Consider the following 60,948-nt stretch of genomic DNA (forward strand, 5'->3'; position numbering starts at 1 on the left):
CATCCCCTGAATCATATTCGTCTTTTTCTTTCTCTGACAGGAGCTTCTTCATCAGCTCCTCCATTTGAGTTAAGCGCTCTAAGGTTTTGTCCTGAGATCCTGGGTTATTCCGGGGCTGTTCAACAGCTCCGGACCCGTTGTACATATTAGGCGGGTTATTGCCCCTCCTATCTGGAGATAGGTCATTTGGGGCATTCCCGCCATTACGTACTTCGGATCGGACCCCAACTGAGCGGGCCTGGCTACCATCCCTAACTCGATCCTCTCTGTGAGAGTTGAGGCGATCTCGAAGGTCGCCTCCCTGGGTATTATGGTGACTTTGTGCTGAACTTAGTCGCTGTCGCAGGTCTCCTCCCGAAAGATCACTCCGTGCACTACCGGTCCAGTGACTCCTGCTGGACAGGCTCGATGTGCGTCTTTGGCGGCTCTGACCTGCTCCTCCTCCCGGCGCCCTGCTGCGGCGGGAAGGCCCGGCCGATGGCGGGTCTCTCCTACTATTTCCGTAGGTCGGGATGTCTCGGACGGTCTGAGGAGACGGATATCTGATGGGAGAAGGAGGATGCCTGACCGGAGAGGCGATCCTAGTGCCGTCTGGACGGACTAAATTTGGTGGGGGCCTCTCGGCCCTGCCAGCTTGATGGTTTCGCGCTGGGCGATTCGGACGAGGAACTGGACGTTCTTCGGGGACGGGCTGGCGTCTCTGGATCTCCTCGGCCCTCCTTTGGGAATTTCCCCTATCTCTTCTGGGTGTCCTCGAGGAAGGCTGAGAGCTAGGGGTTGATGTCCTAACCGAACGGCTGTACTGCTGCGGTTCGGTCTGAGGCATTTCCCTGAAGTTCGCCTCTTGATGGCGTGATGAAGGGGTGGAGTTGGCTGCAGGGAGTCTACCCGAACAGCTATACCTGGATCGATTACTCCGGCGAGACTTAGGAGCCTCGCCTTGCCTCTCTCCAACGTTACCGTTGGTTGTGAGAGGGGGTAGTCGACTCAGAATATCCTGGATTTGCTGACCAGCTGCTGCTAGCTGGCTCCTCAGTTGAGCATTCTCCATCTCCACCGCAGTATAATAACCTGGATTCGGATTAGGCGGCCGGGGCATCGAACTACCAGTATCGTCTTGGCCGGCCGGCTGCTTTCCTGGCCTTTGCTGGACTTCAGGAACTTGCTCCTCGGGGAGGGCAACATGGCGAGCCTCCTGCCCATCATGCTGTTCTGTCTCGTTGCCATGTTTGGATCGAGTGGTCACCATAGTTGTATGTTTGTGGTAGTACTAATTGGATTCGCTCTCAATGAAAGCACCAAACTGTTGACGCGGTTCTTCGGCAACAGGTAATTAAGAGAAGAAGAGAAAGAGATTAGTACTTAAAAGTAGAACCGCCGCAGATATGAAATCTTTGTGAGAAGAACTAGGTGACCCTAAACACGTTTTTTAAGTGGTTCGAAGGTTAAAATCCTTCTACTCCACTAGTCAATATTATTGATCTTTTCTGGGTAATTGGTTTACAAAATATATAGTTCTTACAAGACTATTTTTTCCAACCCCTGTCAATTCCCAGGGTCTCCATATTTATAGGAGAAGGCACCTGGAAATTGGTAGGGAGGTCATCCCGTGACCTTACCATTTGTCATATCAAGTCTGTGATATTCATGATTACTTCCTAAACCTGACACACAAGTGTGGTCTAATCAGTATGGAAGGAGATAATGGGCCGCACGGCCCAACCCATCCGTGGGTGTCTGAATACGCACGTTCCTGCGGCGTGTCCGAGAAGTCAGGGGGATATCGGACACGTGATGGCAGGATTATGCACGTTTATCTTGCGTGTTGACCTCCCATAGGGTCAGAGCTTCCTGAGAAGCTCGCTACCGGAGCAATCCATAACCCGAGCTGATCCTTCAGTGGTCGTCGGATGTTGTTCCCAGCTCCTGGAACAACAAGAAGGAGCAGGAAACTCCATCCCCTCAAGCTAGAAAGGGCCCGTCCTGAAGATAAAGCCTCTGGCCTGTGGGAGCCTCGGGCTAAATCATGTTTAGTCCGAGGATCGTCCTGCTAAACAGCCCGTGGGAAATCCAGGGCGTACAGGTATATTTATTGTATTCTTTAAAATATTATAGTTTTATGATTGTATTTTCTTTCTTTTTTATTTTCGATTATCAAAACTATAAACATACATAGAAAACTAAAATGATATAAAATATAATTGTATTATAAAATAAAATAAATTAAAAAAAAGAGCTCTAACCTGATTTATTTTTTATTGAAAACTCAATTTTATATAGGGTCGAAGTGTGATATTTTTTATTTTTGTTTATTTAAAGATATGAAGTGATATAAAATTTGAAATTAATTTTAGAACGTCTATTTATATTATATATATATTTTTATTTTTTTTGTCTAACGCAGAAACCACCTGAGACTCTTTAAATTCAATAATTAAAAATATTTTTTTTGCATTAATTCAATTGAGGCAAAAAATATTAAATAAAATAAATAAGGATAATTAAGAACACTGTAAATTCAAGAAAATATGACCAATTCTCTTTTAAGTCGAATTAACAACGAAAACAAACATCTTTCTTTAAAAACACTTTTGTTTTAACTTTTAAGCAACCACAATCCAAGTTTACCTGTTGCTGTTAATAATCTCTAGGTTCGCATAATCACACGTGTAGTTTTTTTTTCTTCACAATTTAAAACAAAAATAAATAAAAAACAGTTTATGTAACTATTTTGTAATTTTTTTTATTAACAGGATCAGTTGCTTAATCTTCTATCTGTATAGCACGTTAATCTTTATTGACTTATTAAAAATGATTGAAAAAATTCCACCCTAAGTTAACATATCTTTTTTTTTTTTAAAATAGTTCAAGGAAAGAAAAAAAAATTCTATGGAATTGCCATTAAAAGGGCAACAATTGTCCTCCTAAACGGAAAGTAATTTTTCATTTTCTGAATATTAAACGAGACAGACAGAGATGGCATAATCTATTCTAATGGGTCATATTTAATTTTTTATTTATTTTATATATTTCCATAGAATATTTTTTATAGTATATTATTAATTTTTAAAAAATATAATTTTGTTTCGGATAATAATTCATATTTTAATGTATTTTTTTATAATGTTATTTTTTTGTTACGGACTTTGACTTATTTACCTCCCTATAATTAGCTCACTTGCGATATCATTATGAAAAAGATTTATGCAATGTGTCATGAATAAACTTGCAGGATGTAGCTACGAAGTACTACTGCAACTAATTCAACGTATCAAACAATGAAATTATAGCTCACTTATTTTATAAGTTATAGGGTAAGTATTTTCACCCAATTTGTAGATCTCCTATCCAATGTTATATATGTGGATAAGATATAATCTCAATTTTTATTATATGGTGATATTTATTGTAGTTATAACAAATATTTTTTAAATTTTTAAATTTTTTTTGATAATTTATTGTTTTGAAAATATAATTCAAATAAAAAATCTAGATAGTATGGTTTTGATACAAAAAATGTTATTTTTGACAAAATAAATCATCTAAAAAATTTTAAAAATCTGCGTCAATTCGTTATGATTATAGTATACACTATCATATAATAAAATTGAGGTCATAGTTTATCTACGTGTTGGGAACAGAATAATATCGTACCGATAAAGTAAAATTGTATATCCTACTAAAAATGCTCCCCTAAGTTTTATATCTATCTTGTATTTTTTTTTTCAAGCATCTCGTAAGCTTAGAGACTTCATTTATAAATTTTTTATCAGTATTGCTACAAAATTAAAAGTCAATATTGTCTTATTTATACTAATATGTAGTATTTTGAGCATCATCATTACCTTTTGGTAAAAATAATAACTTTTTTTTTATGGAATTAGCCCTTTTAAAGGAATGGCCAAATTCATTAAATTGAGGAAACAATACAAAAGCAGGTATTCTTGAGTAATATTGGAGTCTAACCTCAAGAGATAGCCTGCTTAATTAGAACAACACAAACCAGCAAACAACTACTAACACAGAATACAACCATCTACCAAAGAGGCAGAACAACAAGTTACTAACAAAGAACTAACAAATGCAAACCACTAATTAAACAAACTGGACTAAATTGAACCAACAACACAGCAAACTAACTACTGTCAACAGCAAAAACTCCATACAATTATGAAGACTCGAGGTGGGTGGCAAGCCTTGTAGTCATTGAAAATTTATGTATTCCAGGAGGATCAATCCAGCTCCCCTGCCAGCTGATATATGTGAGCAAATCTAGCCACATTATGTGCAACAAAATTTCCCTCTCTTGGTATTTTCATCACTTCACACTCATTAAAACAAGCAGTCCAGTTGAGAGCATCTCTAACCCATAATACTGTTGCACCAATACCAAAATAATAAAATTTTAGCACTATATTTTTTTCTATTCCAATCACAACACCAAAAAAAATATTCTTTAATAAAATATAATGTCTTCTTATTATTATATTTAATAAATATATTATATATTTAAAAAGTTGTATTAATAATATTATTATATTATAAATTAAGTTTGTCTATGTCTACAGTTGCACACTATATATAGTGTGGCACTGTAGACAACCTTATATTTGCTGTAATGTTTACCGTTCAGTTGGATTGAATATGGGAGGATACCAAAGCAAATTTGGTGTTTTGTAGCTGGGTTGGAGTTGTCCTGAGGAAGTCTTTTATGCAGTTTTGTAACGTCATTACTTGACAAGGGCCTTTAGCATTGATTGTGTTGATTGCCCAGCAATTATCGCTCTCTGGAATAAATTGTAATGGGTCATTGATTCCACAACCATTTTAGTAGCCAAGACCAATGCCTTCGCTTCCACCAAATTCGGGTCCGTTTGAGGAATTTGGGCAGCAACCACCTTTATAACTCTTCCCACATGATTTCTACCCACCACTGCAATGGTAGAGCTTTTAGACCCAGTTGCAGTATTCGTTGTATAGTATGTCCAACCTAGAGGCGGAGGGTTCCATTGTCTCTAGATTGCTACTTCTTTTTGACAAACAACTTCCCACTCGCATTGGTTCTTTTGAAACTAGTTGCAAAGCACCTTAAAGTTTTAGGGATTTCTCCATGCGTTCTTTATTACTCTCTTTCCATATAAAGTCAATCAAGATTGAAGCATTAAGTAGAAACTCATTGAATTTTAGGCCTTGGGGTCTGTATCTGTCATCCTTAAAGTACTTAAACCAATCTCCCCAATCATCTACCCTTACATTTTTTGTTTTCAATCCCCACACATTAATGAACCACAACCTAAAGACTATAGGACAAGTCCAGAACAAATGAGTAGAGGTTTCCAATGGACCCGCGCACATGAAGCACTCGGTGTCACTAAGATCCATCAATAAGGAGAGTCTTTGAATTATAGACAACACTTATGTAAATATACATATATTATATTTACATCAAGCATTGCTTACCTAGTATGTAATATACATATATTATTTATATAAATATATGCAGATGATGTACAACAGAATCTAATGCTTACTTTTTGATTTCATATTCGAAATGAAATGGTCATCCTAAGGATATTAATCATTTTTATATATATATATAAGAATCATACGTATATGCAAGCCAATTCAATTAAAGCACTTAATCCCAATCATTGTAACTAAAATATTAATTTATTCATATCCTTCCTTATCCAAATCCAAGCGGCCGGTTTGCTACTTATCTGTTCTGTTTAGGTTTCCTCTTCATGCTAACCAAGGGTTATATAAACCTTTACCTCTCATTTAAGGGTTTATATTTTTTTTTGACCTTATATTTTGTTACATTATTTATTTGGACATTGTATTTTAATAAATTAATTTTTAGACCCTATATTTTGTAAAATAGTTAAAATAGAATCAAAAACTCAATTTTGATGAAGAAAAAATTGAATATAACAACATAATTTTTAAGTAGAATGATTTTATTTTTGTTCTATATTGTTAGTTTGGTAAATTATTTGAGATTTTAGTTGAGAAAACATTGATAAAAATCGAGTTTAATGTTCTATTTTAACTATTTTATAAAATATAAAATCCAAAAAATAATTTATCAAAATACAAATTTCAAAAAAATAATAGGACAAAACACATAATCTGACAAAGTATAAGTCTTTCTTTTAATAACAAAAAATAATATTTGTATTGTATAAATAAATACCAATTAGAAAAGTGTCATTTTTTAAGTCGATAATAGAAAAGTGCCTTGCTTTTTACCCAATCATTCTCTGGACCACTAGTTTATGAGATTAAAAAAAAACAAAAAGTGTTGGTAAAGGGTCTTCAGAATTAATTTAATCCACGAGAGGTTTCAAACAAAGGAATAATAAATAAATAAACAAAGAACGTAACCAGGGAAAGAGAAACTGAGAAAGATATTAATGTTTTTTTCTTAGTTTTAAAATTTGCATTGTTTGTTCTTTTCAACTTGGACATATATAATGCAAAAAAAGTGCACATATAGAAATGAAAACTTAGCCAAGTGGTAAACAATGATGTCATTAGCAAAAGTCAAGTACTGCATCGGTGGAGCTGACTCAGCAAATTCTACGATCAACACGTGGCAATACAAATGGTAATACAAAATGAGGAGGAGAGAGAAATCACTATTATCCATTTAGGGTTTTTTTTTTTTTTTTTCATAAATATATGTAAAATACAAAATTAGTACAAAAATACTTTATCACGTTAGCAAAATATATCGCATTTCTAAAATATTATAACTGAAATGGAAAAAATCTCATAATCTGAATCTTTTTTTTTAGTTTTTAAGAGTAACATTTTAGTTACTTATTATGCCAATAAAATACTAATTGCTTACTTTTTTTATAATTATTTTTATTTATAGATTATATTATTTCAAATTAGCTTAGATATATTTTAGTTACTTTCAAGCCTATTTGTTGAAAAAAATAAGAGTTTATATATTTTTGGACCCTGTATTTTTTCTCATTACTTGTTTGGACCCTGTATTTTGACAAATTACTTTTTAGACCCTATGTTTTGTAAAATGGTTAAAATAGAACCCTAAACCCGATTTTGGTCAATGTTTTTTCAACTAAAATCACAAATAATTTACCAAACTAACAACTCAGAACAAAAATAAAATTATTCTACTTAAAAACTGTATTGTTATATTCAATTTTTTTTTCATCAAAATTGAGTTTAAGGTTCTATTTTAACTATTTTACAAAACATATGGTCCAAAAAGTAATTTGTCAAAACACAGGGTCTAAACAGGTAATGGGAAAAAATATTAGGTCCAAAATGGTATAAACCCAAAAAATAATTATCTTTAGAAAATGATTAGTTTTTTTTTTTCTGAATGAACCAATTAGTTACTTTAAAAATATATAGTTTTAATTTTAAATTATATTGTAGTTGTTGACTGTGTTTCTAGCCAACGACGTGAGAACGTCAAAAACGATAAACCTTCAAGAGAATTTAAACGACACAGACAATTTTATCAAGAAAAGTAAATAACACACAAGATTTTTATAGTGGTTCAGCCCTGATCAGTCGGTAATAGCCTAATCCACTTAGAGTTGTGATTATAGATATGTACTCAAGATCAGATGGACTGAGCCAACTGAGTTTCTTCAGTACAGATTGCAAAAAAACAAGAATTCTTTATGATACCAGCACTTTCTCTCTCTAGAAAACTCAAACCCAAATTTTCCCAAAAAGTTTAAAAAGAAGAAGCCGAACCCCTTCTTAATCCCATAAGCCACATATTTATATGCTTAGGATCATATATCTGATATCCCCTAGAATAGGGATATTTTATTATATTTATTACATTTAAATTACAAAAAACATTCAAAATGTAACAAAAACCCCAATTTGTGGGAAGAAGGAGAGATTCCCGCGTGTGCAAAGACCGGTTCTTGTTGAAGCCGTTTCTGGGAATCTTGACTTAGTCCTCCTCTATCTGGTCGACCCATATCTCCTACCGACCACTCATGCAAGTGCTGGTCGGACACATGCATGTTGGACATATGCAAGTGCTGGTAGGACAAGCATTTGCTGGTCGGACATGTGCATGCTGGTAGGACATGTGCATGCTGGTAGGACATGCACTCCTTTCCTCTAACATGGCATTCTCCTCTAGCATATCATGTCTCTCCTCTAACATGGCACTCTCGTCTAGCATGCCATGTCTCTCGTCTAACATGGTACTCTCCTCTAGCATGCCATTTCTTTTTTTGGACAACCATGCACTTGCTGGACATATGCATAAAGACCACATTCTTGGGGTCTCCTCAGACCAAGGTCCCTTGGGCTCTCCTCGGACCACTCTCTTAGGTTCTCCTCGGACCAAGGTCCCTTGGGGTCTCCTCGGACCACTCTCTTGGGTTCTCCTCGGACTAAGGTCCCTTGGGCTCTCCTCGGACCACTCTCTTGGGTTCTCCTCGGACCAAGGTCCCTTGGGCTCTCCTCGGACCAAGGTCCCTTTGGCTCTCCTCGGACCAAGGTCCGACCTTACCTTGGCCTTTCATCGGACCAAGGTCCGACCGGGCACTTGGACTGCTCCTCGAATGTACTTGTCTTGGACGTGACACTCTCAAGCAGTCAAAACTCTTCATCAGTCTACCGGGTCACTTTATCACAACTCTGAGGAGTTAATGTATTTATTGACTATTTAATGTGTCTTTTACGGACCATGTACTGCCATTTGTCACCTCTATTGCCACGTCATCAATCTCCATTTTTGGGGATAAGAGTAGTGTCTTATTATTTAAAATACTTTTATATTACCTTCAAACCTATTTTATAAATTAATTAGTTATGATAATCTTATAATTCATAAGTTACCATGAATAATTTATTAGCAATGATATTATTTAGTATACTATATAGTTACTTATAAATGAAAAAATATAATATACTTTTTAGTCACTCGTAATATTTAAATGTGAATTATTACAATTTTTTACTAACAGAGTAGAAAAAAAACTTAAAAGTTACTTTAGAATTATATAAAACAAAATACACATAAAGCATAACAAATTATGATATATCTTATTAGAAGTGTCATCATTTAGTATACTACATAGTAAATTTTACATGTAAAATTAAAATACGCTTTTTGGTCACTCTTGTAAAATATATGTAAATATTAGTAGTGACTCATTAGTTTGATCATTTTTTAATTTTGACTAAATTTTTGGATAACAAAAATTTTATTTTGTGTTTGCCAAAATAAAGAACAATCAAATATTAGAAAAAAAATTATTGTAATTTGTGTTCTCAAAAAATATATGATTATCATTAATAATTGATAAATAACATATATATTATATTAATATATAATTATTATTGTATAATTAATAAAAGATAAAAATGATAAAAAATTATTATATATAAACAACATATAAAATGTTATTGTTAGGTCATGAATTGACATGCATGTTTTTATTCTTGATTTGACTGAATTCTAAAATATATATATATACTAGATATAAATAACGTGAAATATGTAGATTGGTTAATTTTATTTATAGAATTTATTAATTGTTTTTATTAAATTTATATTAATGTCATATAAATTTTGAAATAAATAATTTATTTATTTTTGTTTAAGTTTATGTTTGTTTAAATTTTTTAATTTGAGATTGACAACAAGAGATTATATATTATATGTTTAATATAATATTATTCTAATAAGTGAGTTTAAGTTTAATTAAATTTTATTTAAGTTATAAAACATATAATTTTATTATTTTTAAATAATTATTATTGTAAAATATCTCAAAAATATCATATTTTAATTTGTTTAATTATTTATTATTTAAAAATAATTATCACTATAAAATATCTTTAAAATATTTTATTTTAATTTATTTAGTTATTTATTATTTTTAAATAATTATTCTTATAAAATATCCTATTTTAATTTTTTTAATTATTTATTTTTATTATCTATACACTTATTATATAAAAGAGATATAAAGTATTAGAAATTAGAGAGTCATCATAAATATATCTCGTAATCAATTAATGGTGAAACGAATGAAATTATTTATTTTTAAAATGGTATTTGATATCTGGTATATATATATATATACAAGCAATGTGCACTACGCACGTTTGTTTAGTTTTATTTATAGAATTTATTAAATATTTTTATTAAATTTATATTAATATCATATAAATTTTAAATAAATATCATATTTTAATTAAATAATTTATTTATTTTTGTTTTAGTTTTTTTTTTTAATTTGAGAGTGACAACAAGAGATTAAAATCCACGTTAAGTTTTCCCAGTTGCTTCACCACCCAGTATATGATGACATCGGTCACACCGGCTGATGTGGAAGTCCAGTCTTTCGATTCTCAAGGCAGTCCTATTTATACTTTTGAATCTTCAGATGGACATAAGTATTGGGATGTTTGCGACTGCAAAAGTTGCCTAAGATCAGAAGAAGACCTTCCAAAGCCAAAGCAACGTCTGAGCTCGGGAAAACGACTTAAGCAGCAGCTAATTCAAGGAGACAAGGAAATAGGATTGTTAGGCCAACCTTCTGGAAAGTTTGACTATATAGTCAAGTATTCTACTCCCAAAGGCTTACCTGACTCTCCCCCAGAACCAACCGGATGGAACATTGAGCTTCCGCCCACGGGCTCCCAAGAGCCTCCACTTTCGGCTCCCCAAAAGAACATTTTGCCATGCTATAAAAAGGCAGCAAAATGGATGCAACATCATGGCGAAGCTTTTCCTGCTCAAAATCAGTTCCAACAAATTCCAAAAGTATGTATGATGACTACCGCTGATTATGAGTCAAATTTTCCTCCACTTAAGAAGTTTGACAAGCAAGATGACCAAGGAACAGTCTCTCACCAACCAAAAGTTCAAAACCCTACAACCAGAAATGCAGACGGGACTCTTAAAAAGATATCTCCGGTCGAAGAAGTTCTCAATTGGCAATCAGAAAACATGATTGTCCAAAACAAGGTCTTGAAACAAGTTGAGTTACAAAACACCAGAATAGAGATGGCAGTGAAACAATCCCAGAATACTGTCATTGACAAACTCACTGCAAAGATCCAACAAACTCATGAAGAACTTCTAGCTATCATCAAAGCAAACTCAGTTCCGATGCCAGTATTTCTAGCAAAAGAAGCTGAGATGAAGAGCCTAAAAACCCAATATGAATCCCTCAAGAACAGGTTCTGCCAACAAGAACCAACAATGGCACCTTCAACCAGCTACTTGGGAACTTCGTCCCCGTTCGGGATGGCAACGACGCCAGTCCCTTGGAAGTTTGCTACAATACCAAAAACCTCTCAGCCTTTTCCTATTACCGGATCCGTACAAGAAGACTCGGTTGTAAGATTGAGGCGCATGCTTGATGAAAACCAACAACAGAAGTTAAAAAAGGGAAAGAAAAAAGAATCACCCAGCCAAATGACAGAGGAACCCAAACAACTTATGGTTCATCCAGCCGCAAACCCTTTGTCACGAATGATTCGCCATACAAGCACTCTCCACATCGCAGATAGTGAAACGGACTCAACGGACTCAGAGGGACAAAGTTCTTCGACTAGTTCAGACAATTCTTCGGGTGACTGGTCTGAAGAAATAAGCTCAACTTCTGGGGATTCCATACTGAGTGACTCCGGAAGCTTATCCAGTAAAACTTTGACTAGCGATGATGATGAAACATTTCCACATCTGATGGTGCAACCAGCTGAATCAAACTCACAGACCGAACCAATTATCACAAGCGAAGACGAAAGTGGAAATGAATCAACAACACCACATGTTCCCCCAAAACGGAAAAGTAAAGGTTCAAATTTTCAAACTTTTACTTTAGATGACCTCCCTCCATCAAGATGGCGCGAAAGGTTCCAGGAGTTTCAAGCATGGCTCAGCCTAGAATCACAAAGACCGGAAGCACAGACAGGAACGATTCTCCTCAGCTTTGTTTCCCGTTTTACAGGCACCCTACAAGATTGGTGGACAAGTCTGGGAGATTACAGGCAAATGACGTTCTTGCAACTTCCATCTGTCACAAATGCCCTGACCTACCTGTATGTTGAGTTCTGCGGACAAGATGCTCAAGTCACTGAAAGACTTCGCGCAGAATTCTTTAAACTAAAGTGTTGTTCAATGGATAAGAGAGATTTGGAAAAGCATTACAAAAAGATGACTCAACGATTCTACCAAATAGGTGGAATTGATGACCCAAATCTAAAACAGGCATTCCTCTCTTCCATACCAGAACCACTAGGAGAAGAAACCTTCAGACTTCTCTCGGGAACAGGAAGAACCTTAGCTGATGCCACGATTGGAGAAATTTATCAACTAGTTCTAAAGGCGTTGGAGAAGATGTGCTCTCAGCATAAATTTATCCAAGAATTTATGAAACAATCCAAGAAGCTTGGAAAGGTTTGCAGCCAAAAGGGACTACGAATCAAATGCCAGTCAGAATCAGCATGTTCCTGTCGTCCAGAGAAAAGGAAACACAGCAAAAGGTTTAAAACCTTTAGGACCTTTAAGTCCTCAAGGGGAAAAGAACGCCGCTCCTTCAAGTTTCTAAGGAGGAAACGCTCTTTCAGGAAAAAGTCGGATAGATGTTTTATTTGTGGTGAGAAGGGACATTATTACAAGCAATGCCCCAAAGGGAAAACCGCCAAACTGATCACCCACATTCAACAAACAACGGGCATATCGCTCGAAGAAAATGATCTGGAATCTATCTTCTCTACTGATGACGAGATCAATTCAGAATCCCTCTGTGCGTTCGAACAGCAGAAGACCTCAGATGAGTTCTACCACATGGCAGCAATCAATACAATACAACCATCGCCAATCATCTCTATGCAGATCCTCCCTACAAAGTATGCTCGGCCAGTCAAAGTAGCAGCCTTCTTCGACACAGGAGCATCATACACCATGATGAACCCTGATGTTCTACCTCCAGAATATTGGAGGAAAGAAAAGCAATACTTCCACGCTGCAAACGGAAGCATCTTCTGCACAGAGCTCATCAGTAAACCGATCAAATTACAATTCTTCCCAGGATGCTCTATTATTCATAGAGTAATTGGTTCAAAATTACCAGGAAAAGATTTAATCATTGGGTTTGATGTCTACACTAAGAAAAGGGGTTTGAGAATTCTTCCTGGTGGCCTTGGTTACAAACAACATTTTGCTCCATGGAAATCCATCCCAAACTATTTTCTCATGCCTCCTGACCCATTCTCTAAAGTCAAACAAAGACTCATAGAGAACTCGTGTGCCACAAATCATGCTGAATTCCTCCAGAAATATGACCACCCTCTTTGGAAAAATCATCAGTTCTTTATCAGTTTACCATTTAAGCTCAACGAAGACGTTAACCCTACCAAGGCAAGCCACCCGGGTATGAACCCAGAGCATCAGAAAATGGCAACTGAGGAATGCAAAGAACTACAACAACAAGGACTGGTCGAACCAACAACCTCTCCATGGGCATGCCATGCTTTCTACGTTAACAAGAGATCAGAACAGGCCCGAGGAAAACAGAGGCTGGTCATCAATTATAAGCCTTTGAATGAATTTTTGGCAGACAACAAATTCCCCCTACCAAATAAAAATTCTCTATTTGCGAGCTTGTCGAAGGCCCAAATATTTTCTAAATTTGACCTCAAGGCAGGGTTTTGGCAGTTGGGTATTAAAGAAGAAGATAGGCCCAAAACGGCCTTCTGCATTCCGAACCACCATTATCAATGGACTGTTCTTCCCTTCGGACTCAAAACAGCTTCATCACTGTTCCAAAAGGCCATGACTAAGATCTATGGCCCTATTCTAGATCAGGCCCTAATCTACATTGATGACATATTGCTCTTCTCACAAGATGAGCAAGCCCATCAAAATCTTCTGGCCCAGTTCATATCTCTCACAGAATCCCATGGGGTCATGCTATCTGAAAAGAAGATGATCATCGGACAAGCCCAAATTGACTTTCTGGGGATGAAGCTAGTCAAAGGCCAATATGAAGCCCAACCACATATAGCCCAAGAGTTGCTAAAATTTCCCGAAAAGGACTTCACAAAGGTGCAAATTCAACAGTTCCTAGGGATTGTAAACTATTTACGGGATTTTGTCCCGCGACTCTCGGAACTGACAAGACCACTCAGCGACATGCTTAAAAAGCAGACTCCACCATGGTCACAGGAGCAAACTGTAGCAGTCAAAAAGCTAAAAGAGATAATGCAGACACTGCCACCTCTGCAGATTCCTTCTGACGGGAAAAGAATCCTACAGACAGATGCTAGTGATCGGTATTGGGGAGCGGTCCTACTTGAACAAGACAAGACAGGGAAAAGAAAAATATGTGGATACAAGAGTGGCCACTTCAAAGATTCTCAGCTCCATTATCACTCTACCCTGAAAGAATTATTGGCGATAAAGATGGGCATCACAAAATTTGAATTCCATCTGATAGGGCACCATTTCTTGGTAGAAACAGACTTTGCCACGTCAAAAGGAATGCTTAGCCTAAAAAAGAGCAAAACGACAAATGGCCAACTGTTGAGATTAGCAGTTTGGTTTGACAACTACTCTTTTGACATTAAGCACATTCAAGGCACAAACAATATTGTAGCTGATTTCTTATCCAGGCCACCCCCTGCTATAAATCTAGCCTCAGGATACTCACCAAAAACTATCCCCATTGTCATCCAAAAATCATCACATATAATCCCAATCATATTCATGATGGCCTCTTCCTCTTCTATCACACACACCCAATCTTTTCCCCGAGATGCAAAGAAGATCCTTTAAAAAAAATCCAAAAAATCAGCCAGAGAAAGAGCAACCCACAGAACAATCTTCATCCAGAATCTCATGATCTCCAAGCTTGGACCTTCCATACAAAATGACTTTGGAATCCATCCAAAGTATCCATTTGCCCAAATCCTACCTCTCCGAGATGCTATCTTCACACCAAAACCGATAGCCCACCTTTTCTGGTACCTAGCTAGTGTCTTCACCATAGCTATCGAAGTACAAACTATGGCCTTACACACGTCCATAAAATCATTCTTGGACCAAGAAAGGTTCAAGCCAGCCTACCAAGTCCAAATGGATATTTTGTCCTGGTTTGCCCCACTGGAAGAATGGAAAAGGGTCTTATCAGCAGAATGGAAAAAGGTCCAAAATAACAGGCCCACTTTCATCTATCCACCAGGCCCAAATGTTGCCAGCCTAATGAACTGTTATACTGTTCTCTTCCTTAGCATCAATGCCAAGCTCGATGCAGAACATAATATAGTTACCAATCCAACATTCGAAGTCTACGGGTCAAAAGAAGAACCATTATGTGGTCTTGGAGGCCAAGAGTACATGGACATCCAAAAGAGTCTGTTTGAGAAAAACCAGATTATACCTCCGGAACTATGGCCCAAACCAGAAGACGATGCTCCTTGGGAGACATTCCCATCCGACTATACTCGCAAAATAACAAGGGCCCTTGAAGCCTTCCATCTGTCAAGAAATGAAGCAGATCAGGTCACCAAACTCGAAGAGACACTAGAACAAAAATATCCGTCTCTGTACAAATTGACCGATACTGAAGGGGTAGTTTTGCGAAAAAATGACTACTTTGAAGATTTACAAAACCCATATGCTGAATCTGCAGATATGCAAGACCCCTATCTCTTCCATTACACAGGGGACGAATGGAACGTGATGTACACAGAATACGACGCCTGTCCTCCAGCTGGCAGTGACGAGGATGAAGAACCGACAGGATGGAACCCACTTCATGAAGATCCAGCATATGACTCTGACTATGAAATTAGTCATGAGACAATATTCAAATAACTATTTCAGCCATAAGGCTTTGTTGTTTAGCCTTTTGTCTTTGTCGGGGAATCTTATCCCTTTGTTGTTTAGCCTTTTGTCTTTGTCGGGGAATCTTATCCCTTACCTATGCTTTTGTCTTTGTCGGGGAATCCTATCTTATCTCTTATCCTATCCCAACCATGGTTGGTTTTGACTAGGATGGGTTAAGTTTGTGGTTTGGTTAAGTTTGTTTGTTTGCTGAAGGATGTGGCTATATAAGGCCACCATCCCCCCCTTGTAAAAATCAGAGAATTTCGAAGCAATAAAATACTAGAGTGTTTATTATCAAAAATGTTCTTCTAAATCCTTCCTTCAGAGATTTCCGAAGTAGAGATAGCATGCAATATGGATCATATCTGAAGGCAACTACTGTTATAAGTTTTTAGATTAACTTTCGAGTTAATAAATCTAGCAATCTATCCTGTATGATCGTAAGTCACGCAATTCTGAGTATGTAAGTCGTGCAGATTGGTGTGAGAAATTGCTGGGTTTATTGATTCGTTAAGTTTGTCTAACTAACTTATAGCAGGAACACCTTAATGGTATCTAGCAATATATTAAATATTATACGTGGATTTTAAATTTAAGTTTCTTGCTAGTTTTAAAAAAAATAATAAAAATTGTTGCTAATTGACAGTACATTATATTATATGTTTAATATAATATTATTTTAATAAGTGAGTTTTAAGTTTAAATAAATTTTATTTAAGTTATAAAATGTATGATTTTATTATATTTAAATAATTATCATTGTAAAATATCTCAAAAATATCTTATTTTGATTTTTTTAATTATTTATTATTTTAAAATAATTTTCATTGTTTAATATCTGAAAAATATAATATTTTAATTTGTTTCATTATTTATTATTTTGAAATAATTATCATTGGAAAATATCTAAAAAATATCATATATTTATTTTTTTAATTATTTATTTATTTTATTTAAGTTTAAGTGTTTACAAGCTACTGTTAAATGTAAGAATATTCTGTTAAATATAAGAATATTCCGTTAAAATTAATATTAAAAAAATAAAAAACCGTTAAAACCAAAAAAATTTCATTATCTACACACTTATTATATAGAAGAGATATGTTGCATTAAAATTGTAAATAAGTTCTAAAAACTAGTGCTAGGTGTAAATATTCTTTTTTTTTTCCTCGTTCAGTTTTGAAGTCATTGTCGATCTAATAAGAACTCACTCAACACAGTAATTATCATTTTTATATTATTATTTATCCAGTTTTTCTTAGATCTCACAAAGAGTAATGAGGAGATGATACAGAATTCTTGTCACCAAACCGGTACATATTATTTAGATTTTCATTTTCTAAATGATGCATAAAATAAAATTGTCTCTTTTCTTAATTTCTTTGGTATATTTTTTTTTAAAAAAAATTGAGTTTGAACAAGAACATAATTTGATAACCTGATTGCACAAATATAAATTCACCTAAATATTTCTATATGTATAAATCAAGGATTTTTTGTATCACGAGTTTCAGATTGAATGATTTGATGAGTATTAGAATCATATGTAGATAAAGAGAAGACATATATTCTCTCAATTGGTTAATTTTTTTTGTTTCCAAAAGAAAAGGTTTCATTTCACTTTCTATTGTTTGGGCATTAAGCCCCAAAGCTGAGCATATATTGGTAGGCATACATGCTAAAGAATAATTTTGACAAGTGTAAATACACAACACATAACTCAAAACAAGCAATATTTAAACTCAAAAAACAATATTGAAATCAACAAACAAAGAACAAATAAAAAGAAAGAGACAACCAGAATTTATACTGGTTCAGCCAACAATGTGTTAGCCTAATCTAGTTCCTTAATGAATAGGATTCCACAATATGATAAGTTCTCTGTTACAACCTATGATCAACAATGTTCTAAGATATACAAGTCAACAATAGTGAAATATTTGTATGAAGAGCACATGAAACTTTTACATGTAAGTTCTTGAAAAAAAACAACTCCAATTTTCAAAACTCTTTCCATAACTCCTACAAGCTCTCTACCAGTGGTTCCCAAAACCCAAAAACTCATAATGAAAAAAATTGAAGCTCTTTCTAAATAGGGGTGAACATTTGACCCACAAAACCCGCAAACCCGCCCGACCCGTAACCCGAAAACCCGATTTTTGTGAAAACCCGTCGGATTCAGGTTAAATCCGACCCGAACCCGAAATAAAAAAAATGTTATTTTTGAAAAAAGTGTAAAAAATGGTATTTTTGAAAATTTTGGATTTACAGCCCAAAACACAATTGGCCCAGCCCAATCCAAAATCCAAAAAAAAAATTGTATTTTTGAAAAAAAAATGGTATTCTTGAAAAAATGTGTAAAAAATGGTATTTTTGCAAATGTTGGCTTTTCAGTCCAAAACACAAATGGCCTAGCCCAACCTGAATCAAACCCGAAACCGAACCCGAACCCGAAAAAAACCGAAAATTTCGGATCGGTTTCGGTACCATTTTTCTAAACCCAAAACCCGTAAAACCCCAACCCAATGAACCTAAAACCCGAAAATCTGACCCATGTGCACCCCTACTTCTAAAGCTATATATATGAGTTTTGTTTTAGAACTTTTGACAATACCATAAATGCATCTCATTGATTGTAACATATGTAATTGTCAAATTTTCTAAAACACAATATGCAAGACATACAAGATGCAAGACGTGGGAATTACAATACTACAAAATTTGAGGTTCAGAATGATGAATTTGGCTATCGAAACTTTTGCACAGTTTAAAGGTTTATTGAAAATTTATAAATTTGCAAATATATTTCCTTCTCTGATCTAATTATTGGTGCCTTAAAAACATAACATGTGTAATTTTTGTATGAAATAGAGAAATTATAGTAAATAGTCTAAAATGTTGAATTTCTCTTTTAAAAAACTGTAGAGAGGCATACCCACTTTCGGATTGCTTATATACAAAATGACTTCGTTTTAAAATTGATAAAATCATATTGATAGCAAGTTGTCATTTCAAAACAGATTCATTTTCCTACGATGATTTTGTTCTAGAAGCTAAGGTAAAGATTGATTGATTGTTTGGGCCTGAAGCCCATATTACAAGGTCCAGATTGAGACTCAAAGAGTCATAATGAACCAGTCCATTCCATAGCGTGGACTATACAAAGACAATTGGCATCACAATTAAAAACATGAAAGCATCGTTAAGGTTTTATTACTTAAAATTTTTGTTTTTTGTTTTTGAATATTTTAAACACAAAAATAAAAATAAAAATATAATTTTATTTTTATTTTTAAAAAATAAAAATATATTTGGTAACTATTTTTTTATTTTTAAAAATAATAAATAATAAATGCATTTAATAATTTTTATTCTTATTTTTTATTTAACAATATGAAATGTTGATTTGAAAAAAAAAAGAAAAGTCACGGTTTAAAAAAAATTTTAAAATGAAAAAAATTTATTTTCAAAATTTAATAAATTTTAATTAAAATTTAAAAAAATAATAAATAAAAATAGAGTTACCAAATATATTTTATATTTAATTATTAAATTTTTAATTAATTAAATAAAAAACTATTTTTTTTTAAGTATTACTAAAAATCACCTAAGCTATATATATTTTCAAATTACTATGCAATTAAAGGTGTTTGTTGTGTGAATTCACCTCTGTCTTTACACAATTTTGAGTGTGTTGCGACTTCAGTATTAGTCATGATTTATGAATATAATATTTCTCAATCTAATTATGAAGGATGAGAAAATAGATAGAGATTTCCATATCATGTATATATTTATGAGATTTCCATATCATGTTCACGAAATAACCATGGGTGGTTACAAAAATGTTCCCATATATAATTGGATTGGTATATGTAGAGAAAGTTTGATGTCACATATGGTATGGCTAGAAATCGATGAATGTGATCAAATATCTTATATATAACATTGGGGAAATTACATCCTTCATGGTAATTGAAAATAAAAATTGATTTATGCGGTAATATAAATTAATTACTAAAATACGGTAAATTTACACTATTGTTATAAAATTTTTTTACTATCAACTCTCTTCTTTTTTTATTTTATTGTGTCATATCATACACAAAATTTCTAATTAAATATGTCATTTTTACTTTTTTTCTCTCTCTATTAATATTACTTTTTATATTTAATTTGTTTACAGTCCTATTTTTATTTAAATTGATATAAATGATCTTTCAATTTTATTATATATATATATTCATAAATTTTTATAACATATATTAATAGTAGTAGGAGAGATAGTGATAAAAAATGTTATATTGTTTTGAAAATCATAGCTAGTCAAATCTCAACACTCAATGTTAAATTAAAAATTTTAATCTAGTCAAAGTTTAAGTTTTGTTATAAAAATATATTTTAAATTTAAAAAATTAATTTTGTAAATTTTGCTAACAATTATGTTAAATAAATTTATAAATATTTATGTAAATGTTAGTTATAAAAATAAACTTCTTGATTATGAAATTAGTTTTGCAAACTGTTGTTAAAAAATGTAAAACTTGTATATAAAATTATTGTAATTCACTACTCTCTAACTGTATTTTTATATAAATATATATATATATAATAAAGTGTTTTATAAATAATGAATATCTTAAATTTATATTTTTAAGTTGTATAATATAAATTTGATGGTTACTGTAATTTTTTGGTACAATATTGTAACATGTGGAAAATTATAATATTTTTATGTAAATTTTGGTTACGATTTCTTAACTATAAATTATTTTGGTAAATGTTAGTTACAAAAATATCTTTTCTAGTTATGAAACTAGATTTGTAAACTATTGTTACAAAAATAAAAAATTAGTTACGATTTTGTTCGTAAGTTTTATGTACAAAAAAATACAATTCTAAAACTAATTTTTGTAAATATTATTTACAAACATGTAAAAGATATTTACAATTTTGTAACAAATATTTACAAGTTTGTAAATATTGATTACACAAAATTGTATTTTACTGCTTTTATTTAAGATTTAAAAGTCACTCCGTATTTACACTTTTATCACTCCGTGTTTTTATCTAAAAATTCCATATTTTTGTAATATACCATAATTTTTTTTAACTTTTAGTGTATTTTTTTTTTTTTTTTAGATTTCCCTATAACATTTACATTTATATAAACACACGCGAGGTTTTTTATTTTTTATTTTTTTTTAAAAAGAACACACACGAGAATTATATGGTAATTAAAGTCAAACTAAAATTATGCAAATAAATATATATTGCTTATAAGTCGTAACCTTACGTCAATTTTGTATAAATTCTATTTATTTTTTCATTACACAAAATCGTAAAAAACCCTAACCAAAGAAAAGTATTTTCATTGCTTTCGTGAACAATTTGCTCAAGTACGATTCTATATCATCTTTTTGCTTTTTATTTTTTATTTTTTTGTTTTGCACTTTCATTTTAAGCCAAGCTTGATCGATAGCTAGTACCGATGTATTGTTTATGCATATATCTACACACATACTAAAAGAAATAAAACTATAAAAATGAAACAGGAGAGTCCAAGATATATAATTAATTAGATATAGTAGCATATATCTTTAACAATATTAACTGAAGAGGAATACATTGTTTTTAATAATATAAGAACATAATTAAGTACAAATTCCATGAAGTATAAAAAAACATGCAAGGGGAAGAAATAACAAATGAATATGCCCTTTTATAATAAAACACTTTCGTTTTGGTAACCAATATTGCAACTTTTGGGATGTATATGATATCGATTGATCGAATTATTCGAGTTTGTGAAGTTTGGTCTTGTATCAGTCGATAATTTCATGTGTGTATGCTTTTTTGAGACAATATTAAGGGAATATTTTATCAACTTCTTTGCAGCTTCTTTTCTATCTGCTAGTAAATATATATATTTATATCAAGTAAATGTATATATATATATATTTTATATCAAGTTGCATATATGGCAAAGGGTCTAATCCAACATGAAAATAATTGGAAGTGTTGTGGAATAATATACTAATAACTAATATTGATCATACTTATCTTCTACCTTAAAAAAGAAATTTGACACTTTTTATCCAATAAATAATTGTTTTTAGTCTTTTCCGTTCTTTTTTGTCTCGTTAAAAGTTAGTCATATTTTTCTCCCATTAAAAGCCATATTCATAAACGCTAGAAATGCGATTATTTTTAAAGACCATAGTCTTAATAGGTACATTTGAAATTTTAGGTGTTTGATTAATTTTAAAAATAAAAACATTTTTATTGATTTTTATATTTTAGATATTAGATTATATATGATCTCTAGTTTTATTTTAATGAGCTTAGAATGTGCCTTCATAATTAATAATCAGAAATTCACAGCTGAAACAAATATTTGATACAAACAAGTTGCAATAGATATTTATTTAGTTTTATTTATAAAATTTATTAATTATTTTTATTAAATTTTTATTATTGTCATATAAATTTTAAATAAATAAATAATATTATATATAAAATAATTACATAAACATATCAAAAGACAAATTAAATCAAAACATTGTACATGATTTTTTATAAAAAGTATATATAATATCATAACATTTTAGATCACAAGTTATCATATTTAAAATACAAAACATTCATGATATTATTCAAAGAGTAATATGTGCATCCAAAATATGTACCAAAACATTATACACAGTGACATGTCACTCCTTTTTAAATATATAGTAGGTCTCAGTTTTAATAAATGCGATTGACTAAATTAAACTGCCACATCACTCTGTGTAATGTTTGAGTGTATATTTTGGGTGCACATATCATTACTCTTATTCAAATTACATCTTAGTGATTGAAGAATAAGTTTGTTTATTCTTGATAGAAGATAAATATTATCATAATCTCTTATGTAGTTATATAGTCATACTATTTATATACACACGACACATATATATATAAGTTATTTGTAATATTTATTATTATTTAATATGAATATATATATATATATAAGCTAGATCAAATTAAAAAAAAACATGTTTTCTTTTTTAATATAAATGATAATTTTTTTAATAAAACTAAGATTATGCATTTTATATTATTGTTATAATTATATTTTATAATATTTAAATTTATATTAATATAATTATTAAATATCCAATTTTGTATTATATATTTATTATAATAATGATATTTTATAACATTTCAATTTGAATTTAAATATATTAATATAATTATTATATATGTAGTCTTATATTGAATATTATTATAATAATGATATTTTATAATATTCAAATTTATATTAATATAATTAATAAAAATCTATTTTTAATTAATTTTAAAGATATATTCCATCAAATATTTAGAATTTTCCATTAAAATTAACAAAGCAAATAGTTAAAACTAATAATTTCTGTTATTTACACACTATTTATATAGAATAGATATTTTTTACCTCCAAATAATAAAATACCTCCCTAAAGTTTTTTTTAAAAAAAACAAATTAATACATTTTTTTCTGATTTTCTTAAAAAAATTTAGATGCAAATTTAAGTCAAGAGTTTCATCAATAAATAATGACCAAAAAAAAGTAACTAACGACTCTCTTGTCGCATCTCTCCATTCATATCCACCCGACGATATAATATAATAACAGCTCTTGAGAGTACCTGATAAAAGGCAATTTTTTTCTTTCATTTTCTAGATTTTATCAATTAGTCTTGGAACGAGCAGTGATAGGGCAACACACATTAAAACTTTCATGTGAATTTGGTAGTTTTCTTAGTGTGATAGTGATGCCAATATCTATATCTATTAACATTTGCACATTTGGATTTGTAATTAAAGTAGATTGGATTAATTTTAAAAAAGAACAACAAAAAAAAGAAAGATAGATTGGATTAATAATTAAGTGCGATTTTTTAAGGATTTTAAGCGTAATTATTACTCCTTAATTAGTATTTGATAAATTATTTATTGTTTTGATTAAAATAAATAATCTCGTATATAAATAACACTATATTAGGATTTTGTCAAAAAATAAAATGTAACACTCTGAATAGCCAAGACCGTTACACTGTGTGTTTATTAAGTGCCAGACTTGCTAATCAAGTCAATTAAATAAAATCGTGTTACTGAAACTGTAAAGGAACTAGGGTTTAAAGCGTTTTGGTCTCAAAAGTTACATTTTCATTACGAAACATTGTTTATTTACACGGGATCCCAAAATATTAGCTTAAAGGCCATTTACAAAAGTTACAAGGTTTAACTACGTTAATCAGCCACACTAAGGCAAAACGAGTAGTTAGGTAATCCCTGTCCTGACTCACTCCTCGACCATGGTGATCGAACAGCTGGCTATGTACATTTCACCTCGGAGCTCTCCACTTCAGGCTTGGTCCAGCTTGCCCTTGCCTTTACCTGCACCACGAAGCACCCGTGAGCCGAGACCCAGCAAGAAAACACAATAACAACAGAGCATGAACAATTAACAAGCAAATCAATAACTCATATTGCATCTCACAAACTCAGATATGTCATCAGTCAGTATAACCAAGTATTCTACATGCTAAGCATTTCAATTCATATCATTCACAATTCACAAATGATAACCAGGGCTAGCGCCCTCGGGCTGCTCCCTCTGTTATCCTGTTGTTCCTGGCTCCCAGTGGCCAATTCGCGCCATGTGCGCTAAAATCACGTACGGTACTCTTAGACCGCTTTCACATGTCCCATGGCATGATACCAACGTTGACACGATATAACTTTCGGGAGCACTTAGTCCCATCACAATCTCACAACCGGGTGCAGTTTCTTACCTTTCAATTCACTGGTTTCCGATGCCACGAAGCCGCGAGCACGGTCCTCTACCCCGAGCCTCTCCAAAGTCCTAATCATAACACAAATGAAACATCCTTTGTCACTAATCAACCCAAAGCTACCTCCCCGAAACCAATCCCATACTCTCGGAACCCCCAAATCCCTAAAACAATGCACCGAAGACATTCCCCGAACCCCCGGAGCAAAGGCTCAAAATTGCAAATTCTAACATCCTGAAATTGGCCTAGCTCCGCGGCGCAGCCCTGTAGGGCCGCGGCGCCCAGCAAGTCAGAGACCCCATCACGCCCAGAAACAGCCTTGCGCCGCGGCGCTCCTTCGCGAGCCCAGAATTCTGGGTTTTTCCCCTGCGTTTTCCTCGAACCCAAATCACTCCAAATCATCCCAACTTCATACCCAAGCCCCAAAACTTATTTAAAACCCCACATAGACCAACCAACAACCTATAAACACTATAATCCAGCTCAACTACACAATCACCCACAGAATTCACACTTAAATTCAGACTCTAACACTTAAGCTAAAACTTGAGAAAAGTACAAACCAGTCCTCTAAATCCTTAAACCATAACAGCTACGAAATTGCAAACATACTTAATACCCTTACCTCAATCAGAAATTCGACTTGAGCTTCCTCCAATCCAAGCTTGAGCTGAATTCCACCTTAACAAACTAGCTGAATTCCATGCAAGGCAAACCATGGCTATCTCTCAATTCTTTCAAAAACCAAATTCAGAACTTAACAAAACAGGGACCAATTCCTTACCTCAGTATAAACCTTGATATATGCTTGATTCCACACCCTTAAGCCCTTCACTAGCCTCAAAGAACTCAGTTCAGTTCCTCTTCCACTTTGCCTTCTAGGTTCTTGATTCTCCCTTTCCTTCTTGATCTTTCTAGCCTTCCAAGTCTTAACTTCAGTTATACTTAGCATAAAAGAATCATACATATCCTTTTCCCTCAGCCAAAGACATCTATACCACTGCCAAAAGACCTTTTTAGCCTTCCTCAAATATCCTTTCCTAACTAAACCCCAAGGGTACACTTGTCTTTTACCTACTTTACAGTTTTACCACTTATCCAACAAAACATGTTACTCTCTATGGTTACTAACAGTTACACAAGTTACCAAATCACCAGTTACCATAATCTAGCTCCCTAGGACCGTCTCGGCACGTGCGTCACATTGATACCACCTCACCCACGCGGTACAAATCACATAACATAATCATCACATAACATGATACACATAACCATATATAACATGCTTTAAATCATAACCATGCATCTAAATCATTGCAATCACACATAATCTCCATTACGCCCTCCAGGCACAATAATCAAGACCCTTAAGCCTTATTAGTGAATTTGAGTCGTTACATAAAATAAAAGATTATAATAATTATTTGTCCTATAATTCTAACGTCATTTTTAAACATGTAATAATGAAGAAATATTATTATCTTAAGTTAAGAAAAGTGTAAATTTAAACAGAAATTTAAATAAAGAAACATCATAATTATGATAAAATTATTTGGGATTATTCTACAAGAGGGGTATAGAAAATGCTCTTCTCGCATGATCGTTTTTTATTTCCAGATCTGGTATTTGGAAAAATTACAATCTAATTGTTTTTTCATGACAGTGTATATTATAATTATAGCAGACATCTCATTAATTTTCGGAAAATTTCGACTAATTTACAATGTTCAATTCAAAGTTTAAACAGTCTGTTTTCTATACGTATAAAAAAATTAGTTACGTATGGAAAATAGATTGTTTGAACTCTGATTTGGGTACAGTAAATTATTCGAAATTTCCAAAAAATTAGTGGGATGTTTGCTATAAATATAATATACACTGTCATGAAAAAAAATTGAGTTATAATTTTTTCAAATATCAAAAATAGAAACTGCCCATAAGAGCATAACCAAAGAATTATCCAATAGTTTTTATTAAATGTCAATTTACAAAATATATATTTTTTACATGTATTCTCACCATACATACTCTATACATAAAAGATTTTAAAAAATAAAGCATCAAAAGAAACATCTATTTTTAACCCATTACTAAATTATTGTAGTACCAACTTGGATCATGAGGCTGATTTGTGTCTTGGTGATGATGACTCCATCGACTTTCAGTCTAATTAAGATTGCAATTATATACATTATATCATCCTTTTCCTATTTTATTTGTCGTTTTTCTTCACTGATAAGTTATTATTATTATTATTTCTTTCCTTAAAGTTGAAAGTATCTTTAATCTTAATTAAATTCTTGAGCGCCAGCTATCGAACATAAAAAAAGTGAGGTAAATTAGGTATCCAAATCAAACGAGTAAATGACAGATTTATCCCACTAATGACAATTAGCCAAAAGTCTTCCAATAGAAATTAGAAAAAAATAAACGCATTATTCAAAAAAGAATTAACGGCAACATAGCAACGACCGACTATGCTCGTGAAACTCGACTCAAGAGATCAGTAATTCACAAAGCACAAGATCAATAAAGATAGAGATCGATGACTCCCTCGAATCTAAAGGTGAAGAAAAGTATGGTCGAGATCCCTGCATAAGCAAACTGAGCAAATCGATGAACCACCAACCACCCAAAAGGACAAACAACCATTCTCCCAACCACCGAAAATAAGCATACACCATAGTAAATAAGCTTCACCAAAAGTATCATGGATCCCTGCAAAGGAACAATGGACCGATAAAGGGTGAACAACACCATTATTAATTAAAAGTAATACAAACAAAATCAAAATAGATAAACAAAAAGCATCTTAAATAAAAATTAAGAGAATAAGCATGACAAGGTTGACCATCTACCAAACCCCTTCACACCAAACCTGTAATTCTCTGGAAAGCCAGGACCGTCACACTGTGCACTTTAAATAGTGTTTAACTTGCTAAACGAGTCTCTAGGCCATAAACATACATCTAAGTGTTATTAATGGCCAGGGTTAAAATTTCGATCAAAAGGAATGAATATTTTATTAAAAACGTTAAGATGTACATGGGATCCCATAATAGTGCTTACAATGTTGTTTACAATCCAAAATGGTCATTACAGTTCAAAAGTTACAATCCGCCGACCTAAGAGGCAAAAATAGGGTTAAACCCTAGTTCCCCTGAAACACCTTGGTCGTGGTTGTAACGCCCTGGCTACCCCAGAACAGTTACGGTGAACGATGGACCGGAAATTTGACTCGTTGCCTGAGTCCTTTGGTAAAAAACGTGCTCTAAGTGTAGTTATCAGGTTAAGGTATAAAACCAATAAAAGAGAAATGGAGATTTTATTACAAACTGCTCTGCAGAGCTAAACAAAACATTTACAAGTGGTTCTCAGTACAAAATGGTCACTATAGTTGTAAAGTTACAGTCCCGCCGACCTAAGCGGCAAAAATAGGGTAAACCCCCTAGTTCCTCTGAGAACACCTTGGCCGTGGTGGTCAAGCGGCCGCATATGTACACATCATCACTTCAGCTCTCCACTCAAGGCTAGGTGAGCTTCTCTTTCCCTTTACCTGCACCACATAGCACCCATGAGCCATAGCCCAGCAAGAAAACATAATACTTTTCATAAACATTATCAAATGGTTATCATTATATTCACACTGAACATAAAGCTTTCAAACCAATGGGTGAAGATCACATGATTTTAGCGGGAGAGTGGCTGTTAAGTAAGCCACTAGCCTCCAAGCTCTCTTTTCTAGCGGGAGAGTGGCTGCTAGGTAAGCCACTAGCCTCCAGGCTCTTCTTTCTAGCGGGAGAGTGGCTGTTAGGTAAACCACTAGCCTCCAAGCTCTGTTTATTCATCGACCCTCAGGGTCGGTCAGGCATTAATGCTCCTTGAGTCATTCAATGCTAGTAGTCGATTAGATCTAATCTCTGTTGGCTTGCGTGATTCACGCTAAGGCCGCTCTGACAAATAAATCAGCGCTACCTGACCTGTGTCCAGTATCACTGCCGAACCTGACAAATAAGTCACAGCTTCACAGCTGATACTAACACTTTTGTCGATTATGTATTCAATCCATGTCCATATTTATACAATCAACATACCTCACAAATATCCATGCATGTCACACTTTGGGTGCTGTTTTATTACCTTTGTTTCGAGCTAGAATGAACAAAAGAACGACCTTTGAGAACGGTTTAGCTTTTAGTCCTTTAGCGGTTACCTAATCACAACACATTTGGAATACCATCAATAATCAAGATAATCGAGGATCTCAAACCATTATCAAGCCTCCAAGAAATCAATCCAAACTAATCCAAGTAGTAAGGACACTCCCGAGGCCTAAAACTAGGTTTCTGGGGTCAAAACGAGCAAACGGGGCTAAAACAGGGCAAGGGCTGCGGCCCTAGCACCTTGGGCCGCGGCCCCCAGGGTTCTCTGAGGCTAGGGCTGCAGCCTAGGCCGCGGCGCCCAGCAAGGCCAATTTCCTGACACCTGCTTCTTCGAACTAGGGCCGCGGCGCTCAACAGGGCCGCGGCCCCCAACCCTGGGCCATTCCCAAACGCGTTTCTAACACTCCAAATCCTCCAAAAACATACCTAAACATTCCCCAATCATCAAAACAAAGTTCCCAAGCTTCCCCATGCATCAAAACCCTCAAAACCCAAGGTTTAAACGGACCAAAAACTCAACAATTCACAAAATCAATTCAAAGCTTAGAAACTCGGAAAAACTCAAAACTTAAACTTCGATTACCTTCAATTGGGTTGTTTTCCGTCGAATCCTTCAGCTAAGAAGCTTCTAATCTTCCCTAGGATCGCTATGCCTCGATCCTCACTCGATTCCGACTCCTAGAACTCAAGATTTCGTCAAATATGCTCCGGGTGGCGAAAACGAACTAACGAAGGGAAACGAGAGGTTTTCTATCGTATGTTCTATCTAATAAGCTACTTCAACCTTAAGTAACCTCAAATAAAACCTAATGCTCGGGGTCCCGAAAACACCACCGGGGACATTATAGTCAAAACCTCCAGAATTTCACCCTGATCTCAAATATTCCCAATCTATCATCAAATGAACATTTCTATTACCCCAAAATTGACTCCGTTATGATAAAACCGCTAATCCACTAAAAATAACCGTCTCATGTTGGTTAGCTCGAATATATCTCCACAATAATAGAATCTCATTCGCAAATCATATCATGCACCCAAATACTCAAATTACCCTCAACGGGCCAAATTATCATCACACCCCTGTAATTGTAAATATGGACTCTTATGCATGCATTTCACATCATATCATAATATAATCAACATATACATGCATTTAATCAATTAATAACATAATTAAGCAAGTATGGCCCTCCCGGCCTACTATTCATGCCGTTAAACACATCGGTGATTTCGGGGCATTACAGTGGTGGTCAAGCGGTCGTATATGTACATGTCGCCACCTAAGCTCTCCACTTAAGGCTGTGTAAGTTTTTCTTTCCCTTTACCTGCACCACATAGCACCTGTGAGCCAAGGCTCAACAAGAAAACTTATTACTGCATGTATACAACTATTAATAAATGATCATGGAATCATTCTGGGGCTCGTAGCCCTAATCAGATGATTATGGGTCATCCTGGGATCCTGTGCCCTAAATAGATGACTTTGAAGTCATTGTGGGGTCCTGCGCTCTGAATAGATGACCTGAATGACTGTTAAGTCATTTTGAGGACCTGTACCCTAAGCCATGTGACTATCAAGTCAACTGGGCCTCTTGGCCGTGGCTCTGAGTAACTAGCCATAGACTAGCCAAGCACTTTAGTTTTTCTTCGACCATAGGGTCGGACAAGCATATAATGATCTGTTGACTAGATCTAATCATATCGACCAGCGCTCGTTGTGCTATTGTCGTTCTTGACTCATAAGTCAATTACATACGACTAGTGCTCAGTACTAACTGATAAGTTAGAGCTTCACGACCAGCACCTAGCACTATTGTCGTTTTTGACTGATAAGTCAGCGCGTTTCTCAAGTAAACAATGCAACCAAGCATTCATGATGCAACAGATATCTATATATATATATAGTTGTACACCCTAAAAATCCACGGGTTATTAGCGAGCTGGAAAATGGCATAATTCTATCAGCCACGTGGAAGCCACCTACCCGGAGCTGCTGTTACGGGTCTCTACCTCTCAAGCTTGAGATAGCCAAAGGTTTAGTGAGATTACTAAGGCATCGGATCAGCAGCGTGGACACCACGAGCTGAGATTACATCAAGCTCGGGGTACGAGCTTGAGTTGACACCTTCGATCCTTTATAAAGTCAACCACGCAATGTAAACGTGCATATATCAGACATCACGTGTCTACTCCATTCCTGAATTCTCGGACACGCAGCATAAACGTGCGTGTTCAGACACCCCACAACTGGTTTGGGCCATGCGGCCCATTATCCCCCTTACCTATTGATTAGACCACACTTCATTGTCAGGTTTTAGGAATTAATCATGAATGTCGCAGAAGTGACATGATGAGTAAGAAGGTCACGGGATGACCTCCTATGCCAATACCCAGGTGTCCTCTCCCTATAAATATGGAGACCCTGGGAGTTGCAAAGGGTTGGCTTCTAATTTGTAAAGAAATACCCTGTAAGGAATATCATAAATATATCAATAATATTGGATGGTGGACCAGAAGGATATTAACCTTTGAACCACCTAAAAAAGTATTCGAGTTATAATTTTCCTTTGAGATCATTCATCTATTACGGTTCATCATTTAGCACTGATCCCTCTCCTTATTCATATAATTATATGTTGCCGAAGAACCACGTCAACAAGAGCAATCATCATGCTTCATCAATAATCATGTATGTCACATAATGGGTGCTATTTTCTTACCTCAGGCTCGAGCGTAAAGTAGTTAAAGAACGACCTTAATCTTAGGCCCTCAGCGGTAATCTAATCACTACCAAATATGAAATCCCATCAATAAAATGAGTAATAAAATATTCCTGGACCAAGTCCTAGCCCCCTGAACCTCGAATTCCACCAAACCGGGTAGTAGATTCGATTCCGAGCCTTAAGGTTTGAAAACCCGCTCTAAAAACCAACGTTGGCTCAAAAAGAACAAGTAGGCCATGACCTGCCCCCAAGGGCCACAACACGCCTCCCAGACAGACAACCCCCCTGTCTGGGTGCCAGGGACGGGCCGCGACTTGCCCTTGAGGGTCGCGGCGCGCCATGCAGACAGAGCCTCATCAAGGCTTTGGGGTTCGCTTAGGTCGCGGCACCCAAGAACTCAGCCGCGACTTGACCCACAAACCCATCTCCCCTACATTTTCTTCAATTTCAAACTCAGCATAAAATACTTCCAAACAATCCCAATATCAAAACCAAACCTCAAAATGACATCATCACCAATCCAGCAATAAAACCCAAACTTAATAACACTTAAAACATCACCAAATACTCAATTCACAATCTAAAATTCTCAAGTTTAAACACAACTAAAACCAATCAAAAACAGAGTTGTAAACCTCACCTCAACTAGGAATTGAATCCTTCCAGCTGCTGCAACTCAACCTTAAAACCTCAAGCTTGAATCCTCTAACTTAGCTTCAACAATCAAGCTGAAAAGAGAGAGAATGATCGATAGAGAGAGAGAGAAGAATAAGGTGCAATGTTTTCTGTGGTTCATTCCACAGTTTTCCCCTGGCTGAGTTTATCTATTAAGCCCAAATGACTAAAATTCCCCTATGGCCAATCTACTCCCTCAAAGCCACCCAAGGGTAATTTTGACATTACTACCTACCCCGTTAATCATAATTAATGATCAACGTCTCACAATTCCCGTTATTCCCAATATTCTCAAATAATTACCAAATCATTTCTCATTACCTGCTTAATCTTGGTAATGCAATAAGCACCAAATTATCCCTAGGCTCACCCCGAGCCCGACAATTAACCCCGTTATGACTAAACCGCTAACTTGCTTCCTAGGATCGTCTCATGCCGAATAGCTCAAATATATCCACATAATAAAGTTGTCTCACCCATATATCACATACATGCACATAAATACACAAATACGCTCTCAACGGGCAAAAATTACGAAAATGACATTCTTATAAGAAATGACCCACATATATGCAAATACAATCATATGATAACACAATACATATAATCATGCATATAATCACATAATAATACATTAAATCAATTATTGTCCTCCTGACCTCCTAATTTAGGCACTAAGCCATATTAAGGAATTTGAAACGTTACAATACCATCCCTTTCAACTCCCTCCTAGAACTGCAGGCCACCAATAGGGTCCAAGACCCACCATCAGAGACCTATAAGGCAGCGAGAGAACCCAATCCCCAGACCAAGCACCCGTGCTGCAGACGAAGAGCCACCCCCAACCAATTGAGACACACAAGACGCACAGATTCGACGAAGAATTGTCTACTACATATGTAAGAATTACGTGACAAACTTATATTATATCATAAGAATAATAAGAATATCAATTTTTTTTTAAAAAAAAGAAAAGAAAAGAATATTGAGTGATAAGAAGAATTACTCGAAATCATTTTACTTCGAAATATAATATTAAAAGAAGTAAAATTCAACTATGACATTGTACTTGATTAATTTGTTTATGTATAATTAGGACCGTTTTTGTGAGATAAGTATTGGCAGTTGCTGTAATTCCACTTCATTCATTTCAGATAGTGCTTTGAGTGTTATGCACTTCACAAAATTTTGTACGAGTGTTAACTTTTTTTTTTTTGCATGCTAAATTGCTACAAAGTAGAAACGCCCTACTGTTTCCAATAAATTAACAAATTTCTATAACCAATCCAATTTAACTCTCTGCCATCTTAACTAATATCAAACACACGCGCTTCAACGGAGCGTGCAAACACTTGCGACGGCTAGCTCTCATTTAAAATAATATCTTCCTAGTCAAAAACGGAGTCTCTTTTGGGTGGATTATTCCTAGCTTTCGTGATCTCATTTTGTACTACTTGCTATGCCCAAACCACATTTTGAACAAATTTGTTATAGTTGTGCATACATGACTAGTAATTCAATGTAAATAAAATAAAATAAATACTATGGACCAAGTTTAGTATCACCATCAATAAAAGTATTTCAAACCACTATTATTACACATGTATTAGTATCTCTGGTCTTAGAGTTAGACCCTAATACTTAGTAATTTAATAATTGTTGACTTTTTAAAAAATAAATCATCCTATATTTATGGTGATCCATTTATATATATACATTTTTCCATGAAAAACAATGTACGTTACCAATATCTTATTGTGTAGTATTAGGGAATCAATAAAATAAAAAATAAATAAATAACTCATCTAAACCTTGTTCTTCGTCTCAATTAAAACTTTTGAATTGACCAACAGTAGAGCATAACTTCTTTATATATATATATAATAATTATTAAATAAAAATTTAACAAATTAAAACAAATCCAAGAGCCACTAATAAAACACAACATTGTTTTTTTTTTTGAAAGAACACAATATTGTTATTTGTCAAGTGAGGTAGGTTGTTTTCCCCCTTAAGCAGAAGGTTTTCATATTTTCGTTTTCTTTGCTGAATTAAAGAATCTTATTAGCAATCAATTTTGGTAAACAATTCATATATAACCTGCCAATGACCACATTTATGTTCCTTTAAAAATACCACATTTATTGTAAAAGGCAGTAATATCTCACATAGGAACATATCTCTCCCTCACATTTAATTAGGAATCATTACAGATTGCACTCCTATGAAGAACACACTAAGCAATATTTGAATATATCTTATAATTAAGGGTTTATATTTTTTTTGATCATGTGTTATGTCTCACTACTTATTTGTACTTTGTGTTTTGATAAATTACTCTTTTGTTAAAATAGAAACTTAAACTCAGTTTTGATGAATAAAAAATTGAATATAACAACATTGTTTTTAAGCATAATAATTTTATTTTTGTTCTGAATTGTTAGTTTGATAAATTATTTATGATTTAGTTGAGAACTCCTAAATAAATAACAAGACAAAATATAAGATTTAAAAAAATATAAAAGCTATAATTAATATTTATTTAAATTCAACAGCTTAATTTTCAGCCATTTTTTGTTCTTTCTAAAACTTAAAATCAAATAAAAATAATTACAGAAAGTATTTAATCACATCACATGTATTAAAAAAGGGAAATTTGAGTTTTTATGCTTAGTGAGGGGTTATAAATCAAAAAAATGCTAGACACTTAAATCATTTCAAAACAATGCCAAATTTTTTGACAATACCCAAAATACTCCTCTCATAATTTTTCTCACCCCTTCCTCTTCCCTCTTCCCTCTCTCTCCCTCAACACATTCCTCTCAACTCCCTCTCTTGAAAAAAAATTCATGGGTAAGATAAAATATCATAGAAATCAATGTAATGGCAAGTATTCAACACTTAGGACACTAAAATACTACATTTCGAACAGATTTGGACATGATTTTTGGGTTTTTTTTGCGATTTTTTTTCAGATCTGAAACTTTGAAATCTGCAGAAAATTGACGTGGTTCGATGGTGGTTCGATGGTGCTCGATGCCAGCTCGATGGGGCCTTCAAAATCAAGATTTTCATGAAAAAATCGATGTTGCTCGATGGTGGTTCGATGGAGGTTCGATGGTGGTTCGATGGTGTTCGATGCGATTCTTGCAAGATACGTAATTTTTCACTCGGGTGTCCGTTTGAGGTGATTTTTTTTTTGATTTTGGGTATTTTTTCAAGATCTACACGTTTGGGATGTGTATATACACATTTGGGAAATGTAAATCTTGAAAAAAATGACAAATGCAAAACATACCTCATGTTCAAGATATGTTTTGGTATGTTTTCAAGTTCTAAACTTTGAAAATGTGTATATGAACATATAAAACGTGTAGATCTCAAAAAAATACCAAAAAAAAAAAAAATCATCCCAAACGGACACCCGAGTGAAAAATTATGTCTCTTACAAGAATTGCATCGAACCACCATCGAGCAACCATCGAGAAATCTCGATTTTTTCATGAAAATATTGATTTTGAAGGCACCATCGAGCGGGTATCGAGCACCATCGAGCAAAGTCAATTTTCTACATATTTCCGAGTTTCAAATCTGAAAAATAACTAAAAAATCATGTCCAACTCGATGGTTGCTCGATGGTGTTCGATACTACCTCGATGGGGCCTTCAAAATCAATATTTTCATGAAAAAATCGACGTTGCTCGATGGTTGCTCGATGGTGGTTCGATGCAATTCTTGTAAGAGACATAATTTTTCACTCGGGTGTCCGTTTGGGATGAATTTTTTTTTTTTTGGTATTTTTTTGAGATCTACACGTTTTATATGTTCATATACACATTTTCAAAGTTTAGAACTTGAAAACATACCAAAACATATCTTGAACATGAGGTATGTTTTGCATTTGTCATTTTTTTCAAGATTTACATTTCCCAAATGTGTATATACACATCCCAAACGTGTAGATCTTGAAAAAATACCCAAAATCAAAAAAAAAATCACCTCAAACGGACACCCGAGTGAAAAATTACGTATCTTGCAAGAATTGCATCGAACACCATCGAACCACCATCGAACCTCCATCGAACCACCATCGAGCAACATCGATTTTTTCATGAAAATCTTGATTTTGAAGGCCCCATCGAGCTGGCATCGAGCACCATCGAACCACCATCGAACCACGTCGATTTTCTGCAGATTTCAAAGTTTCAGATCTGAAAAAAATCGCAAAAAAAACCCAAAAATCATGTCCAAATCTGTTCGAAATGTAGTATTTATTGCGAAACATGGATTGGAAAATGTTTTCTATTACTCGTGAATAATTGAATGAACTTGATTAATACAATCCTATATATAAGCTTAGCTCTAAAACAGGTTTAACCGAATTGGTTATAACCAGCCTAACAAAACGACAAACCAACAGTAACAAATAACGGAAAAACAGAAAAGAAAAAGAATGAAATAAATAAATAGTACAATAATTTATCTATTTCCTAATACCCCCTCCTCAAGATGGAGCGTAGATGTTGTAAACGGACATCTTGGATATGTGAGAAGATAACCCAGGAAAGGAGAGGGGTTTTGTGAAAGCATCAGCTAATTGGAGAGAGCTGGATATTGGTATAAGGCGAATGGTGGAGTCCTTGACTTTGTCTCTGATGAAGTGGCAGTCCAATTCTATGTGTTTAGTTCGTTCGTGAAATGTGGGATTATTGGCAATGTGGATTGCCGATTGGTTGTCACAGTAAATGAAGGAAGGACTGGATTGCGGAAAATGAAAGTCTTGAAGAAGGTATCTCAACCAAGTGAGTTCACTGGCAGTGGCTGCTAAAGCACGGTATTCAGCCTCCGCAGAGCTTTTGGATATGGTAGGCTGTTTCTTTGTACGCCAGGAGATAAGACAATCGCCCAAAAACACACAGAACCCTGTTGTGGATCTCCTTGTGGTTGGGCAAGAAGCCCAATCCGAGTCTGAAAATCCACGAAGCTGCATGGTTGAAGAAGATGTATAGAGGAGTCCTTGGCCAGGACTACCTTTTAAATATCTGAGGAGGTGATGCACAGCTTGAAGGTGAGTAGTGCGAGGAGTTGACATGAACTGGCTGAGGCAGTTGACTGCGAAGGTGATGTCAGGCCGAGATAAGGTGAGGTAGAGCAGGCGGCCTATTAACTGTCGATAGTGAGAAGGATTATCTAGAGTTTCGCCTTGTTCATTATCAAGTTTCAGCCTTGGATCCATCGGAGTCTTACTTGGTTTGCTACCCATATATCCCGTGTCTTCAAGAAGTTGGAGTGTGTATTTGCGTTGGGACAGGAACAGAGTATCGTTTGTTCGAGCAATCTCAAAGCCAAGAAAGTATTTGAGTTTGCCAAGTGTTTTGAGCTTAAACCTTTTGTGCAGAGAGTCTTGTAACTTGTGCAAAACTGAAATGTTAGGCCCTGTGATGATAATGTCGTCCACGTACACGAGTAGAGCAATGAAGGAGTCATTGATGCCTCTGGTGAAGAGTGTGTAGTCAGCTTGGGACTGCTGGAAGCCTTCTTGGACGAGTGCATCTGTGAGTTTTTTGTACCACTGCCTTGACGACTGTTTGAGCCCATAAATTGACTTGTGCAGCTTGCATACCAGATTAACACCTGTATCAGATGAATTAGGCAGAGTTAGTCCCTTAGGCAAATTCATATAAACCTCTTCATTGAGGTCTCCATTTAAGAAAGCATTGTTAATGTCTAATTGTAATATATGCCAATTTCGAATTGTAGATATAGCTAGCAGAAATTTAAAGGTAACCATCTTTGCAACAGGGGAGAAGGTATCAAAAAAATCAAGCCCTTCTTGTTGCGTGTAACCTTGTGCAACAAGACGGGCTTTATACCGTTCTACACTCCCATCACTATTGTACTTCACTTTATATACCCAACGGCAGCCTATCGCTCTTTTGTTACTGGGTAATTCTGTGAGAGTCCAGGTGTTGTTGGAAATGAGTGCATCTAGTTCCTGTTGCATAGCTTTAATCCAGTGATCTTGTTGTATAGCTTCAAGATAATTGTGTGGTTCCTTTTGAGAGGATACTGCAAAAATGAAATTCTTGTAAGAATCAGATAAATGATCATAAGAGATAAATTTAGACAAAGGATGAGGTGTGGAGGAGTTGTCTTGAATGGCTGAATAACACTCAAAATCTCTTAGATATGCTGGTGTTTTAGTAGTCCTGTTAGATCGCCTAGGAGCAATAGGAGGTTGTTCCTGAGATGAAACATCTGAAGGTGTAGGGGATGCATGAATGTCGACATCTGAACCTTCTGATGTCTTTGATTCTTGTTCCTGAAAAGAAGGCATAGTAGAGCCATGCATGGTGGGGTAATCACATAATACAGATTCATTTAATATAATAGGATTAGGCAGAACCAATTGAGAAAAAGGGTCCAAATAAGGATTGTCATTATTCAGTTTATGAAAAGGGAAAATATTTTCATGAAACACAACATTACGAGAAATAAAAACTTGTTTTTCATTTATATCATACAATTTATATCCTTTAACCCCTTGTGGATATCCAATGAAAACACAAGTTCTAGCCCTTGGTGAGAATTTATTCCTATGAGCAGATAAAGTTGATGCAAAGGCTAAGCAGCCAAAAGATCTCAAATGGTCATATTTAGGTTTCTTGCTGAAAAGTAATTCAAAAGGAGTTTTATGCTTCAGCAAAGGTGTAGCAATCCTGTTAATTATGTATGCAGCAGTTAAAACACAATCAGACCAGAATTTAATTGGCATTTTAGCCTGAAAATATAATGCACGTGCCACATTTAATAAATGTTGGTGTTTCCTTTCAGCAACTGCATTTTGTTCTGGTGTTTCAACACATGTAAACTCATGTAATATGCCATGTTTAAGAAAGAGATCTTTAAACATTAATTCAGGTGCATTATCTGACCTAAAAGTCTTAAAAACACAATGAAATTGTGTCTGAACATATGATAGAAAATTGGGAATTATAGTCAAAGCATCAGACTTATATTGCATCAAATATATCCATGTAAATCTAGAATAGTCATCAACTAAAGTTAGAAAATATATGTGATTAGTGTGTGAGGTAACATGATATGGGCCCCAAACATCACAATGAACTAAATCAAAAACTTTGTTTGCAAATCTGTTATTATTACTGAAAGAGAGTTTCTTTTGTTTAGCTTTTGGACAAACATAGCAAGGTTCACACTTATTCAAAGCAGAAGAATTACAATGGATAACATCTTTAAGCAAGTCTAATCGTTTATTTGATAAATGACCAAGGCGAGAATGCCAGGTCTCAACAGAAACAGATAGAATTGGTGAGGATTTTGGTGTAGCATCAAGGATGTATAAATCGTTGATAACACTACCCTTTCCAATCATCATCTTGCTGACATTGTCCTGTATAAAAAAGAACTCAGATGTAAAATGCATAGCAACAGAAGCATTTTTAGTAAGTGAGCTAACTGAGATGAGATTGTATTTGAAATTAGGCACATACAGTACATCTTCTAGCACGATATCATTATTTAAAACTACAGATCCACTTTGACATACATAAACACTTTCATTATTAGGTAAAATTAGCTTAGTGGTAGAAATCTTGCATATGTATTGAAACAGATTTATATTTGCACAAATGTGACGTGTTGCTCCAGAATCTATGATCCACGAATTATTCAAAGGAAGTTTGGAATTATGAGATAGGATGATACCTGAGTTACCTATTGAAGTTGATGGTTCCGAGTTATTCATACCAGATTGTTGAGCAGCAAGTAGATTCAGGAGTTGCTGATATTGACCAGTTGTCAATTGCGGAAGGAGAGTGTGACTGTCTGTAGAACCTGTGTTAGGAGTATCACAAGTATTGATCTGATTTGCACTGGCTTCAGTAGGCTTTTGTTGCTTGTTATACCCTGGAGGATATCCGTGGATCTTGTAACAACGCTCTATGGTGTGTCCAAGAACATTGCAATGAGTACAAAACGGCCTATTCCTCTTTTGTGGATGACCTTTAGGAATCTGATTGTCATTCCTAGAGCTGGCGTTCTTTTCACCTTTAAATGCAAAAGCCATTGCATGATTTGGATCTGAGTTAGCAGATGTATTTCCCTTTTGAAGCTCTTCTTGAGTCACAAGGTGGAAGACTCGATTTACTTCAGGCAATGGATCCATGAGAAGAATGCTACCACGGACTTGTGAGTAAGCATCAGAAAGTCCCATGAGGAAGGACATAATGTACTCCATGTGGTAGTGTTCTTGGAGTTTCTTGACTCCTCCACAAGTGCATCCGTGACAGGTACAATTTGGCCTGTAATTGGTTAGTTCTTCCCATATAGTCTTGAGCTTAGTAAAGTACATGCTAACATTTTGGTTTTCTTGTTTTAAATTCATGAGATCCTTTCTCAAATTGAAAATATGAGGTCCATTTCGTTGATGAAATCGAACCTTAAGGTCTGACCAAATGACCGAAGCCGACTCATCATACAGTATACTAGAGGAAATATCTTTAGAAACAAAATTCAAAATCCAAGAAATCACCATATTATTGTTTCTAATCCAAGCAGTATAAAGATTTTGATCAGAAACAGAGGGTTTAGAGATAGAACCGTCCAAGAAACCGATCTTGTTCTTGACTGAAATGGCCAGTTGCATTGCTCTGCTCCATGACACATAGTTGTCTTGTCCGGTTAAGAGTTGTGAAACTAAGGTATTGCCAGGGTTGTCTGCGTGATGCAAGAAGTAAGGATTGGCCGGATCTTCAAGAGGATTCTTGATCGCAGCAAAGGAAAGGCTCGGATTACTTTGAGTTGAAGGTGTTTGAGGATCACCTTGTGGAATCGAGCTTTGATCGGACGGAGAGTGAACTTGAGGATCTGTCGACATTTATGAGATTCAAGAACTCGGATGCGATCGAACAGGTTGGAGAGATGAGATGGAGCGGAATGATGAGGAAGAAATCGTGAGAACCAGAGTGCACGGCTACGCCGGAGCTGGAACGCAGGTGGCCGGAGAAACGGATCGAACAGGGAAAGGCTTAACCTTCCCGCTCTGGTACCATATTGCGAAACATGGATTGGAAAATGTTTTCTATTACTCGTGAATAATTGAATGAACTTGATTAATACAATCCTATATATAAGCTTAGCTCTAAAACAGGTTTAACCGAATTGGTTATAACCAGCCTAACAAAACGACAAACCAACGGTAACAAATAACGGAAAAACAGAAAAGAAAAAGAATGAAATAAATAAATAGTACAATAATATATCTATTTCCTAATAGTATTTTAGTGTCCTAAGTGTTGAATACTTGCCATTACATTGATTTCTATGATATTTTATCTTACCCATGAATTTTTTTTCAAGAGAGGGAGTTGAGAGGAATGTGTTGAGGGAGAGAGAGGGAAGAGGGAAGAGGAAGGGGTGAGAAAAATTATGAGAGGGGTATTTTGGGTATTGTCAAAAAATTTGGCATTGTTTTGAAATGATTTAAGTGTCTAGCATTTTTTTGATTTAGTATATCTCATTAAGCATAAAAACTCAAATTTCCCAAAAAAAACCACTGTTCACACGAATTGCGCAGAAAAAGAGAGGGAAATTAATTTAGTTAGATTTTATAGTATTTTTCAGAGTTTTTCTGACACAAGATTTTTTTGGAAAACAATATCAAGTTCAAGATACAACAAAGCAAAACAAGGAAAGGAAAGCCTCAGAAAACTTCCCAATTTATAACATTACCACCCAAAATAAATTCAATAAAATTGGATATTTTTAGTATTTTAATTAGGACAATTAAATCAAGACAAAGGAGAAGAAAAAAAGCATGGCAAAGACGAAAGAGCCTATCTCGTCTCCTTGTGCTGCGTTCTCTTACGTCATTCAAGAGAAAGAGCGCGTGACTCGGAATCGCTCCTGCTCACTCACTAATCACTTAATTAAGCAATTAATTAAAATAAAAATATTATTCCAATTCATATACACAATTTGATGATATCACAACGTTGATAGCCTCATTTTCATTTTCAAACCCACAGAATAAAAATAAAAATAATATCAATAATAAATTTGACAAATTAATTTGTCACCTCACGCACACTATATAATATACACACACAAATCGTCTTCAATCACTGTTTTTCTATATATACTTTTTTTCTTCTCATTTTTTTTTCTCTTTCAGTTTTGATTGTAGAAGAATCGACCGAATTCGGTAGAGAGATTTTGTTTTGGCGTTAATGGCTGAAACGAATCGACTCGGCCGATTGGCCTTGATCAGAAGCAAAAGATTACCTAGTCTATACTTCTTGACCAGCGCTGTCATCCTTTGCTCGATCTGCTACTTCGTCGGATTCTACCAACACTACAAAGGCGTTGCGACCTCCGCCGCCTCTGTCGTCGTCTCCAAGTACCCATGCTCGCCGCTCCGTTCGAACTTGACGGCTATCGGCCAGCTCGACTTCGAGGCTCACCATCGCGCTGAGGATCTCCAACTAGCTCCACCGGCAGCGCCTGCTCGTCGCATTCCGGCGTGTGCCGTCGAGCTGAGCGAGCACACTCCGTGCGAGGACGTGAAGAGGTCGCTGAGTTTCGACAGGGAGAAGCTGATTTACCGTGAGAGGCATTGTCCGGCGCCGGAGGAGAAGTTAAAGTGTAGAATTCCGGCACCGTACGGGTACAGAACGCCGTTCCGGTGGCCCGAGAGTCGGGGATTGGCGTGGTATGCGAATGTTCCTCATAAGGAGTTGACTGTTGAGAAGAGGAACCAGAATTGGGTGCATTATGAGAGGGGACGTTTCAAATTCCCCGGCGGAGGGACCATGTTTCCAAACGGCGCCGACGCCTACATCGATGATATCGGAAAGTTGATTAATCTGAAAGACGGCTCCATCAGAACCGCCATTGATACTGGTTGTGGGGTACGTAAGATTCTTCTTTCATTTTTGTTTTGTTTTCTTTTTTTTTTTCAAGAATGTTGCAAGAAAATACATAAAATGCGGTATATAGTAATTAGGCATGAGGAATTTTTTTTTTAAATAATTATTATTTTTAATGTGAATTTTCGACCCAATTCTGGGGTATTAGTGGCTATTTATTTAAATGTTTTTGGGAAACGAAATTTGGGTTGGATTATAATTTATTTGTTTCTATTTTTCATCATAATGCTATGAAGCTCAATATTTATTGATAATATAACAAGTTCAATAAATAAATTCAAAGAGAGTGGCCGTGAAGAGATTTGCCGATTATTTTTTCTACATAATATATTTAAATACATTTATATTTTTTGATTTAATTGTAGAATTTTTTTTAATAAAAAAAAAATATTTATTATGAGATGGTATTTTGAAATGAGGTTCAAGTTCAAGATAAAAAGGATTTTATTAGCTTCCTATTATTTTAAGTAGCTTACTATATATATTATCTTGTACTAATTTGATAAATTTGTTGTCCTAATTTTCGTCGAGTCACATGGCTGTTTTGTCCATTTACGAATGTTTCTTATGGAAGAAGAAAAACAATTATGGCAAGCTCTGTCAGATCCAAGAAGACTAAGACCCAATCTCTACATGGCGAATTCATTAGGGTAGTGTATTGTATTAGCTTATTAGGAAATGACTGGCATTGAGAATATTGAGAAATGGTTATGAAAACTATTTTTAGATCTGTTATAGGTGAACTCTGCCCGCTTAGGCCAATGACAATTTTGATTTTGGACACCAAACCCTTTGTTTTCACCACCAAAATTCAACATGTTGATGTCATGTAACAACTTTGTGGAAAAGTCTAGATAATGAATAATAGCCTTGACTGACTCATTTCATTTCTCAACGAACTTTGACATTCATAAAGTAAAATTGTTTCATAAATTTGAGTGCAAAGAATTGGTTCAGTGTAAAGTAAATCTTGCAGTATACTCTCTACATTATTAAATTAGTAATAATTATTCTTTGATATGTGTTGATTGCAGAACAGGCTTCTTTCAGTTATTGCTCTCGTTTTAATCAACTACTCAACTCTCTTAATCCACAAGCCAACTGCTCTTACTTTCATAACTAAACTCTCTAAGATACCTATTTCTTTATTTTTTCTATTCTGCATATTTTATTAACAAATGAAACATAGTTTATCCCGCATAATTTGGAAAATTATTGATATGCTTGTACAATTTCTCAGTTTTTTAATCATTTGTTAATAATATCTGTTGATGTGTCTGATTTTTTCCATTTAATTTTTTTTAAAAGGTTGCAAGCTGGGGTGCTTACCTACTGTCCAGGGACATCTTGGCAGTATCGTTTGCCCCAAGGGACACCCATGAAGCTCAGGTCCAATTTGCTCTTGAACGAGGAGTTCCTGCTTTGATTGGAATTCTTGCGTCCATAAGACTTCCTTACCCTTCAAGATCATTTGACATGGCTCACTGCTCTCGCTGCCTAATTCCTTGGGGTCAATATGGTAATCAAATTCTCCTAACATTTTTATCAAAATTTTCATCTTTATTGGTTTGTCTTATCTCACATTGTCTTAGACAACAATTGTTTGTTTATGAATCTCAACATGGCTTATTCTGCAGATGGACTTTATTTGATTGAAGTTGATCGAATTCTGCGTCCTGGAGGATATTGGATTTTGTCTGGGCCGCCCATAAACTGGGAGAACCACTGGAAAGGCTGGAATAGAACTCGTGAAGATCTCCAAGCTGAGCAGAATGGGATTGAGGCTGTCGCCAAAAGCCTTTGCTGGAAGAAATTGAAGCAGAAGAATGATCTTGCCATTTGGCAGAAACCAACTAATCATGTCCACTGTAGGTTGAACCGCAAGGTTATCAAGAAACCGCAATTCTGTCAAGATCAGGATCCAGACAAAGCATGGTAATGTGCTTTTAAAATAAAGCTTTCATTATTATTTTTTAAATTTATGTATGTTTATTTGCAATTTTTCTTTGTTAAACTCGATTTTGTCAAAGATAACTCCACTTTTTGTTTCAAGATATCCTGTTTGCTAAAAAGCTATGAAGTGTGCTTTAGAAGTGATACCAAACCCATTGTGATTGAAAAGGCATTAGATAGATCAACAGGTGTCAGTTTCTTTGATATTCCTACTTATTAGTTAAACTGTCCACATATACCAAACTTTTTTGGGGTTACTTCTTTATTATTTTCTCTCTTTACTTAAGCCTGTTTAGTTGCCAAAGTCAACAAAAATCGGAAACCCTTTGTTGTCCTGAACAAACGGGAATCATCAGAATTGACTTTATTATTTCTTCACCTTTTTATTTTTTCAGGTACACTAAAATGGAGGAATGTTTGACCCCACTGCCGAGTGTAACAGACATAAGAGAAGTAGCAGGTGGTGAAGTGGCTAAATGGCCAGAGAGGTTGACTTCTGTCCCTCCAAGGATTAGCAGTGGAAGTTTGACTGGAATTACACCTGAGATTTTCATGGAAAACACAGAGTTGTGGAAGAAGAGAGTGGCATATTACAAAAACTTTGACAGTCAGTTGGCAGAGCAAGGAAGGTACCGGAATTTGCTTGACATGAACTCCTACTTGGGAGGCTTTGCTGCTGCACTAATCAATGATCCTGTTTGGGTTATGAATGTTGTTCCTGTTGAGGCCGAGACCAACACCCTTGGTGTCATTTACGAGCGTGGATTGATTGGAACTTTTCAAAACTGGTAATGTCCTCTTCAACTTTTTTATTGTTTACATTATCTGTTTTGGGATTTCAAGCTGTTCGGTAGCCGCCAAAATCCCAATAATTCAGATTGGATTTTGTATATGTTAAGTTTTGAAAAGCTCAAACAGACTCAGTGGTCACTGCCCTTCTTATTGGTTGTTTCTGTTGCTAACTTTTAGACAACGCCAATTCTATAATGTATTATTTTATTTAGACTGGACAACCAACTTTTTAAGCACAATGTTCTTGTTTAATAATAATAATATTATATCTTTGACAAAGAAAGATAAGCTGACTTGAAAGTTTTCTTATGGTAGGTGTGAGGCTATGTCTACATATCCAAGAACTTACGACTTCATTCACGCAGATTCAGTTTTTAGCCTCTATCAGGACAGGTAATCTCTAATCAACCTCACAACCTTTCCTCTTAATATCTTCTTGTTTTATTTTATCGTAACTTTTTTTTTCTTTTTTTTTTTTTTTTTGCAGATGTGAAATGGAACATATTCTTTTAGAAATTGATAGGATTTTGAGGCCACAAGGTAGTGTAATTTTCAGGGATGATGTGGATATGATAATTAAAGTGAAGGGAATTATGGATACAATGCAATACACTACAAGAATTATAGACCATGAAGAGGGACCCTTAGAGAGGGTAAAGATACTCTTAGGATACAAGCAGTATTGGACAGCTCCAAGCCCAGCCTCCATCAGTAAAAGAAGAGAAATTGAAAGTAGTTCGTAGTTCTTGGGTTTCTTAAGAATCACTTCATTTTTTTTTACAATTTCATGTCCATCATTTTATTGGAAAATTGATTCTTTGAAATTGAACAGATATCAACATGATTAATAGAAAGAATTTTTCAGATTGTATTCAACATTATCTTAATTTATTTTTTCATCTTAAAAAAAGTAATAATATCATCGGTACAATAATCGTATTGCAATACTTATCTTAGAATGACGGAAGCTTTAGTCAGCTAGGTCAGATGAGAATTATGTACTTGTCAAGATAATGAGGGCCAGATGATGCCAAACACAAAATGTAATCTAATCTCTTAATTTTGCGTGGCTAACACATATCAAAGAACAAGAAGTCTATGCATTCACTTCTTACGGAGCTCAATTTGTTAGTTATGGATATGGTATTCCTCACCAATAATTCTATCTTCCTAAAGGCTCCTATGCAATACTAAAAAAATAAGAGTAATACTAGACAGGCTTATAATACACACTCAAAATACACGTATTTTCAACCATAGAAATTTATTAAGGTAAAACTCCACTAAATTAATGTGGTTAAAAGTGCATGCAACATCGTGAGTGTATTTTTATTTTATTTTTTTGAAAAGTAAAGGAAATATCTATTAATAGGTCAATCGAACATAGTCCATTACAAGAAGATGGCGATTATAGAGCAAAATCAACATAAACATACCAAATCGTTTACAATAATCCATAGAAAACAAAATCCTAACAAAAACTTCAACTGAATGTCTAATTAGTCACAAGTAATCAAGCTTTCAAATAGTGCAAATTAAATTATGTTTCTTTTCTAAATGGGCATATGTTAGATCAACCACACTAATGACTATCAACCAATAATCTTCTAATAGAAGGCAGGAGATAACAACTACATTAATTAAACTAGGAATAAAGAAAATAAAACAACGATCAACCACGTTCATAAGCCCGGACACTAGATATCGGAATGTCACGTAACACAGGACCAATAGAGATCGAAGAATCTCACATATCTGACAGCGAATGAGAGAAAAATTGAGACCTCTAAAAAAGCGATTTGCGCAGAACGAAGAACCGTCAACCACCCAATAGGAATCAAAAACATCATCCCCACCATTATAACTACTAACCCCACTAATTTAGCAGGGTGGTGGTTGAAGCCCATCATTATTTTGAAATTTAAACAAAACAAAGTCAACAAAACTGGCAAAGAAACAACAAAACTAAAATAAAAATCAACCACCAAACAAGTGTAGTTTCAAATCTACTACCTCTCGTCCACCTCCATAGAAAAATTTCACCCCCAATGAAACACAAGAAGTAGAAGATCCAATGCAGCCACCTTCCACACTCAACCCCACCAACCCAATTTGTAGATACATCCTCTTGACCAGGCATACGAACAACGCCGACACCCCTAGCCGAGAAGAAAGGATGATGAAAAAAAGAAACTCAAGAAGCCATAGCAAAGAAAAAATGGAAACCCTCGTAGCCAACTTAATATCATGTGTGTATTTTGAATGTGTAAAATATGTGCCAACTTAATATCACGTGTGTATTTTGAATGTGTAAAATATGTGTCAATAGCCTAATTCCCAGACCACCTCCACATTTTAGGCTATTGGTTCTAAAGTCTTATCTGAATCGATATCCTAAACTGTCTAAAAATTTCTGTTAAATTTACTTAAAATAGGGGCGGATGCATGTGGAAAAAATAAAAAATCAATGTTAGCGGGTTCAAAATCACTCCCAAAACGGTCATCATATGCCAGAATTCATCATAAATTGAGGCCATTGACGCACATATATGGATATATATACATCATCATCAAATCAAACAGACAATCTTTTGAATATAATTTCCATTTACTTGTTATATTCGGGTTTTAAAGGGCCATGTTCAATTTTCAAGTGTTGTACTTTTACCAGCTGCAAATTTCTTTAGAACAACATGCTCAGGCAAAAAGAAGTCTTTATAGAAGATGTTGCATGGGGCTAAATCAACTCCAGAAACAAAGCTTCTTGTTTGTTTGTCAGGCCTAGTTCACTCAAAGTTAATGAGCTGTCATCTACATTGAAAGCGCGCCTAGGGTATGACCTTACCTGTTCGTCAAAAAGAGGAAAAGAAAATAAATAGATTATCCATATAATGCAAAAAATAGTAATAATATAGTTCGTAATCAAACGAGGTTGCCATTGCACATGAGAACTGGTGAAAGTTCACCCCAATAAGACAGCTGGTGAAAAGAGAAGAAAACTTACCACTCTGTAAGTCCCAGGCTTCACTACTCCATCAAAGTCTATGAAGTCAAAAAGAAGCTAAAAAAAAAGATACAAATTCAATTAGGTGGGACAAATGAGAAAGAAATTAAACTCAAACACATTTCTGACCTTTACCTGAAGCTTGTTGGACTTGAGAAAGCGGCGACCAAGGCGACTTCCATTCGGCATTCGAACAAGAAGAGTGACTGCGTTCTCATCTTCTAATGCTGGTTCAGACGGAAGAGAAGCTTTCTTAGTAGCTAAATTTTTCTCATATTCCTGTAACACAAGACACGAATGAAAAAAAAAAAAGTGTATTTTATATATACATAGAGAGAGAGAATAAAACAGGATGGGTTGGGTTGCCAATTCAATAAAACAGATACCTAAATTTGAGGGAGCAGTAACAATCGATGTTGGACATAGTAAGGTACATTAATGCATATTAGTAAAACAAATACCATGCAAAATACTTATAGCAGATTCTTTCTTAGTTTCACTAAGATAAGTATACCAAAAATCTTCTTAATCACTTCAACATGAGTTTTCTAATGTAAGGTATCTTCTTGTAATTTTCAGTAAACAAACGTCACTTGTTCTTCACCACTGTAGTAGTAATATGGGGATTTAACACCACTTAATCAAGGTGAATGCTAAATGTTTTGCAAGTTTGTCCAAATGCATACAAAATCTTAATGATATCTCCTCCATATGTCATTTATGCTCAGGATTTCAGTCCCGTTGACTTTCTTTTGCTCGCAAATTGTTATAACTAAACAATCAAATAGAAACAAGCCTTATTACACCTGCCAAACCCAATATACAATAGTATAAATATAAAGTTGGGATTAGGAACCTCAAGATCAAAATTGCAAATCTAGTAATCAGAAACTTGGGCAAAAACTCTTGTGTTAAGCAAGAACTATACAGCTGTGATTAACCTCTAGGAAAAGATGACTCTTCCAAAAAATATATAATAATCAGGTGCACAAATTATTTCTCATCACTGGAATAAATTTTCAACAAAATCCAAAAGATGCAGTACCATTTCACTGTGAATTTTTTTGCGGGATTCTTCTTCTCTCTCTTTGTCAAGCAACAATGATGCATGATACTCCATGTCCTGCCAAATAAAGAGTCAAATCATTCCCACAATCAATAGTCAATAGTATTGCGATACCAATAAAAAAGAGCAGGCCACTAGAACCTGTTGCTCTTTAAGTAATCGGCTTGCTGAGAGAGAAGGTGATATAGGGCTGTGCACTGGAAGAATGGGAATCACATTTCTTTCTGGATGACTTTGCACTTGAGGTGCATTCAAAGATTGTTTTGAAGCCCCTTCAGAAATCCCACCATATAGCGTACTCTCAAGCATTAGTGCTTCATCAATCTCTTTGGAAGAAATGCCACCCCACTTCATTTCCAGAAAACAATCGGTCAATTCTTTCTTATGTGTGTCAATTCAAAATGTTGTCAGCAAACAATATTACCTCTCCAAATTGAAAAGCATCATCATTGTGCTGACGAAGATTACCAGCACTGCTGTTAGATATTCTTCTAATTAGTTGTTCATCTTCTGCATTCATGGCTATATTTTGGCTTGATGAGCTTCCTGGCTTTAATTCAAATACCTTTTTTTTATAAGGAACAGATCTTTATCTTTATCTTTATCTTTATGAGGGAAATCGGAAGCTTCTATTTTCTTAAAATGCAGAAGCTCCTTTCCCTCTAGAAAATTGGACTTAAATTGAAGATAACTTTAGATTCAGCCTACATGACCAACCCCCACCCCTTACTCCCTTCTTTCTAAAACCTAATTTATGTGGCTGCCAACAAATATTATCTCTAGTTATATACCTGTATTGTTAGAACAATGAATTTCTTGTACAGTTCAGACGTACAAATGCCAGAGTATGTAATGTTACTGCATCAGACCACCTTTCTTATAAACATGCATATCTAAGCAGCAATAAAACAAGAATTTTTTTCAAATACATCATAAGCAAGAGTCTCACACCTTCCATCCTCTATGAGTTCCAAGCTCTTCATTGTAATCTTTCATCTGCCACCCACGCGCCGCTTGCTCTTGCTCAGCTGTCTAAATTCCTAATTTTAGAAGAAACCAAGAACAACAAAAATAGTATAATCTTAAATAATGAACATAAGAACTACAAACCTTCAAAGACAATGAGAGGGCTCGAGCAATATCATCATCGCCAGAGGAATCCTGCATTTTACAAAAATGAAAGAAGAAAAATGTTTCAGCAAAAGAACAAGAAAAATATAAGTTGAGACAATAAAAATAGTATAGAATGAGAGTATTATCTCTAATCCAGATACCCACTTCAAATTCTTGCTTTGATGCCCTAATTGCAGCTTCTACCATTTCATCCTCCACGTGGTTGTCCACTTGTGAGGTGTTATATTCTGTTGGCATATGATCATTGCCAATATTAGGACTCAGTCCTGAATGATGAATCTGATGATGCCTACTATTATTGAACTCCGCAGGAATACCAGTGACTGGCACCGGCGCTGGCTGTGTAACTAGTGGTTGACGACCAGTAAATCCACCAGCACCAATACGATTAAAAAGATCTCTTCTGTAATTAGGATCGAGTAATAAAGAAGGCCTGAAGCTTCTAGCAGCAGAAAGCAATGGCAAAAGTCCACCTCCAAATTGAGTCTCATTATTCCTATCAGTATAATTTTGTTGTGGGAAGGCAGCTGGTGAGGGATTCGTCCTGAATCACAAAGAAAAAAATCAAAATAAGTTTCAAAAAAACCAACGGCATTCTCATAAACAATTATATCATCTTTCCAAATAACAGGAAAACATATACACACACATCAAAAGCAAAATGCCATTGCCATACATGTATGTGTTTCCTTGCAAAGTTCCACTGTCATTCATGTCTATAATCCCAGCGTTAAAGTGTGCATCCACAGCTTCATTCAGATTCCCTCCATGTTCCTGTTCAAATATCATAACATAAGCTGGGTAACCCAACTCAAGCTGATCAAATGGGCGTAACCATTAAGCAAACCAAAGCACACCTACTTTATCTCAGTAGCAGAACCTGTACACACTCATGCTTCAAATCTATATGTAGGGAAGGCTAACGTAAGGGGTCAGAGATGTGAATAACAATATCATTGCATCTATAATAACTCATCAGCTATACAGTTCTACACTCTCTTTTATATGTTTTGGTACTCAAACTTAACCAAGACAAGGAAATTACAATCAAGTGTAAAACTGTCTTGGTACGTAATTTCCTAATTAGTAACGAACGATTTGAGCCAGAAAACAAGAATTGAGCTTAAAACTACTCTTGTCAAACCAAGAAGATTGCTTCACCATCTCGCACAATGAACATGAACGAAGCCATAAGCAAAGCAGCGAATGGTGATCTGAAAATGGGCTCCAAAATTAAAACAATCAAGAACTCGAACTGAAAAATGGAAGGTGAAACGAGATTGAACCTCGAGTTTCTGAAACGCGAGTGACTCCGACGCGCCGGTGAGGGTCATGTAAGTCTCGATTGCATCCCTAGTCGGCCTCGACATGGCCGTACCTCCAGTTTCTGAGAATGTGATAGTGTGAATTGAGCAATGTTGCTGAAATCTAAGGAAAACAAAAACGTACATATACTCATATATATGTGTATGTATACACTATACGCACCTGTTATATAGGCAGAGAGAAGGAGAGAGATTTAGACAAAGTAGTTCAGCGCTTTTTTTCCAACTTCGGCGAAAAAAAATAGATGCTCTGCTTTTACAAAAGTAAAGTAATATATTTCCTTCAAAAAGAAAAATATGAATAACTTTAAACGTGGCGACTTGGATTCCCTCCGCGTGGAATAATAGTAGTCCGACTTCAATCACTGTTATTGTCGTTTTCCTCTTTCTTTTTTCCAGATAAGATTGTCACATTGTCGTTTTTTAGTATCCAGAATAACAGACCCATCTGCATATCAGTTGAGTTGGTATCCAGAAAGTTTCTCATAATAATCTTATTCAGCAAAAAAAAAACACCACTCACAAATCATATCAACAAAAAAAAAAGTAATTAATGTTAATCGCTAAAATATGGTGTCAAGTAGTAAAATATTCATTCATAACTTCATTAATCACTATTATGGAACACTATACTCTAATAATCACAACATTGTAAAATGATAAAAAAAATAACATGTAATTTTTTGTATTATTTATAACTGTTACCACGTAATGATAAGTTTGAATTTAATTTAAAATTATAGTTGAAGAGTTATCAAGTATCAACTATCAACTAAGTTTTAACTTTGGTTATGTTTATTTTTTAAATAGAGTATTTACGGCATAAATAATTAATATTTTACACTCGTTGTTAGAGTTAAATACTTAATTTTTTATTTTTATTGTAAAAATACTTAATATTCAATATATGTTAAAAATAAATACATAATATTTTTTCTTTGCCATAAAAATACATAAAATTGCTAAAATATTAATTTTCTTAGTACCTCTTATGTCAAAACTGTTAAGTATATTGACTAAGTATACATTTGTCATTTTGTAATCGGTCTATTTTATATTTATTTTAAAAATATATATATTTTAAATTAGAAAAATGAATTAAAAATACATTTTAAATTAATACATATTTTGATAACAAAAATATCTAAATTACATAATGATATTTAGTCAATACTTAACAACTCCAACAAATAAGGTATTGAAAGAAGTAATATTTTAAAAATTTTAGGTATTTTTGTCAAAAAAAAAAAAAAAAAACTAAGTATTTATTTTTAATATATATTAAATATTAAATATTTTTATCGTAAAAATAAAATATTAAGTATTGGTATATAATATAAAATATCATGTACTTATACCTCAAAACTATTTAAAAAAAAGGAAGGTAGGTATTTCTCCTTCTCGTTAAGACTTTTCCTTTTATTATCACGAATATCTCATGCTATTAAAGACTCATTCTTTTATTACATATTTTATTATTAAAATATAAAATATGTTGTCACTTTGTAGTTATTTTTTTTTTTTTGAAAAATCATACTTTCGTTATTTAATATCGGGAATATACTTATTTGGTACCTGTGTTCTTGCAAAGTATTATTTTGGTACTCTCTGTTTTCAATAATACTCTTATAGTACCATGTATTTTAAAATCGTACACATTTGATACCCTAAGCTCAGATTTGATTGATAAAATTTTGTCAATATGATCAAACTGCCATCAGTTATATGTAATTATGTAATTAAATTTAAATTTAAATTTGTAACTTACATAATTGACAGCAGTTTGATTAAATTGACAAAATTTTATCTATCAAATCTGAGTTTAGGGTATCAAATATGTACGATTTTAAAATACAATGTACCATATGAGCATTATTGAAAACAAATGGTACCAAAATTATACTTTGCAAAAACATAGAGTACCAAATGAGTATACTCCCTTTAATATCTCATGTCATTATTAGGGGTGAGCATCGGTCGGTTTGGGCAGTTTTTTCACAACAAAAAATCCAGAATTCGGTTTTCGGTCCGGATTGGTGCAATCCAAAAACCGACCGAACCAAACTAGTCTAAAAAAAAACCGACCGTTTTGGACCGCGGTTTGGTCGGTTAAACCGACCAAACCGAATTGATTATTTATTTTTGAAAGTTTTAGTTAAAAAATTAAAAATTTTGGATTGTTGGAATTCATTTTTGTGCATTTTTAAAACATAAATATATAGAACATAATTACATTTACAAATTTTAAAGTTTGAAACATAATTAAAAGTCCATAATTAAAATTTTAATAATTAATAATTATATAATATTATATTATTATTTTATTATGTTCGGTCGGTTTCGGTTTTATTGGTCGGTTCACCTAAAATTTCAAAACTGACCGAACAGTGGCGGTTTGCACCGTCGGCGGTTTTTTCGGTTTTCGGTTTAAACGGTTTTGGTTTTTTCGGTGTTCGGTAAGTCGGTGTACACAGTTTTTTCGATTTTTCGGATTTTATGCTCGGCCCTAGCCATTATAATTTATCGGTATCCATGCGCCAGTTTTTCTAGTGATATTATTGGTTGAAAATGAAAAGGCCACACGAGTTTACATAGAAATGAATGTATATTTTTTATTTTACTACGTATAAAGTTCTGATCTTTGGTTCCCACATATAGCACAAGCTGCCAAAATAGGACTCATTTGTGCTATTATTGCTTTCACTATCAGTTAATTAATTAATTATTCTTTTTAATTGTTTTATTCTATTATTGAATAATAAAATTAAATTACGAGAAGGGTGGGTGGGTCGATCTCTTACTTCCATTAAAGGATTAATTAATTATTCTTTTTAACTGTTTTATTCTATTATTGAATAATAAAATTAAATTATGAGAAGGGTGGGTGGGTCGATCTCTTACTTCCATTAAAGGACACCATCTCAATTAATCACACAGAAATAGTGGCTAGCGGTAAGTATATCGTTTAGTAGACAATATATGTGGCAAAAAAAAAAAAAAAGACCCTGCAAAGGTATTGGTGCGAATTGTGACAATTAAAACTTTTTGATGAAAAAAAAATCTAAAAATTATGTTGAATTCATTGAGGGTAAAAGTTGGAGGTGCCTAACAACTCACAACTATAGTTGTTATAGTTCTATTTCATTATGACGGATAAATTAGCATTCACAATCGGAAACCAAGAACCATTTGTCCTGAACCATATTACCATACACGCTCTATACAACACTCTCAGTACACAGTCACAATTGCCTTGAAAAAAAAAAACTCATATTAAGGAATTTGGTGGCCCCCATGCATCTCTCGAGTATTGCTTGCTATAAATAATCCACTCCATCACGCACAACAGCGAATCATGCTAATTAACACTTAATTAGCTGCCTTTTTCTCCATTAAAGATGAGTTTGTTATTTAAAATAATTAATTTGTGATGTGCAAATTCCAAGCATGAAAATGAGAGAGAATATTTATGGTTGGAAAAAAAAAAAGCTTTCACTAGCTATAGTTGTACTGTTGTGCTATTTGGAGTTTAGACACATTCGATCTCTACTACATGATTGAGTGTGCATGCATATAGTGGCCACCACCTATATATCCACATATACACAATTCATATATTTATCAGTAAGCATATACTTATGCATATGTTTATACTGTATAGAATATAGTGCATGTATTTGAGTAAGCATATACTTATGCATATGTTTATACTATATAGAATATAGTGCATGTATTTGAATGTAAGCTATATGGATACAAATTTGATACATATTTCATAATGAGTTGGATATATATGTCCGTAATAAAAAATTTGTTTATGGGAAACAAACACCAGCTAGTTCTATTTATATATTTACAAAAATTTAATCTTTTTGGGCAGGCGGCCCCCTAAAACCCTGTTGAATCCGAGACTGAGGAGAAAATATTTGGGGTTCTACATCGCCTTGCAATGTCAACGACACACAAACATACTCCATCCCGGGCCGAAAACTACGGATCCAAAACATTGATACATGCAGCCATGCTTCATCACTTCCAATCAAAATTACAAACCCATGCACATTGTCAACGACAAGCAGTCACGATCTCGTCGACCGAAACTACGGACCCAAATCGCCGACGAGTCATTATTCTTGATTATTTCGAGGCTTTGGAGTTTCGATGGGCTTCTTGTGTTTTTATCATGCCGGACATTATTGAAATATTTTAGATTTGTCAGCCTTTGGGGTTTTGATAAGGTCATTTTGTATTAATATTTGTTAAGTTTTTCTATGTTTGGATGGTGTTATGATAGCATTTTTAATAGTTTTAACTTAGTTTCGTGATTCTACAACATATTTTCTACATTGCATTTTATGATGATAAATCTGACATTTTGATGGCAAGTGTAGTTAAAATGAAGTTTTAAGAGTATTCCAGGCTTTCGGGATTGAAATGTTGAAGTAGCGGCAATGTACAAGCTATCTAAGGTCAACAATTGAAGAAAATGAAGGTAGGCCGCAGCACTTTAAATGGAATTGGTGTTTCAGAATTTTTTTTTTCCAGACAGGCCGCTGCTCAATTTTTTCAGGCCGCTACCTGAGTGACCAATTTCCGCACATATTTTGTTCTAGGCCGCGACTCGCATTTTTCAGGCCGCGGCTTGCGACGTCATTTTCAGATTTTTAATTAGAATTTAATGGAGACTATAAAGGATTATTAGTGTTAATTTTAGAGAGGTTTTTATCATGGTTTAGGAGAGAAAAAGACTCAGAAAGGGCTGGAGAGAAGACTACAACACTATTGTTCATCAATCTAATTTCTTTTCTTCCCCTAATCTCTTTAATCTTAATTATAATTATGTTTGTGATTATGATTACTATTATGGAGTAGGTTCTTTTTAGGTTAAGGGTTAATTCAAAACCCAAGACATGAATTCTTGATTGTTAATAATGAATATTATTCTTTAATTTCTCTCAATATTAAATTGTTTCTATTTTTTCAATTGAATGCTATGAATTTTGTAATTTCTTATTAGGAGGCCAACTAATTAAGGTTTTACATTATTCAATTGTCATTTTAGATATACTACTCACCTAATAGTTTAGGGTTCTAAGTGTATGTGATAAATTGCAATTGATAGTTATGTCAAAAAAATTGTTGATTGTGATGAAAAATAGAACCTAGGTTAAATGAATTATATGCTTCATTAATTTATTGTCTAGATTAACTTGTTTCCATAGGACTTAATGCTTTATTTAAGTTAAATAGATTGTATGATTCATAGATTTATTGCTTAAATAAAAGAGTTAATTATTGAGCGCTTCGTCTTGATTACTTACAATAGGAAGACTGGGATAATTGTCTGCTTCAGCGTTATCTACGGGATTAATAGTTTAATTGAGAAATTGGAATAATATTTATTATTAGTGATTAGGAATGATTGTTGAGGGTGGAGATTAACCTTTAACTGTTTCTTAATATCGTAATATCAATCTTTATTTGCTTTTTAGTTTATGTTATTTAATTTTGAGTTAAAAAAATCAAAATCCTCTTTATTAAATTTTATCTTTTGAATAGTAATTATCGTGGGTTCGACTTTTATTTATGGCTATACTAAAATAGTTGGTATAAGAAATTAATAAAATCAATAATTAAAATTGATACGGCATATGGTATCCATCAGGTTTGATGGCTAAAACGATGCTAATGGTAATTTTCCGACGACCGAACTGAAAAATTCTCAAAGTATGTCTTATTGTTAAATGTCCATGAATATGAAAAGCTTGTGCAAGAGTATTCTTAGTCTATAGGAGAGAGAAAGAGAATTTTTAATAACCAGAAAATGATTCATCCATGAGGTGGGGATATACGGTGCCAATTTAATTATTATTTAATATAAATAAAGAAAATGATAAATTATGGACAAGTTCATCGTTAAAGATACTGCTCCATACAATGATCCATTAATTCAAATAGAACCATTTATTCAATTATCATTGATACAGAAAAAGGATATTAGATTAAATGAAATATATCTATATGAACAATTCTATACATGTTTGCGGAATTAATATATAGAATTAACATATACAAATAGATGATCGAATATTGTATACCTCCAGCTATTGTAATTAATGACCTCGATCTAACTTTAGATCTAAAAAAAAATGAAATAATTAGAACGAATACTCGAGTTTCCAAGCTCTCACAAACTCTTTTAGATGGGGTTACTGAAAGTCATAATGAGCAGTGAGCTTGGGGACCGTTTATAGAGTGAGACCTACCATCATAGTCTCTGCCACAAATTGAGATATTTTCTCAATCAGTTGGGATATGCAAAATCGGGTAACAAAAAAATCAGTTAACAAATAATGTTGACCATTAATTAGAATATTTTATCAATAAATAAAATATTGATTCTGATATATTAAATCAATTAGTTGTAACAAATTAATTTTATATACCATTTAAATAAATATTCTAACAAATGGTGCACTTGTGTGGGGCGTTTCGTACGACCCCACCCCACTACAGAATTACCTTATAATTTGTAAGTATTATTGCACCAATGCATTCATATAATTATTATTTTATTTTATTTTAGTAGTTATTACAAAATGGTCATACTATGAATTAGTAGTGATATTAGAAGTTAGATAGTTTGTTGTAACTAAATTGGTTATTTTCCATGTTCTAACTAACTAAGTCAGGGATCTTATTCTGTTTTCCTTAGCTTTGTATTTTGCTATATATATGAGGTATGTTGACCACGATTTTGGCAAATTGCGAGTAGACGCAAAAACGACAATAAACCTTGAATGGAAAATAAATAATACAAGTAATTTTTATAGTGGTTCAGCCCCAATTTGTTGGTAATAGCCTAATCCACTTGAAGTTGTGATATATTTAGCCTACACTTAAGATCAGATGAGCCTGAGTCAACTGAGTTTCTCAAGTATGAGTAAAAAGATAAAGAGTTTCTCTATCTAGAGAATACAAGCTTTCTCTCTCTAAGCTCTCTGAGAAAATGCCCCAAGATTGCCACAAATAACGGTCCCAAAGTCCCAAAACTAGAGAGTTCTTTCAATATAAAAAAGATTAGAACCCCCAAATGATGTCATGAGCCATTTATTTATAGGCTCATGGATCGTACATGAGAAATATCCCGCTTTGACGGGGTCCTTGGTTATTTCAACAATTTTAATTAATGAATAATAAACAAATTCAAATTACAACAATATAGCTATTATTCCGGGATGTTTGAGATATTCCCGTGGTAGTTGCGAATGATTCGGGTTGAAGCTGTTACTGAGGCTTTACCGAAGAGTCACTTAGATGATAACTTCTTAGAACCAAATCCATCCCCGAAGTAACTGTTCGGCCAAGACAACGCCAAACACACCACCGGTCGGCATAGGCATGCACATTCGTCGGCATAGGCAAAGCACACCTCTGGTCGGCATAGGCATGCACATTCGTCGGCATATGCAAAGCACACCTCTGGTCGGCATAGGCAAAGCACACCTCTAGTCGACATAGGCAAAGCACACCTCTAGTAGGCACAGGCAAGCTCATCTCAAGTCGACATAGACACCACTGGTCGGGTATGGAACACTACCGGTCGGGCATGGCATGCCACCGGTCGGGCATGGCACACCACCGGTCGGGCATGGCGCACCACCAGTCGAGCATGGTAAATCACACCACTAGTCAGGCATGGCACACCACCGGTCAGCTAAACTTATTCCTGACCAGTAATATCACAACTCCTTAGGTCAATTTTCAACCTTTTCACCTCTTTAAATAACACATTTATTGACTATTAATGTGTCATTTATTGACCATGCCCTACCACTTGTCCATCTGATTGCCACATCATTGAACGAAATCATATAATAAACTTTTCTTCTAACTCCTTGCAAGAATCCGCAGTAAATTTAATAATTATTGTGTCTTAAAATTCCAAAAATGACCTTCTATATTCTCCCGGCTTTTCAAGTAAACCCACGATTGAACTTTTCAGTCCATGAAAACGGTAGTTATCAGTTTCCCATCTTCCATCGCACTTTCGGGTTCATGGGTTTATATGAACTTTGAAGTTTTCTTGAAACTTTTTGAAAGCCTTGAAGTTCCCTATTTGATCTTGTTATTGTACTCCATGAACAGGAAAACGTGTTTGTGCTCCACATTTTTTAGTAAACTTGTGCTTGTTTAGCTGATTGGAAATGCCTATTTGGTCCTCGGGACCCAAATAATCTCTTAACTGCTGGCCCTTGGGTGCTTTGTTTTATGTTGCTCGGACGCATGCCTTGCTCCTCGAACACCACTCCTCAAATATGCCCAGCCTCTCGGACGCGCAGCCTTGGACGTGCCCAGCTCCTCGGGAATGGTCCCATCCACTCGGGGCATGCAAGCTCTTCGAACAGTAGCCCCTCGGCATGCTTGGCTCTTCGGCACGCGGCTCCTTGGACAACAACCTCACGATGTCCTCCTCCAGCCGC

The 60,948-nt window shown here is 34.5% G+C and overlaps 2 protein-coding genes across 8 annotated transcripts; one reads left to right on the forward strand and one right to left on the reverse strand.

Moving 5' to 3' along the window:
• Positions 1 to 42,316: 42,316 nt before the first annotated feature.
• LOC133796653 (probable methyltransferase PMT15) lies at positions 42,317 to 46,812 on the forward strand. Its single transcript, XM_062234260.1, has 6 exons — positions 42,317 to 43,173; positions 44,500 to 44,710; positions 44,829 to 45,126; positions 45,540 to 45,932; positions 46,252 to 46,329; positions 46,424 to 46,812. Exons 1-6 carry the CDS (start codon positions 42,493 to 42,495, stop codon positions 46,677 to 46,679), a joined length of 1,917 nt encoding a protein of 638 aa, XP_062090244.1. The 5' UTR covers positions 42,317 to 42,492; the 3' UTR covers positions 46,680 to 46,812.
• A 1,576-nt stretch (positions 46,813 to 48,388) lies between these two features.
• Positions 48,389 to 52,740, reverse strand: LOC133796654 (plant UBX domain-containing protein 9). 7 transcript variants are annotated; one of them, XM_062234263.1, is made up of 12 exons: positions 52,629 to 52,740; positions 52,427 to 52,527; positions 51,817 to 51,914; positions 51,285 to 51,684; positions 51,117 to 51,170; positions 50,958 to 51,038; positions 50,431 to 50,556; positions 50,148 to 50,354; positions 49,986 to 50,063; positions 49,076 to 49,219; positions 48,941 to 48,997; positions 48,389 to 48,781 (listed from the first exon to the last, which is right to left on the reverse strand). In XM_062234263.1, the coding sequence occupies exons 2-12, from the start codon at positions 52,508 to 52,510 to the stop codon at positions 48,674 to 48,676; spliced, it is 1,437 nt and encodes a 478-aa protein (XP_062090247.1). In that variant the 5' UTR covers positions 52,511 to 52,527; positions 52,629 to 52,740; the 3' UTR covers positions 48,389 to 48,673. The 7 variants fall into 7 exon arrangements, with proteins under 7 accessions (XP_062090247.1, XP_062090250.1, XP_062090245.1 ...); XM_062234266.1 differs by lacking the exon at positions 52,629 to 52,740 and adding an exon at positions 52,002 to 52,354 and having other exon boundaries at positions 52,427 to 52,597; XM_062234261.1 differs by lacking the exon at positions 52,629 to 52,740 and having other exon boundaries at positions 52,427 to 52,597.
• Between the last annotated feature and the right edge of the window lie 8,208 nt (positions 52,741 to 60,948).

Source organism: Humulus lupulus, chromosome 8, assembly GCF_963169125.1.
Source record: "Humulus lupulus chromosome 8, drHumLupu1.1, whole genome shotgun sequence".
NCBI lineage: Eukaryota > Viridiplantae > Streptophyta > Magnoliopsida > Rosales > Cannabaceae > Humulus > Humulus lupulus.

Excerpts from the sequence above, each read along its gene's own strand:
- LOC133796653 (XM_062234260.1), top strand. The coding sequence starts at position 42,493 with ATGGCTGAAACGAATCGACTCGGCCGATTGGCCTTGATCAGAAGCAAA. Across the intron at positions 44,711-44,828 it reads AATTCCTTGGGGTCAATATG|ATGGACTTTATTTGATTGAA; the intron begins GTAATCAAATTC and ends CTTATTCTGCAG. Across the intron at positions 45,933-46,251 it reads ATTGGAACTTTTCAAAACTG|GTGTGAGGCTATGTCTACAT; the intron begins GTAATGTCCTCT and ends TTCTTATGGTAG.
- LOC133796654 (XM_062234261.1), bottom strand. The coding sequence starts at position 52,591 with ATGTACGTTTTTGTTTTCCTTAGATTTCAGCAACATTGCTCAATTCAC. Across the intron at positions 51,915-52,426 it reads TCGCGTTTCAGAAACTCGAG|GAACATGGAGGGAATCTGAA; the intron begins GTTCAATCTCGT and ends ATATTTGAACAG. Across the intron at positions 51,171-51,284 it reads CATCAAAGCAAGAATTTGAA|CAGGATTCCTCTGGCGATGA; the intron begins GTGGGTATCTGG and ends TTTTGTAAAATG.